The sequence below is a fragment of the Henckelia pumila genome, chromosome 3 (assembly GCF_033568475.1).
Source record: "Henckelia pumila isolate YLH828 chromosome 3, ASM3356847v2, whole genome shotgun sequence".
Taxonomy (NCBI): Eukaryota; Viridiplantae; Streptophyta; class Magnoliopsida; order Lamiales; family Gesneriaceae; genus Henckelia; species Henckelia pumila.
Window position 1 is genome coordinate 20,927,719 of NC_133122.1, and position 57,598 is coordinate 20,985,316.

Here is a 57,598-nt window from a genome sequence, read left to right on the forward strand (position 1 = left end):
TTTAAAGCTGAGCAAATTTCTGCTGGATTTGCTAGCATATAATGCATTTTCAATGTATATGCTTGTATCATTTGGTAAAATGATTTTTGCCTTTCCATAGCCTTCAATAATTTTTGATGCACCTGATATTGTTATAACATTATTTTCAGCTAATGTTAATTCCAAAAAGTATCTTTTATTTTGAAGGATGGTATGTGTTGTACCGCTGTCTGCGAGGCATTCATCGTGATATTTCATCATTAATCTAAAACAAAATATAACTCAATAAGCAATAATTTCAATAAAATAATAAATAAAATTTATTGAATAATAATCAAATAACATCACCGAAAATCCTAAACATGAATTGAAATTCAAAACAATAACTAGACAACGATAACCTAATAACGAAAAAATTGAACTCCAAGTAAAAACAAAGTCATAGAAAACATTATTCTTTGTCTTCAAACACACCACCACCAATCAAATGATCTATATTTCCATCAGGATGAGCGAAGAAATCAGAGACATCCAAGTGAGTTATATCAACTGGATCATCAGAATCCACAAGATTTGCCTCTATTTTTCCTTTTTCCTTTTTCCATGTAGATTGCATAAACACCGTTTTAGGTACTATATTGTCATGCATAAAATAAGATTTTATTTATTTTCTATTTTTATATATAGAAAATAAATTTTTGATTAATAATTGAACTATTTTATGAGTTAAAATAGTTAGGATATTATTAATCGGACAAAACTCAAAATTTTATTTATTTTCTATTTTTTATATATAGAAAATAAATTTTTGATTAATAATTGAACTATTTTATGAGTTAAAATAGTTAGGATATTATTAATCGGATAAAACCAAAATTATTTTTCAAAAATATTAAGTGTGAGGGGTGTATTTTATATGAGCCCATGGTCTCCCTTATTAGTCCATTAGTAAGAATTTGTGTATGCCTCGTGCCAATTTTCATTGGTCTCCCTATAGGAGGGCTGCACTGTTTCGGTTACTTGATTGGACCCGACATGGTGATAATTTTTTAAAGTAAAATTAATTTTGATCACCCTATAGGTGACATAATTAATTAAGTACTTGAAAAATAATCAATATAAGGGTATACACTTAAGTCAATAACATTGTGAGATATTCCTATAGAATAGTCAAACAATGTATTTTTGATGGCCAAAGATCAAGCAATACAAAATTAATATTGCATGAGATGCTAGATATATTGAATTTAGTGGGAGGGTCCCAGCCTAGCTATAAATCGTGTTTACTTTTCCTAAAGAAGAGTATAATTTGATTTTGGAGTTTTAGGTCATTGCTGTGTTGTAGTAGTTTTTGGGTCTACTAATGCATTTTTTTTCATGCATAACACATGTCATTTTATTTATTGTATGTGTTGCTCATTTTATTTATTTTAATTTCAGAAAAATGTCTTCAAACTCACTGTCACTGTCCATGCTTTTAACAAACAACCAACTAGTTGGGAAAAATTACATTGATTGGAAACGCAATTTGATGATTGTCTTAACTGCGGAGAAACATAAATATGTGCTTACTGAACAATGTCCCTCGGTGCCTACGGCGGAGTCCACTGCTGCACAAATGCAGGCTTATGATAAGTGGGTCCGTTCTGATGAGATGGCTCGTTGCTACATTTTGGGATCCATTTCAAATGTGTTGCAACAAAAACATCAGAATATGGAAACCGCGGTAAAAATCATGGAAAGCCTTCAGGAAATGTTTGAGCATCAAGGACGCCAGGCACGTCAAGCAGCCATTAGGAGCATTATGAACATGCGCATGAAACCTGGGATGCCCGTGAGAGATCATATGCTTGCATTGATCGGTCAATTCAATGTGGCTGAGGTTTTAGGGGCTGAAATCAAATCAGAGACTCAGGTTGACATGGCACTTGAGACTCTCCCTGAAATGTTCTCACAATTCAAGGTTAGCTATAATATGAACAAGCTAAACATGTCCCTGACTGAGTTGATGAAGGAACTCTAAAATGCTGAAAGTGTTCTTAAAACTCAAAGTGGTGATGCACTTGCTGTTGCTTCTGTTGGACCATCCTATTCCAAACCGAAAGGTAAATTTGGAAATAATAAGAGGAAGAAGCCCAACAAGAAGGGTCCACAGCAAAAAGCAAAGAAAGTCAAAATAGATGGCAAACCCAAAGGAAAATGTTTCCATTGTGGAGAGAATGGTCATTGGAAGAGGAACTGCCAAGGATACCTAGCTTCCAAAAAGCAAGGAGGTGGTGAGTTATCATTTATTGAGTCTTGTTTAGTGGTTGATTCTACTGATACTTGGATTGTAGATTCTGGAGCCACTAATCATATATGCAATTCATTGCAGGGGTTCCAAGTAACCAAGGAGCTCAATGAAGGGGAACATACTCTTAGAGTTGGCACAGGAGCTGTGGTATCTGCAAGAGCTGTTGGAGTCGTTTATCTTTATTTTCAGAATAATAAACATTTGGTTTTGAGAAATTGTTATTATGTTCCTGACATTACTAGAAATTTGATTTCTGTTGCTTTATTATTTAGACAAGGATATTTTGTCCATTTTTCACAAATGGTGGTTGATATTTCCTTCAATAAAGCTCCTATATGCAAAGGACATTTGAATAATGATTTGTATGTCTTAAAACCCGTTGACAGCTCTTTGTATCACACGCAATCCAACAAACGAATAAAATTATCTCCCACTAATGAAACTTATTTGTGGCATTTGAGGCTTGGTCATATCAACCTTAATAGGATTCAAAAGTTGGTAAAGGATGGTCCTTTAAGTGATTTAAAGGTGGAATCCTTGCCTGTATGCGAATCTTGTTTGGAGGGTAAAATGACTAAGAGGTCCTTTAAATCTAAAGGACATAGAGCCAATGAAGTTTTGGAATTAGTGCACACTGATGTATGTGGACCAATTAGTGTTCAAGCTAGAGGCGGATTTCAGTACTTCATCACCTTCACTGATGACTACTCTAGATACGGTTATGTTTACCTAATGTCCCACAAATCTGAAGCTTTTGAAAAGTTCAAAGAATTCAGAAATGAAGTGGAAAAACAATTAGGTAAGAGCATAAAAACACTTCGATCAGATCGAGGTGGTGAGTATCTATCCAGTGGCTTTAGAGCATACTTATCAGATAATGGGATTTTATCCCAATTGAGCGCACCATATACTCCTCAACAAAATGGTGTCTCGGAAAGGAGAAATAGGACTTTGTTGGACATGGTTAGATCCATGTTAGGTTTCTCTACGCTCAGTACATCTTTTTGGGGATATGCTATTCAAACTGCAATATACTTATTGAACATGGTTCCTTCTAAGTCTGTCTCTAAGACACCCCTAGAAATGTGGAATGGGCGTATACCCAATCTAAAACATATTCGGATATGGGGATGTCCTGCGTATGTGCTCAAGAGAAAGATGGATAAAATGGAATCTAGATCAGAAGCATGTGTGTTTGTTGGATATCCCAAGGGAACGAGAGGATACTACTTCTATAGTACTCAGGATAAGAAGGTATTTGTGAGCACAAATGCAACCTTCTTAGAGGACAAATACATAGAAGATCGTGAATCAAAGAGTAAGGTTCTTTTGGAAGAGATTATTGAAACATCATCTACTCCACAGATCCGCACTGAACCTACTCAGTTTGATTTCACATCTATACCACCATTAATCACTGTTTTTAGAACAACTGATATGGTGGAAGATAGTGTTCCTATTGTTCATTCACCTCACCGTACCGAAATGGAGAATGAGGCACATGGTGAAGAAGACAATTCAAGGAACCAACAATCGAATCCAATCAACCAAGAACCTCCACAACTTAGACGTAGTGGGAGGGTCATCCGACAACCTTCTAGATACTTGCTCTATGGAGAGTCCTTAGAGGCAGTTTCTATTGAACAAGAGGAGGATCCCATTACGTACAAAGAAGCTATGGAGGATATAGACGTTGACCAATGGAGGAGTGCTATGGACTCAGAAATGCGATCTATGTACACTAACTCTGTCTGGGATCTTGTAGATATGCCTGAAGGGGTAAAACCTATTGGGTGTAAGTGGGTCTACAAGAGAAAGAGAGGAATAGATGGAAAAGTAGAAACCTTTAAGGCTAGATTAGTAGCTAAAGGTTTTAGCCAACGAGAAGGAATCGATTATGAAGAAACCTTCTCACCTGTGGCTATGGTAAAGTCTATTCGGATTCTCTTATCCATTGCAGCTCATTTTGATTATGAGGTGTGGCAAATGGACGTCAAGACAGCATTTCTAAATGGAAATCTTGACGAAAGCATTTATATGATGCAACCAGATGGTTTTATCCAAAACGGTCAAGAGCATAAAGTATGCAAACTTAAAAGGTCTATTTATGGACTTAAGCAACTGTCTAGATCTTGGAATATCAGATTTGATCAAACTGTGAAGGATTATGGTTTCGATCAAAATCTTGATGAGCCTTGTGTCTATAAGAAAGTTTTAGATGACAAGGTGATTTTTCTCGTGTTATATGTGGATGACATCCTACTGATTGGAAATGATGTGGGGGTGATGACATCTGCTAAGAGATGGTTGACTCAACATTTTGATATGAAAGACTTGGGAGAAGCAAATTTTGTTCTAGGTATCCAGATCCTTCGGGATAGGAAGAACAGGAGGATTGCCTTATCTCAAGCTTCATACATTGATGAAATATTGGTGAGATATGCAATGAAAAATTCCAAGAAAGGTCAAACACCTTTTAGACATGGAATTCACTTGTCCAAGGACCACAATCCTAAGACTCAAAGTGAAATAGAATACATGAAAAGAGTTCCATATGCTTCGGCTGTAGGAAGTCTTATGTATGCTATGCTATGCACTCGACCAGATATTTGTTATGCTATTGGGATTGTTAGTAGATATCAGTCAAACCCAGGACCAGAGCATTGGACTGCTGTAAAGCATATTCTCAAGTATCTTCGTCGAACTAGAGGGAATATGCTTGTTTATACAGCTTCTGAGTTGGCACCTGTGGGATATACTGATTCTGACTTTCAAGCTGACAGAGACTCTCGTAAGTCTACATCAGGATCTGTGTTCACATTGGGTGGTGGTGCCGTTATTTGGAGGAGTATCAAGCAATCTTGCATTGCTGATTCCACTATGGAAGCGGAGTATGTGGCGGCTTGTGAAGCAGCAAAAGAAGCCGTTTGGCTGAAAAAGTTTTTGCTCAGCCTCGAGGTTGTTCCTTCTGCATCAAATGCCATTACTTTATACTGTGATAACAGTGGTGCAGTGGCAAATGCAAAAGAACCCAGAAACCATCAACGTGGAAAACACATTGAACGAAAGTATCACTTAGTGAGAGATATCGTTCAACGAGGGGATGTGACAGTGTGCAAGATAGCATCTGCTGAAAATCTTGCTGATCCGTTTACTAAAAGCTTACCTGCTAGAGCTTTTGAGGAACATATTCGAAATATGGGAGTGTTGGACATGTCTCATTTACTCTAGGGCAAGTGGGAGAAGAATGTTTAACAGTATTTGCCCATCGAGTAATTTCTCATGTATTATGACATTTTGAAATTATAAGAATGTTTTATTTATTTATTCTTAAATAAATTGTTTTGAGCAATGCATATGTCCATTGAATTGTTGTATTATTATAAATTGAGTGTTTATGTTGTTAAACACAGAAAGATTCAATTTATAATTCAATTCATATTTTTAATGTCCACGATCGGAAAATAAATAGTGACAAATTATTTTGACAAGATCGTTTCAATTTTATTGAAGTCTATCTTTGGCTTGGTAATAAAATTGGAAATACATTTTGATGTATTGGACTGGACCACGTGAGATTTGAATTTGAATTGACCATACTAATTCAAATCCACTAGGTTATCGTACATAGAACCTTAATCCTGAGCGGGTAATGAACTTTGATTACTAACTTGAAGTTCTTTGAGACATCAATGAGTGAGATCAGACCATTGATCAATATCTCGATGTTTTGGGAACCAAAGTGAAATAACAAAGAACATATATTCGCAAGATGGAATCCGTCACCTACATGATCATGAACTCACGAGTTCTTCTAAAAGACAGTAAAATCTGAGCTCAGTAATTCAATAATATTTGTTGAATTAATTATGTGATGCGATCACATGTGACTGTCAAATAGAAGATGAGGGTGAGTGGTTATGAATATCTAATATAGGCAACATGGTCATGGTATCCTATTTTAGATGTTTTAGTTGATCGACGGGGGTGATATGTTGGGTCGATCAATCTAAGGATGTAATTATTGATTTTATGCTTCAGTAATTTCAATTAAATTAAGAGTGCAATCTTGTTCTTTTAGTGGAGTAGAATAAGATTAATAAATTATATTGATTAATCATGAGTTGATTAGATCAAATTAATTTATTGGAGCTTATTTTAATTGGGTCCGATCAGGTCCCTTTGGTGGCTCAAATATAAATTCAAATAAATTATATGAGTTATAATTTATGGAACTCGTAGGAATAAATTAATATGATTATAGTATCTTTATCTATAGAAAGTTTGAATTAAAACTTTACCGATACGATAAGATTTGATACGATTGATAATCTTTTAATTTATGGAAAAGAGATAATTTCATTCTTGAATTTATCTTATCTTTCTAGACTACTTGACGTAGTCTGACAGAAAGTTGTAACAACATACAATTTTCCTACGATTGAGTTTGAGAGAACACCGGAGAAGGCCTGGAGGTTTGAAGCGTTGAGTTGCAGTTCTGTTGCAGACAAGACAACGTAAAGCACGCTTCAAAGGTAATCTCAATTCCTTTGTGTGTAAATTAATTAATTCGTGTTTAATACGTGAAACAATCATGATCCTGTTTTATGAGATTATTGGAATCACATAAAATTAATTTTTGTGATTCGATTTTCTCAGTCTTGGCTAACATATGGTATCGCGAAGGTGATCGAGCTACCAAAGGTAGATTTTATGTACCATAGTTGAAGTTTATAGGCCTACTCGGTTAGTTTGATGAAATATTTTTCAGGCAACTTTTTGGGAACCAGCAACCAGTAGTACGCATTGAGATAACCGAGGCTGCGCGTAAACGGCGACAAATTCAGGGCCGGAACATGACACCTATTTGCTCGACTTCTATGTTTTGTTTTTCAGAAAATCTCTTTTGGTGACAGAGGCCTACAAAGACGTACCAAAGGAGGGTTCATGTTTCACTTATCTTTTCACCTTTTTTCTACAAAATCTTGAATCCAGATACAATATCGTAGTTTGTTTAAAAATGTAAAATTACTGTTATATATCTTGCCTCCTGTAATCTCGAGCATTCGGGAAGGTAATTTTTATAATAGTATCAGAGTTGGAACTTATAAGGTCATAACATGAAATTTTACAAGTGAAATCCACAATGTATTTTATTTATTTGGCCTTAAGTAGTATTGGTGTTTGTTGTTGTTCAGTACCCGACCAATATGTAACCAATATATACATAATATGATAACACATGTCCGTCTTCTAATATCGACTTCTACATTACAGGGAGTCTTATAGTCCAAAGCTTTTTTTCATTCATCAACTTGAACACTAGGTAGTCTTATACTGCTTTGCTATTTTTCGTGATCCGGCCTTCGTTGGGTTTTGAGTTTTTTGAGAAAAAAGGGTGGTTTCTGATAATGTTCACTTCCCGGCTTTGGTTTGATAAACAATTCCGGTTCCGGCTATGGAAGAAAGAATGAGCAAATCTTGCACAAAGCTTAGGAATACCACCAGGTATGACAGAAGGATTGAACTTTGAAGTGAATATTAATGCCTGGTTTATTGATCAGTGTGGGAGGGATAATTTTATCAATTTAGTATACCAAATTTGGAGTTGTTTCCATTATGCTGAATTGAGAGTGTATTCTAGTCCTTGATTTTTCCTTATTTTTTAATTGTAAACTTTGTTCTCTTTGAATCTTCCATCTTCTTATACAATATCCGGGCTTCAAACACACACACACACACATATATATATCAAGTTTTGAGATGGCCTATCATTATAAGAAACAACCCAAATTACAATAATTCTACTTCGGTTTCTAATGAATAGGGCCGGGGCGGGCGTCTGGCAATATTCGTGACCACGGAAAGTTCGATGCTACCCACATGGAGTCCAACAACCATCCAATAGGTTATGATTTACACATGCGTTAGCTGTAGCATAGAATTTCACGATGCTCGAAGAAGTTTTCGAATGAAGCTTCTTAACTGACATGCTGAAGAACCACTTAGCTCATGACGCTTTAGATGCAGCATAGAATTTCATGAAGTTTGAAGAAGTTTTTCGAAGGATGCTTCTTAACTAACATGCTGAAGAACCACTTAGCTCACGGGTTTAATTTCGGCATTACAAGGAATCAGCTGAGACAGATAGACCATCTAAGAACCGGTTTAGTGCATGCCACTCGCAGGGCACTAATCATGAGTCGCCACGTCACCCGCAGAGCACTATCCTGCAGGTAGCATCTACTTAACCCTAAGAACCTTCGTACCCACCTAAAGTCACATGATAAATGACCTTAATGGGAAAATCATTATAACTAGTTAAATTTCGTGACAAAAAAGTTAAAAACTCAGTACTAATTAAGCATACTGCACACGCCTTGTACACTGCAACTATTGATATTTATTTATTCATTTTTTTAAATAAATGTATTCATCATTAAACATTTACTGCCTCAATCAATATACATATGAAATAAAAAAATAAAATATAAAAAAAGTTCATGCAACTTATGTAGATATCATTCATTGAACACAAAAGAGATTTAGATTTTTTTTTATTTTTAAGAAACAAAATGGATGAATTCCCATGTGCCATTTTTTTTTCCTGTATTGGGTTGCATACAATTACACCTTGTGCATTTATTAATTAACTTATAAATATAACTATATAATTCATTCAATAGCACACCTAGTATACCAGACGTGCATGGCAGGTGCAACCACCACGTTCTTTATTGCCTTAAATGATGCATTTAGGTTTCGTTTCAACTCACGGGGCATGCATTCAATCATCATGACTTTATATTTATACACCACCATCATTTTTGGAATTTAATGACGAGCAAAATGCAATCACAATCCCCACAATATTATGTATACTTATATTTGTAGCTAGGTTACTTTAATTTCGATCGTGTATGTGATGTTAAAATTTTATCATACTCACAAGATTATATTCGTCGTTTATAAAATGAATAGTGTTCGTACATGTCATTGATTATGGATTCAGATGATATAGATCAGTTGTGATTGAATTTTTAGGATAGTCATTACAATAATCGAGTTGGGATTTTTTTGAGAAAAAAAATCAAGATATCAAATTGATATTGATCTCATGATGTTCGTCAAAGCTAATTATGCATATGCAACAATTACGTGACTTATTTTAAATCTAAAGCATGTGGAAAACTTGTGACGCCCGGGGCTGAGGAGGCGAGGAGTGATCGTCGGTGCCAAGAGGTTGCACGGACAATGAGCGGCTCCTGGTAGGCTTCTAGGCGGATGGAGACATGAATGAACCGATCCTGCCGGAATGAGAGGGATTCTGAGACTGTGTAGGTATGGGACTGCATAGTTGAGGAGAGTTTAAAAGATTTCATATGTACTACTCATATCAAGAAGGTGCATCTTTTTTTCGAAAGCTCATCACATAAGAACTCCAAAGTTAAGCGTGCTTGACTTGGGGAAATTATAGGATGGGTAACCCCTTAGAAAGTTTCTCAGGGTGCGTGTGAGTGAGGACATAAGCACGCTGAAAAGACCCGTCTTGATACAGTGGGTCGTTACAAATGGTATCAGAAACGACCTCTCTTAGTACGGTATGGTTCGAGGACGAACCAAGCGGTAGCTGGTGGGCATGTGACGTCCGGGGCTAAGGAGGCGAGGAGTGATCGCCGGTGCCAAGAGGTTGTACGGACAATGAGCGGCTCCAGGTAGGCTTCTAGGCGGAGGGAGACATGAATGAACCGATCCTGTCGGAATGAGAGGGATTCTGAGACTGTGTATGTATGGGACTGCATAGTTGAGGAGAGTTTAAAAGATTTCATATGTACTACTCATATCAAGAATGTGATCTTCTTTTCGGAAGCTCATCATATAAGAACTCCAAAGTTAAGCGTGCTTGACTTGGAAAAATTATAGGATGGGTGATCCCCTGAGAAGTTTCTCAGGGTGCGTGTGAGTGAGGACATAAGCACGCTGAAAAGACCCGTCTTGATATAGTGGGTCGTTACAAATGGTATCAGAAACGACCTCTCTTAGTACGGTATGGTTCGAGAACGAACCAAGCGGAAGCTGGTGGGCATGTGACGCCCGGGGCTGAGGAGGCGAGGAGTGATCGCCGGTGCCAAGAGGTTGCACGGACAATGAGCGGCTCCTGGTAGGCTTCTAGGCGGAGGGAGACATGAATGAACCGATCCTGCCGGAATGAGAGGGATTCTGAGACTGTGTAGGTATGGGACTGCATAGTTGAGGAGAGTTTAAAAGATTTTATATGTACTACTCATATCAAGAAGGTGCATCTTCTTTTCGAAAGCTCATCACATAAGAACTCCAAAGTTAAGCGTGCTTGACTTGGGGAAATTATAGGATGGATGACCCCCTGGGAAGTTTCTCAGGGTGCGTGTAAGTGAGGACATAAGCACGCTGAAAAGACCCGTCTTGATACAGTGGATTGTTACAAAACTGGTCCTACGATGTTGTTGTTTTGGGCATGCGAGGGAAGTCGTAGAGGTTTTGTAATTGCAATTAAAGATAACATTTTTTATGATAATAGTAGACAGATCAAGTATTATTTATCGGATTTCTTATTTTGAGAATCAAATTTTGTACTCAAAATCGGAAGAAAATTATTTTCGGCTCGAGTAAGGATCAAATTGAGCTCTAATTTGATCGTGTGATTTGTTAATCGTAAAATGTAATAAAATATATTAGTAGTTCTATAGATTGGGATGAATTAAAAGGATTAAAAAAATTTACGAGCCCCTTTAATTGAGATGGCAAATACGTTATGTCCCCACAAATTTCCCATGAGCACTAAACAGAAAAGTGGATATGTCGTAAACTGAGGTAATAATAATTAGTCATCATTATGGAACTGGATGGCAATTATTGAGTACAATGTTTGTCTTTTCATCTTCTTATTTTACCAAATTTATTTACCCCATCCGCCTCCATTATTAAAGTCTCTGTGAGTGTGTGTTTTCAAAAACAAATTGTGTACAAAATTTAAATTCTATTCATATTTAATCATAATTAAACATTTTTCGAAACGCAATTAATTAGGATATATTACTAAAGTAATAAAAAATATTGATAAAGATATTACAAGACTATATATTTGAGAAAAAAATTAATTTTATATAGCTGAATCAGAGATTGGTGGAGATTTATGATTCCTTAAAATTTCAACCATAATTCTATTAATTGACCATGACTAGATGAGGGACATAAACGGAAATCGATACTTGATATCAGATACATATAAAATCCGACGCAATAAATTCATCAAGTCCAATTAAGAGACGGTTGGCGTCCGCGAGAAACGGCGGGAAAATGAGCACCGTCTAACGCCGGCATTGAAATCGACGGAGCCGTTAAAGTTAACGGAACAAAATCTAAGCCGTTTAAAGAGACGGAAAAGCGGTTTGACCAAATATAGAGAGACAACGTGAACTGCGGAATTTGCAATACCAAATTGGTGCCACGTAAGCTGGAATAAAATTCACTTGTCACTCTCAAAGCCATTAATTCTTTATTTTATGAATATTATTTATATTTTTTATTCAAAAAACATAATTATATTTTTATACATTAAATTTTTTTATGAAATTTTCAAAGTATATTCATATACGTACAAATATAAAATGAAGTGTAAAACTGTAAATAATTCCAGTCGTGAAGATTTGGTTTCAGCTAACTTATAACTCATTATTTCAATAAAATGATACTTATTTAGCATGAATATATCGGCATAAAAACACCATATTTACAGAATTATTGTTTTTTCCTCCAATTTAAAGAAACCCTTCTAATTAAAATGCATTATTATATTGAAATATATATACATGATAACGAATTAACTAAATTGAGTTAAATTTGCGTGTATAATATTGAATCGAACTGAAATCCTAGTAATTACTAGACGCATTTTGTTTTCTCCAACACTGTTTTTTTTTTTAATGAATAAAAAGCCAATAACATCAGTGAGAATTAATAAATCTGTCATTACAATGCTATCAAACCAAGGTGGGAAGTCCCCTTGTAAACCATTCGAAATTACATTCCAATAACAGTGCTCTTTTCGCAAGGCTGTGAGCTGCTTGGTTCGCCTTCCTCCCAATGTACCGGATTGAAGCAAATCTATTAGATTTCAAATAATATCGAATGTCCTTAGCGATTACATCATCTTGTTCGAGATCCTCACTTGTTTATTATGCTACAAGTTCAAAAATTGTATTCAAATTTCATAAATACTTGTTAAAGGGCGAAATATCAATTCATAATATTTGACTAACGAGTAGTCTCTTCCAAGAGGGTAGCAAATATATATTCATGAATCTGATTCATGAGATCAGTCGATTTGATTTTTAATTGACGTGAAAGTAAAATTTTTGAAATAAAAATTAACTTTTGACCTATGAGACATTCTTGTGGGAATTTGTGTATGCATGAAATTGTGATATCTCACGAAGACAATAAATTAGAAATAAATCGATTGATTTTTTTTTGTTGTGGACGTAATTAGGGGTGGTTCGGTACGATATATCGCATACTGTATCGAATACCGCATATCGTACCAGAAATTTCGATACCAAAATTTTCGATACCGATACCTTATCGAAAATTTCAGTATACCGACATGTCGGTATATCGAAATTTCGGTATGACATAAATCCATATCGATACCGTATCGAATATCGAAATTCAGTACGGTATCGGTATGATACCGTGTGTACCGATTTTTTTATACTATTTTTTAAAAAAAATATCAGTATACACGGTATCATACTGATACCGTGTATACCGATTTTTTTTGATATACCGAAATACCGAAAATTCGAAAATCTTATATCGATACCGATTCCGAAAATTTCGGTACGGTATCATACTGTACCGAAATTTAAGGTATACCGAAATTTTCAATATTTTTGGTTTTTTTTTTGTACGATAAAGGCGGTATGACAACATTTCGGTATTTTTTGCCAGCCCTAGACGTAATTGTCATAACGAAGTCTTGAACTCTCGTATCATACTTGAGACATTGATGTAGATTAATTAAACATTATCAAGGATTGATCATTTTTTTTAAACTCAATTAATTGCACATTTGACTGAAATAATAAAGTTGATCGAGTTGTAGACAAAAAGAGTGGATTATCCAAGAAAATATGGTGATTTTAAAAATCTAAGACGACAATGACTACAATCCGGCGTGGTTGGATTCCTTTTGATTGGAATATTTCCAACACTAATTACACTTTAGATTTGTCTAACTATATATCACACCTCAATTTGTCATGTGAAGGCCTACTAATGTGGTTTTTACATTTAATTTTAAAATATCTATATGATTTCACAAAATAATCACTTGCAACGTTTACTGACTCATCAGTGTATTTTTCCACGTCGATCTAGAAATAACCAGAGAACTTGGGCAACTTACTTAACATACTTTAGGAGGTAAAATCATAAGAAAATAATGCATAATATATCATCTTTTATGTATCAATATTATCATCCTTTTCAATTTATTAGAACTAGTATCCCTCCACACACAATAATACTTTATTTTTAAAAAAATTCCTTTGTATTTTAATCAATATTTTCGTAATTAGTGTGATTTAAAAATAAAAATAATATTATAATTATAAAATTTTAATTTTGATCAGCGAAATATAAAACTAATATTCCATCGCAAGCATTGCGTACTCGTACAATCCATATTTTTTTTAACAAAACTAAAAAAATAAAATAAAATTTAAACATACAAAAAAAATATTGTTTTTTTCTAAACAAATAGTCACAAAAATGAAAATATATATCAATTTTGCAAAGTCAGTGACATTTTCGTAAATAAAAAAATCAAAGGGCATAAAGTGAGTGTCATTTTATAAAAAATGAGTGTCATTTTGATAAATAATAAATCGTGTAATGATTAAAAAATAGGAAACCATATAAAATGACTGATTCACCTGATAATTTTGATTTTTTTTTTGAAAACTAATTAAGATATAATTATAATTTCAAATCAAACTTCACAAATTAATTAAAAGTTAATTGATTAAAGAATCTTTACTATAATAATATACTAATATAAATATGTATCAATTGAGTCATTTTCAATAGTTAATAAGTGATAACAAACCCAAGAAATACTAATTAAGCGTGTTTGGAATCATGGAATACACAGAATTTGATATAATTTAGAATTGAAAATATCGTTTGAGTATTTAGCAAAACGAGATTCAAAACAAGATCGATATTTGATGAGACTTCATGAGATTTCATTTAACTAACTGAAATCTTTATAAAATTAGTCGGATTTAATGAGATTTCATGGGATTTAATAAAATTATTTTTAATAAGAAATTTATGTTAGTTAGTTATAAATTTTAAGTTTTTTTCAATTTTTTTTACAAAATATTGTTTATCTAATATTTATAATATCAAATTTCAAATTATATTTTAATTTTTTACCAATCATCAAAATAAAATTCTAATTCTATATATTTAAAATTCAATTACAAATTCCTTTTTTCAGGCATCCAAACACACCTCACATGTGGATGTAATCGAGTCACATCTTCATTCCCACTCAATTTGGTTTTATCATATTTATAAATAAATCTAACTTTTAATTCGAATTTCTTATACCTGTTGAATTAGATAATAGAGTGTGAAACTATCGATTAAATTAGTTCGAATTCCAGCCCAAAATCAGTGGATTTAAATAATAATCATATGTCATAAATTTTTTTTTATTAAAATCTGGACCCGAAACTGTACTAGTTGCGAATTCCCACTAATTGCTATTGCTTAAAGGCGAAGCGTAAATTTGGGACGTGAGAGTATAGAATTGTACTTTGTGCTTCTTCCACTACTTCAGAAAAAAGCGCCAACACGTTCTACCCACGGCTTCATTTCCATTTCATCGGTTTAATCCATGCAAATTTTAAATAATTATTTTTACATAATTTACTACAAGTCTACAGATAATTTCCATTTCATCGGTTTAATCCATGCTAATTTTAAATAATTATTTTTACATAATTTACTACAAGATATATAAATTTGACATAAAATTAGAGTCGATTTGAGTTTAGTTCTTCGGATGAACTTATCTTACAATTGAAATAAAAGCGAGTTCGATACGTAGAGTTATGAGATGTTTTAAGGCATGCCAAGATGAGTTGAGTCATTAGAGTTGCGGGTCACGATGTCCCGGTTGATCCGCTATTTTTTATTATATTATTAATAATATTTTGAAATATTTATGTTATTTGGAATAGTTTATGTAAGGAAGATAAATTGATCAAATGTATATAATTCAAAATGGCTTATGTATAATCGATGAATTTCTTAGATATCTATATTATTTATTAATGGTTTTTTTTTAAAAAAAATTGAACTACAACTCTACATTAAAATATGTTAGTGTATCGATACATGCGCGCGTTGCATGCTTATATAATATTTTTTAAATAATTAGATTTAAATTCAAATATGAGTACTATCATAGTTGTAAATTTAACAAGACACTAAACTGTAATTTAAAATATCAAAATTAATAAATCAAAATAAAAGAAAAAACAAAAAGGTCAGATTTATAACATATAATGACAATTTTGTAAAAAAAAAACAAACAATAATATCATCTTTTGTTTAATAGACAGATTCTTTATATACAACTAGTGTATTAATGCACTTGTATAATTTTTTTGTAATTAATTTGATTTATATTAAATAAGAGTAATATCATATTTATAAAAATTATCGATCGACTAAACTGTAATTTGAAATGTCAAAATTAAAAAAAAAATAAAAAACAAAAGTGTAATATCTAAATCACGTAAAGATAATTTTGGTAAAACAAAAGAAGATGTCTAAAAAATAAATTATTTATATACAGAAAAATATACGGACATATATTTTTTTTAATCAAGTAATAATAATGTCCGCTCGAGTGAATATTGTAGTTCATTCATGCAGTTCAATACGCGAGTTAATTATCTTCATCAATTTGATTTCAACGAACGATATTCATAAAGTTTAATTGCATGCACCATGGACAATATGAAATGTGTAGAAATTTAACTTATATAAGAAAAAAATATCGTCTATACTATATATATATATATATAGATGAACATGCAATAGAGTGAGGACACCATCTTCTTTTCGGGGTTCAGTTCATCCAAAATTGTCCTTTATCTATTTTTTTTTAAAATTTCAATATTTTAAATCGCAGTTTAATTTCTTAATAATTTTAATAATTGCAATTTAGTTCTCGATAATTTTTATATAACATTAATAAAAAAACACTATATAAACACACATCGCATGCACTAATACACTAGTTATAATTAAAGTTGAGTCAAATATTGAAAAAAAATATTTAATATAAAAATATATATAAAAAAATATAATAAAATATATTCCCTCCGTCTCAATTATATAGTTTGCATTTTTTTTATTTATTTCAAATATATAGTTATATACCATATTTAATAATATTTTATTACATTTCTTTGTTAATATATCCTTATTAATTACATATTAAAAATTGTTCAATTATTTTTAATATATTAAATAAAAATAAAATAAAAATTTTGTACAAAATTTACTTTCCAAAATTTTTATTTAAATTTATACGAGGAAAAAATAGGACATTGTATTTTAGAGAGAGGAATTACGAGTTAATAAAATAAAAGAGATGAAATAAATTATGACTGGGCCCGTCTACTGGCTCACATGAGAAGCGAGTGAGCATTGTCAGATTTCGGACCCCACTCGCCTTCTTACCTGGCTACAGCTCTTTACAGCCTTTTTTTTTTCAACTATTCCAGGAGCGTGTAGCTCACCTCCAACCGACGCGCTTGTGATACGAAATCTCTAGGGTTTCTGCGGAAACCCAGGGTTCCAGTGTATTGTCGATCGATTGCACATTATAAAACCCACTCTTCAACTTCTCTTTCCCCCACATCCGCCACTCTCTAGCTCTCCGCTGGACCCCTGAGATTTGCGCCACCATTTTTGTGGTGCTATAAAGTAATCTGTAATCCTCCAGGGAGCAGCGACATCCCCATAATTCCCTCCCCCATTCCAGTTCCCGCCACGTATAGTTCCCGCGTCTCTCTTCAAGTAGAAAGAGTTTCTTTTGCTCTGGATTTATCGGTTTATTTGTTTTGAGGTCGCGAGAGTTGCTATGGCGAAAGAGTTGGATGACGGGGAGTTCTGGCTGCCTTCTGGGTTTCTGACCGACGACGAACAGTTGTCTGATTTCAGAGCTGATCGCTTCAGAACGAAGCCGGGTGATGATTTTTCACATGGGTTTTGGGGTTCTTCTGGGTTTAGCTCAGATCTGAGTTCGCCTGTTGACTCAATCATGGGTTCGACGGAAACCGAGAGTGAAGAAGATGATTTCATTGCTTTTATTACTCGGAAGATGGCTGATTCTACTCTAAAAAACTCCAATATCTCGTCGGAGTACCGTGAACAGGTGAAGATTTTACTCTTTCTATTTCACCTATGTTTCAGTTTTTGAAGAATTTTTGTAGTTATTCGGTTTCCTTTTTTCTCAGGGGTTGAAGTTATCTGGTTCACCGCAGTCAACTCTCTACGGGAATAAACCTGGTTCCAGTCGAGGAAGCCCCAAAAGCGTTTCTCAGGTTCCTTCGCCCACGGAAGTTAAAGGACTCGCCGGGTGGGATTTGCTGTACGCTGCTGCCGGAGAGATTGCTAGGATGCGGGCGAGTCAAGAGGCGCAAGCTTTTTACTCAACCAAACCCAGCCCTTTCTCTGTTCCCCAAACGAAGCATAACATCATGTCTGGAATTTACTCGAATCATAAAACACATGCCCAAATCTCCCAGCAGCATATGCAGGCAGCCAATGTTAGTTTAACTCTGTTTGTACTCTGTTTGTTTATCCCCACCTCCTTGTTTCCCATTTTTTTGATAGATCTATGTTTTTTAATAACTGAAATTGCGTTGTTCAGTTTCAGAAGATGACAAGGAGCGGGCTTCTGGGACAGGAGAAACTTGGGAACCAGTTTCACAGCGGAAGAAATGCAGGGGAAAGTAGAAACCGGTTATCCGCCGCAGCTTGGCCTACTTTACAGCAATCTCACCAGCAACCGCCGTTAGTACCACGTTCGGGGATGAGGGCTATTTATCACGGGGATAACGGAGCCAAGAAGGAAAGAACTGGAACTGGAGTATTTTTGCCTCGAAGATACGACACCATCCCCCCTGAAACCCGCAAGAAACCAGGTTACTTTTTGATTGAACAACTATATTGATTCGTTTCTCCGTTCATTTGTGCTGATAAAAGTTGCGATTTTTCCGTGGATTTACAGTAGAGAGAATGGTCCATGCCCTGAATTTGAATCTTGAGTCTATTGACATCCCGCCGCAAGCCCATTTCAAAGGCATTTCAAATATCAAACCTGAATATGGTAAATTTTGAGTAGTAATTATTTTCATTTTATTAAACCTTAGTAGATTGTGAATGTACATGAATAGATTCTTGTTTCTTGCAGATGCCACAACTTTGAAACCCACGCCCCGCATCAGAATGGTTCAGCAGAGAGATTGTGGACCTCAGCCAGTAATGAGTCAAGAACCATGGCTTCCTCAGGAGTGGAGTTATTAACAAACTCAAGATGTTCTTTTGCTGAATGGTGGGAAAATGTCGAGGAATGAATTCTTTTGGTTCGTTTAGGATTAAGATTTTTGGGGGAAGTGATTAGAGATAGTATCATAGAATTAACCGGAAATTAAGTAGGTTATAATAATAATGATAATAATAATTAATATTATATCCAGAAAGAATAAATCTTTCAAAGAAATCTTCACTTCGAAAGGGATGATATGATGCCTACTCGTTCTGTTTGGCTGGAGGTTCAAGAAAATGGTGGATCACAGTTCCTCTCTTGGTCCCAGTGGGAAATTTTTGAATCATAATGTATTATTTTATTATATTTATGTAGGAAAAATGGGGTCATATATTATATTTTAAGCTTTGTTTAGATGGAGGTTAGTATCATGTTAGCAATCCCGCCAAGTAGGCGGCTTTAACAAGCGAGTTGGGGTCTCTTTTTGGTTGATACTCCAACCTGTTCTTTATTATTTATATCTAGTTGTGTGAACTACAGTTGGTTTGTAATGAAATATCTCATCTTATTTCCAATAAAGAGAAGGTTTCGGTGTTGGTTGCCAATTTAATGCTTTTCTTTGCTTTTCTTCAAGTAAACAATTACTTTTGTTTTAATTAATTAATTGCTATTTAATGGATAATTGTTTCTTAATGGTGAGATACATTGGGAAGAGCGAAAGCACTCGCTCTGCACATTCTGCCACCAGCTCTGGTGCTTTCTTTTGACCATTGTGTCTCCTTCCTTTAGTTTCCTTTATTTGTTCGTCTCGGCAAATCCTTTTGGGGCATGCTTCGTTGGGTCACCTTCCAAATCTCACATGTACATGTCAAAATAATTAATGAATTTCTTTTTTGAAAATCGAGTCAATTTCGAATCTTTTCACGATCTATATTTTTATACAAATTCAAAATTTTTATAAATTTTTAGGCGGGCTTGTACCTTTGATGAACATAGATAGAGTAGAGTGGCTGTGTAACATGTGCAGTTTGCTTGGAGGGAAAGGATTTTGGGTCTTCATGAGCTGTCTATAGGTGTGGAACAAATAATAATGGGTGTTCTTGTTATTATTCCCCTATTAATTAATATGGAAGACTATTGGCCCACATTATTAAAGAAAAGGATCCTCTCTATAGTGATTTGCCTGCCACACCTCACGCCTTTTGTGCTCCAAGATATTATTAATCTTTACATGACTCTTTGAGTAGTGACTTGGTTGATTTTTGCGAGATGGGACCTATCTAGACTTGATATTTTACTCTATTTATTATAATGTGTAGTGAGGTTTTGATGTATAGTTTTATCGTGTCCGAAAACGGGATGTCATCTCATCGATGGTCATATAGAGGGTACATTGATTGTTCACGAGATTAAACTTCTAAATTTACATTAGAGTGCATGTGAATTTGTTTAAAGAGTATGCCTTAGTTTTCAAGGTAAAAATTAATTAGCTGGCGAGAAAAGAGTACAATAGGCCATGATGGATGCCCGTGCCATGTTGCTTTGCTTCACCCGAACGTAACATCTCGCATGCCCCCATCTCGCTATTGTTATTTACATGATTCAATCATGTCTAATTTGTTAGTAAAGACACATGAAAAAGTGTCCGTGTATCATTCATGTTAAGTGTGCTTTTATGCACTGGTTTTCTATCTATTTGGTTTTAATAGCTACCTCGAGTGCTCGACGATCAAGATTTTGTTTAATTGACATCTAAAACTGTGTAAAGGTCTTTTTTCCAATTCCCAATTGAGGGGAAGTGGGATGCTTATAAATGGTGTGTACTAATCTCACAAGTTCATTTTGTGAAATAAATCTCATATTCGATTTGACTAATGTAGAAATATTATTTTTTATAACAAAAATATTACTATTTATTTTAAATATGAATCTTGTCGAGAACGTACTAGAAACTTTAGGTAAAATATCCTTCCAAGATTTGAAGAGAGGGGGCTAAACTCAATGAAGGAGATTGATTCAAGGACGATTTATTTATTTATTTATTTGAAAATAAATAATTGCAGTTCATAAAAAGATATGATCAAATCTTGAATATTCCTCAATTGTAGAGGAGACTATTTTACGATTTTACCCCTAATGATGATGGAGGAAGAATGGGGATTGTGTGCTGTCCATGTTCCACGATTTATGCCAAAAATATTTGATTTAGACAAACCATAATCCGTAAACATAGATATCGTGCCGTCCATTAACTCCTTTTAAATTAAACATTTAAGCCACATTATTTTATCCACATTCTCCACTATATTAGAAGACTAAATATTGGACGTGACGTGCATGTTTGATTGTTTTCTGGAATGGAACTTTTTGATTAATTAATTAATTTAATTAACATACTTGAAAACCAAAACATATAAGTTTCAACTTGCAAATACAAATTAATCACATTAGGTCTTTATCAACAGGCCTCAAGACTTCAAGCCCAAAGTTTAGCTTCACGACCCGAATCAATCGGACCTAGGCCCAAATCGACCCCTAAAAATTGCATGCCCGACTGCATGGCCCAAAACTGCAGCTAGAAAAACACCACCATTATACGACACCACAGCCAAAATAACAAGATACCCGAAACCGGCCCGAATCGCGTGCATCCCGGACTGGAAGAAAACCGTAGCCGCTCGGTTTGAACCGGGTCTGACCAAATCGAGACTTGAGAGAAACTCGACGAGAATGGCCAAGGCTGAGACAAATACAAGTGCTAGTGCGTACATACCCGAATTGTTATCGGGCCAACCCTGGAACAGGAACTCGGATTCTTTTCCCCAGTAGAAATATGCCTTGTGGTGGATATGAGCGGCGGCCCGGGGCGGTGGAGGGGCGGAGACTAGGTTGTGGTGTGCCGGTAGGGAATTGATCAAGTTCATTCTCTACAAATTTTGTTGTGGAAAAAGTTTTTCTTGACGTTGTAGGATTTTAGCATTGTAGGTTTATAAAGTCTATGAGACATGAAACTTTTTGTCACAAAAATTGATTCCAAACTTGTGGAAAAAAGAAAAAGAAAAAAAGAAGCAAAGGTGCTAAGGGAATATTAATATTGAGCAAGCAATCTTGCTGACATCGAGTCGGCTAATTTCTCATCTCTCGTGATGGTAAAAGTATCCAAATCAAAAGATTAACTTATAACTGATTAGTGAATACAATAACATTTTTACGTTATATGCATTTTTCCCATGGCTTTTTTTCTTAACGCTTTTTAATTATGTGGAACCCGCAAATGCTAGCAGTCGATGCACATTAAATAAATCACTAACTAATAATATCTTATAAATTATGTTAGTTAGATAAATAAATAATTGAGGCAACATTCATACTTAACTTACCACGGACAAGTTTTCGGTTTGGGATCTCTACCCTGACATTGGGCCTGATAATACATATGTTTATGTGTACCAATTACGAGCCCAAATCCATTATAAAACATCCGGTGCAAATAATATAATAAAAATAAAATGTTTTTTTTTCAAACATAAATTTATCTCTGTGCTAATAAAAGATATTTAACTCATAAATATTTCTCCATCCGTCCGAATGATCTTTTCGTTTTTTTTATTGTCTCAAAACATATATATATATATATATATATATATATATATATATATATATATTTTTACATTCAGTAGCTGTTTTACTCTCTTGTCTCCCACCCTAATATGCTCTATTAATTAAGTCTTGAAAATATGCGATTATTTTTTTAAAGAACTAGATAAAGACAAAATAAGAAGATTGTTTCTAAATGTTGTTTTTGCAATAATTTATTTAATCTGTATGAAAAAGAAATAAGTATATATATTTGAAACGTTCTTGGATTTGGAAGAAATAAAAAATTTATAAACAAATAAAGAAATAACTAGTTTGAATGAGAAACAAAAGGTGAAAATACCATTAATTTGAATGGTTTGGGTAGTTGGTGGATGTGGCTTATTAGTTAGCTAGTGGACATGATGCAATACATTGATAAGGACCAAAATAGAACGTAACTTTCTTTTGACTTTATATATATATATATATATATATATATATATATATAAGTTTTGCTATGCTGTCCATCTCCATGTCCACCTATGAGGTGACACTCATCCATTGAATGAACCATTTGTATATGATTCATCTCATCTCATGTTGCATTTTTGTTTTAGTTATACACACACATAAATATATATAACATCGAGCGCTCGTCACACATACATATATATAGGATCGAATGTTTGTCGTTTTATTTAAAATTATATTTGATGATTTGTGCAACACAAATCTTTTAAATCACACAACAATTCAACGCTCGTCACACATACATATATATATGATCGAATGTTTGTCGTTTTATTTAAAATTATATCTGATGATAATTGTGCAACACGAATCTTTTAAATCACACAACAACTCAAATGTCATACTTTTATTACTTACCTTCAAGGATATTATTGTATCCCAACAATTTGTGTGTGATTGAATGGATTTATTTATTACATTTAACGACATCCATCAGCATAGATTTTCAATTTTTTTTAAAGAGAAAAATGCACTTGATTTAATAAATTATTTACTCGGATTTTATGTGGAACATCAACTTTTGGAGTGAGCTATATATCAGTTGGGATCGAAGTTAGAGTGCATTCTCTAAAAGTATAATACTTCGTGAATTAAAGATTATCAATGTGATGAAATATATATGAGCCCAGTGCTTTGTTTCAATTCAAAAGTATATACGTACTTCTCATCTCTAATATATATACGAGCATAATTTTCCCGACCTCGCTTAGTTTATGACATGATTAATAGAAGATAAATGATGGAATAGCAAAATAAGTTTATTATTTCAAACTCAAACTTATAGAACTAAACCCAAAAATTTATACAAAGTTATTTTCCACACCAAATCCTATAGAAAAAAAAAATCAATTCAAAAAAATGTTTAACCCTTAATACATGAATTCTACCGGTAGCTTTAATTTGGTGATAAACTCATCTTTTAGCTATCATATATATATATATATATATAGGAATAGACTAGATGATCACCTGCACAAGAAGCAATCGAAAGCTTCAAAATTATACCACGACAACTTTAATAATCGAAATTGTTGTCTATGAATTTCCTGGTAAGTGAGATTCTACATGTACATATTTAAGAGTTGAAATCTATCGATACATGTGAGTTTTATTTTTTTAGTGGACCCCAAAAATATTGATAAATCTCCACTCTTAAATACATTATTGAGGTAATGTTTATAAGGTAAGATGAAATACATTGATAAATCTACCGCAAGCAAGGGTTTTCAACTGGTTAATTGTGCTGAAAAACATTGAGTATGGTTAATTATCTTGGGAGATGGAATACAACATGCATCTTAATCCATAGACGATTGTGTTAGAAACATTTAATAGAGCATTAAATGAAGGTTTGATTATTTGGAACACAGTTACTATATATATATATATATTCGAAAAAGATGAGGTAAACTTTTTTCAGTAGTCAAAGAGTGATCAGACAATTACTTTGAAATAATTTTTCTGACCCATTTAAACAATTAAAGACCATAAAAATCGCAGCATTTATTACATCGAAGACTACCAAAGGTTAACGGAAGAGTTAATTGTCAATCACTCCCTAAAACACTTTATAACTTATTTATAAATCCCTACATAAATAAAACTTACTTTCAACTCCCTGGAGAGAGAAACTTTTGTTTCTAAATACCAATTTTACCCTTATCTCTTAAAAAAAAATGAGAGAATGGATAATAAAAACAAAACTAATCCAAATAAGTATATATATAAAATTAAAATTAAAATCAAAGAACATAAACCATATCATATACATGCTTATGTTGATACAGGAGCAAGTATGTATTTAGGAAGCAAGCATGTACTTCCAAATCATTATTGAAAGAAATATGATAAAGGATTAAAAGTTCGAATAGGAGATGGATCAATAATCATGCTTAATACAGTAGCAGAAAAATTAAAAATAGAAATAGAAGAAACAAAATTTGTAATACCCATTATATATCAAATAGAATCAGGAATGGACATTATAATAGGAAATAACTTTTTAAGAGAATATCTTCCCTTTACACAATTTGAAGATCACATAACCTTAAACAAAGGATCATCAATGATTTACATTCCCAAAATACGAACAGCATTTCGCGTAGGAAATGAAGGATTTACAAAGAATTTTCATAAACGAAATACAAATCCAATAGAACTAAAAATAGAAAATATTTTAACGATTAATCCTGAAAAAGAAATCATGAGAAAATTTCATGATATATGTTCTGAAAATCCTCAGGACAAAATTAAGAAAAGAAAACAATTCATTGCTTCAATAAAACTCAAAGACCCTAATATCACAATCCGTGAAGCACCAAGAAGATGTAACATGGATGATGCAAAAATATTTGAAAAAGAAGTTCAAGAATTATTAAAACTTAAGATAATCATCCCTAGTAAAAGTCCACACTCTTCACCAGCCTTTTATGTCAGTAAGAAAGATACTGATAAGAAAAGAATGGTAATTGATTATCGAAAGATGAATAAAGCAACAATTATGGATGAATATTATATTCCAAATAAGAATGATTTACTATCTTATATAGGAGAAATGAAATATTTTTCCAGTTTAGATTGTAAATCAGAATTCTGGCAAATTCAACTAGAACCACAAACACAATTACTTACAGCATTTAGTTGTCCAAAAGGACAGTATCAATGGACTGTATTACCTTTCGGACTTAAACAAGCACCAGGTATATTTCAAAGATATATGGATGAATCTTTTAAATCATATATAGATTTTTATTGCGTTTATATAGATGACATATTAATTTATTCAAAAACACTAGATCAACATTATAAAGATCTCATGACAGTTTTAGATATTTGTCATAAAGATGGAATTATACTTTCTGAAAAGAAAGCACAATTATTCAAAACAAAAATAAATTATTTAGGATTACAAATAGAAGATGGAAAACATTGTTTACAACCGCATATACTTAAGAAAATTCATGATTTTCCTAGTGAAATCAAGGATAAAGATCAATTAAGAAGATTTTTAGGATTATTAACTTATTTTGGAAATTACATTAAAAAACTTGCAAAAATCAGAAAACCTCTTAAGGTAAAACTTAAACAGGACTATAAGTGGAAATGGTCGAAAGAAGATACTAATTGCATAGACACTATTAAAAAGAAAATAATTAGTAATCTTCCTGAATTATATTTTTCTTCAAATAAAGATATAATAATAATTGAAACAGACGCTTCAGATGAATACTGGGGAGCATGTTTAAAAGCTTATACTGGAGAAAGAAATTTAGAAGAACTTACTAAAACAGCTACTAGAAATAATGAAGAATTATGCAACTATACATCAGGAACTTTTCAAGGTGCACAATTAAATTATCATTCGAATGAAAAAGAATTATTAGCTTTAATATTCACAATTAGAATTATGAAATTTATCTTATTTCTAAACCGTTTTTAGTAAGAACAGATAATATGAATTTAACATATTTCAAAACAAGGAAAATATCAAGAAATGCAGGGAGAAATGCGGCAAGGCTAATTAGATGGCAATTGAAATTGAACCATTATCAGTTCGAGATCCAACATGTCAAAGAAACGGATAATTCATTACCCGACGCATTAACGAGAGAACTTCATCCAACTATACTATCCGTAGTAACAGAATAATAAAGGAGATCCTAAGTGATCCAGAAAATGACTGTGAGTCATCCGAACATGCCTCAGAAAGCATGGGGTGAAACGACCCTAACTCTATAATTAATAAATAAATATGCGGAAAATTTTATTTTTTTTTACTTACTAAATAAAATATGTACATATATGTCCATACATATATGCACAGAACAAAAAGATTTAAAAATAAATAAATAAATAAATAACTTAAATAAAAATGCATTCTTTAATAAAATAAATATCTGAGTCTACATTTAATTAAAATACTGTCATGAGAAAATAATTAAAAACTGCATGCACTAAAAATATTTAAAAATAACATTCCAAAACCCAACCACTGAAAATTACTTAAAAATGTAACATACTAAAAATATTCAAAACATGCAAAATGACTCAGACATCTATCACGGTCACGGAGTCACTGCATGTCCGCTCATATGTCCTCGCCGCCGGTAGGAGCTACATCCTCCTCTACGTACTCACCTGCACCATACCAGTGTAGTGAGCCTAGAGGCCCAACATGCTAACATAACAAGGGTTTAAAATAATTTAAATCAATTTAATACTAATACATAACATATACATGAATGAGCATGCTTCAAAATATCATACCATAACTTAACTTAAATTACTCAAATATCATAATACATATCTATTGTTGAGCAAAGTAATTTTCTAACATCGCATGGTTGTATCCATAGTGTAACCTTAAATCGTACATTAAATACTGATCAGCGTGGAAACCAACGTACGTGGCGGTGACGAATCACCTCTTAAATTGGCAGTAAACTGTCCTTCAATAGTTCACATATGGAGACGAATACCCCTCAAATCTCAAATTGTCACACTACTTCAACTTCCAACATAAAATATTTTCTTATTGCTCAACCTTAAACATTTAATCGTACATAAAATTATTTCATGAATGCATGTACTTAATTAAAATGTGTGTCCTTCATATATATTTAATTTAATTTCATACTAACATATAAATATTAAAATAACTTCCATGCATAAAATAATTAAATATATATTCAGGACACATGCAAATTTCTCATGGATTGTACTGGACTGCTGGCCCTAACACCCAAGCCCATTTATTTAAATCTGGCCCATTAACACTGAGACTGACCCAATAACATACTTAAGCCCAATAAAAATTATTCTAAGCCCAATTAAATAATTAAAGCCCATTAAAACATTCTAGGCCCAAAAACAACTTAATCTGGCCCAATGGGCCCGAAAGCCCAAAGACTGGCCCAATGACTTCCATGGGCCCTAAAGCCCATAAAAATTAGTGGGCTAACTTAATTAAATTAATTAAGCCCAAATACTTAAATTTAACCCAAAGCAATTAAATGAAACCCAAAACATTTTATTTCAAATTAAATGGCCCAAAAACCAATTAAATCATAAAATACTTTAAAATTAAAAAGACTCGAGCCCGGCCCACCAACCCGGACCCGGACCAACTTAACCCGACCCACTACCCTACTGACCCGACCCGGACCACTCAGACCCGGCCCAGACCCGAAACTAGCCCAAAACCTCCTCTCCCTACCACTTTCTCGGCCAACAGTTTGAGCAGTTCCACGATATTCGTTCGTGCCATCTGCTCCAGACATATTTGGCCGTGAAACCACCTCACGAACGTAGTGCACTCAAAGACGTTTCCAAAAAGCTAAAAACCAGCCAAAATGATGGCATAACGAAGGAGAACAGACCTCTGCAAATCAGCCTATCCTAGACTTGCGCGCAGACCTGAGCAGCGCCGGGACTTTCGATCGTTCTTCCTACTCCGGCCATATTTTTCCGTGAAACCACTTCTCAATCCTAACCAACATCTATATGGTTCAAACCCTTCAGGCCTCACCCAAAATAGTGGCCTGGAGAAGGAGAACGAAGTCTTCTTCCTCAGAACCCTGAACCTGCGCACCTTGGACCCAGAACTGATACAGCTTGACTCCAGCCCTGTTCCAGCCTTAACCATCCAACCAAACCCAGCATAGGGACCCTAAGACCCCCTCTGAACCATGGACCAGCAGCCATGCATGCCCATAACCATAAAAACGTGAGTATGATAATGAAATCAAAGAACCATGTGCATACCTCCAGAAATCCGATTTGTTTTACTGAAAATTTCAATGAAAAGTTTGATGCCTACACACACACGCATAATAACTGATATGGCATGAAAAATAGAGAAAGAATCATGCCTTGCACCGAAGTTGAAGAGAAAGCAACGTGTAAAACGATTCCGGGACGATGGGACGACGAGCAACCTTGAAACTTCGAAGAAATTTGGCTATGGAACCTCCTTGGCTGTGGTTCGAGGAAGAAGATGATGGATATGGGGTGGGGTGGCGGCTGATGGAAAATAACGTGGGGTTTGGGTAGATTAGGTTTTGTTTTTGTTTTAATTAAAATAGGTTTTAGGATAATTAAAATAATTAAAAGTTTTAAATATAAAATATAAAATTTAAAACTCCAAATAAAAGTTAAAATCTGATAACTTAAATTAAAAATATAAAAATCCCGAAATTACAAATTAAGGGAATTTTAAAAATAATTAAAAGTCATTAAAATGGCTAAATTTGGATAAAAATGGACTCCTAAAATTATATAAAATTAAATACTAAATATATTGAGGAAATAAAACTCAAAATAATATTTTTGGGCTCTAAAAAGACTCATAAAATAAATTGGATAGAAAATTGTCATCTCGTCCGTCCACGGTCCCGTCTACGCGATAAAATAATTAAAATACTAAAAATCCTAAAAATCACTAATTATGGGTTAAATGCTTAAAAAATAAATTAAATCATGCACAAATAATTCACATAATTATTTAACCCATAAATCACAAATTTAAATAATTAAATACCCTAATTATGCATGCGGATTTACATATTTAAAATACTGGGTGTTACATGGGGAATATAAATTGATGAAATGAGATTTATATTCAGAAACATGAATTATTTTATGACTTTCAGTCATCCGAACATTCCTCAGAAAGCATGGGGAATATAAATTGATGAAATGAGATTTATATTCAGAAACATAAATTACTCTTTGAGTAAAATAATCAATTTAAGATTGATTCAATTCTTGCAAAAGAATTTATAAATGCAATGATACACATAATAAAACTATCTGAATTACTCACGAAAAGAGTTATTTTACTAACCATATATATATATATATATAAATATGTTTTCTTGTGCAGAGTATAATCAAGATGGAGCAACTAAGTCAATTAAAAGAACAATTGATTGAATTGCAGGAAGAAATTCAAATTCTTCAACTAAAAGAAAGGAATTTGAGTAAAAAAATTCAAAGGACAGAAGAAAAGATGATAACTTCATCATCATCATCCTCACCAAGAACACCAATCAAAATGGCAACTCCATTTGACAAAATAATGGATATAAAAGAGAAACAGTCAGTGGTCAAAGCCAACACCGACAAAGAAAAAGAAAAGAAAAAAGAACCGGTGGACACAGCCAGCACCGAGAAAAATAAAAAAGAAGAAAGGACGTTTAAAAGTGCCCTTGAAAAGAAAGAAAGAAAGATGGTCAATCTGCGACCACAAAAACCAATTTTTGAGAAAACAAATTTTTCAGAAAAACTCAAGACTGAATTCTTTGAAACACTAAACTATTTGAGAATAGCCAAACCATCTGTAGAATCTTGGCTACAAACTTGTGACACACAGAGCATATCAAGAGCAAGAACACTGCAAGGTGCTCCAGCGCATGAAGTCGCAAGATTCTTTTCAAATGAATTATTAAGTGGATTGGAAGTCAGTCCCAACAATCAAGAAATAGAACTATTTCCATATCAGTTGAGAAATAGTATCATCCACTTCAAGAAAGCAGTCTTTAAGGACGATCCAGTATTAACATTGAGTATTCACTCAACCCTTCCAGATTGGGATGATAACAAATTCTATCAACCAATGGTATATATTCAATGTCGAAAACAAAAAGAAAAGTTCTTATTCGAAGGATCAAATAAAGAGAAACCAGTAATGGATATCTCAACACTTCCTGAGATAAGAATAAAGACATTGATTGATATGATCTCAAAGACAGGAAAGATTGATGGAAACTCAAAGGTTAAAATAAATTTTGCAACCAGTAAAATTTTATTAACCACTGGACACAAGGAGACAATCCAAAAGAAAGAACAAGCCATGTTAGCTCAATTCGAAGCTCCAATCTATGAAGCAAGAGTTGACATGACCCGAGAAACCCAACAAATGTTATGTCAAAAACTAAGAACAATGATATCCACTCACAAATGTGGACATTGCCAACCCATTCAGACAGAAGAAGTAGATGTCAAAGAGGACAAACCAGCTGTCAAAGAAGACAAACCAATAAAGAAATGGTCCGAATGCACCAGTGATTCAGAGAGTGACACAATGTAAAACAAATGAAATCGTGGACCACACCACATGTTAAAGACATCCACTCAGATTTAAAATGAGCTGTTTTCATTATGTAGTGTCGGATGGTCCCCCTCTTTTCTTTTCTTTTTAATTATGTATGTGTTTCTCCACGCCTATAAAAGAAGATGTTTTGTGCTGTAAAATAGGAAGTGAAGTTTGAGTATCTCTCTCTTCTAAAAGTTTCTTACAATCTGGTTCATACAAGACGTATGAAAACTATCAGAAACTAAGAAACATAAAATCAGAAACAAAATAAGTCTTATGGATAATAACTAAACAAGCAGGGCGTAAGGAGGATAAGGTTGGAAACCAATCATTGAATATTCATAGTTAAGAGTAAACCTGGAGATCCATAGAGCAAGTACCAGTTGATCAAGTGTTCGTTAAGGGAAAGCAAGGATTTGGCCTCTGCTCAAAACCAAGATTCATTCAAACAAGGTAACCTTCCTAAACCTCCTGCAGCCCTTAATTCAAAGAAATAGTCAAAATACATTAATCATGTCATCATCCTTTATAAGAAATGAAAGATTAATAATAAAAAACTGGTTCGAAATAGAAGATGATCATGAATATGATACATTTCGTGAATATCGTTTAAATACTTCTGATTTAACCATATTTGAATCAATTTATCAACTAAAATTTGTATTAATAATCCATGAATGGAACCAAACTAATATGAAAACATTTATCTGTTATAAATGAATCAGATCTGTAAATCCATGAATAAGAAAATTCATAAGAATTTGAAGAATTCCGCAACCTGGTATCAGAGCTTAAATAAAGCAAATTATTAATGCCTGGATTAACTTTAGATATTGAAATTAAAAATTTATTTGATAAAATAATCTTACTAAAAGATTTACGTCAAATAGATCAATTATGGAATAAAATAAAAGATCTCCAAACCTTTTATTTCAAAAATCATAAAAAAGAACATTTTTCAAGCAACTGGAAAATGATAATTCAAATTTCTGAAAACGATGAAATTAAAGACATAACAATATGTTATGAATAAGAACAAACTTTGTTATCGAAATCCGATCAACAAAAACAAAATAATAAAAGTAACAATTTTTACTAAATGGAAAATGTATGAAAATACAAAAATGAATATCTTTAATTTATATTCTCAAAATATAAATTTTGATATAGAAAATTGTGAAAACAATTTGAAACATCTTAAAAATTGTCAATCTTCAATTGATAGTTTCGAAGATTTTCAGAATTTATTAGAACAGATAGATTCGACAAAAAGGCTTTTAATAGCCTTAAGAAAATTAAGAAGTTCTATCATCTGTTAAAATGACAGAAGTAACAATTTCAAATCAAAACAACCTGGTCGATGAATCTGAAGAATCTGAAGAAAACCAAGAGTATAATTTGAATATTATATTCAATCAAAGCAAGTTTGCTGAAATACAGAAAACAGGGTTTTCTAATTCAAAAACAAATCTAATAGACCAACCAGGAATACTAAGTAAGATTTCAAATTTTATTAATCCCAGGAAAAATTTAATTTATTATTCGATTCGTACAAAAGAACGATCTTGTAAAATAAATAACGAATCAAGGTCTAATACTCTGAAGTTATTAACAACTCAAGATATTAATACCATCATGGCAAAAGCCAGTGAAAAAGAACGATCTGAACTGAAATATGTTCATATCAAAGGAATTGAAATAATAATATCAGCTCACTACCGAGAAGGAATAGATACACCAATTGAAATAACAGTTCGTGACAAAAGAATACTTAATTTCGAGGATTCTATCCTTGGAAAAATTGAAGAAAATTTATGTTACAAAAAGATGAAATTTTGTATTTATCCACAATACAATATATCTCTTTTTGATAAAAACATAAATGAAGTTTTAACATTAGATTATTACTTTTATAGAAATAATATTATGTTAACAGAAAACCATCCGATCAATATAAACTATGTTGTAGGTTTAGCAATAAGTAATAATTCTCAAACAGGAATAATTTCAACAAAATCAACTATTTCTGTTGAAAGAATGTTTGAAAATATTACAAGAATTGAACACCCTCGAAAAGCATTTATTGAAGAAATAAATCCCTATAAAATATGGAGTTCAGATGACCTCCAAATCACAAAACAGTCTGTACCAAGAAGATCATTATCATTTGCTAGAAATGATGAAGATATTATTGATAAGATTGGAACCATGAATCAAAATATTCTTAAAATTAAACAAGCTATTGTTAATGAATCAACCTCATCGCAATGACGTCCTTAATAAAATTAGAAAAAGATCTAGGAGATTTAGAAAATAATATTATTAAGATCAATCTATCAATACAAGAATTAGAGAAGAATTTCAAAGAATATATTGATTGAACAAGAAAGACATAGTAATGAAATATTAAACTATCTTAAGGAAGTTCTTCCAATAGATAAAGGAAAAAGAAAAATGAAAGAAGAACCACCATTCAAAATTGAATCATGGTATAGAAATCCCCTTAGTTATGGCAAACATAAGTATGGAGATGTTTAGTGAAACCGACTCATCTGATTTTGAACAAATAGGAGTAAATATAGAAGAATTATATCATTCAGAATTATATCATTCACATCAGGACTCAGAACAATACAGAGATATGGATATTTCAGAATCAGAATCTGAAGATGATTCTAGACCACGATTAAATCTACGAACGAATGTAGAAGGTAGTGGTGGAAGAGATGATGAAAAATTTAAATATAACAGAGACCAATACTCTGGATCTTATAAAGATGTTAGAGATATTCTTAGAGAATAAAAAACATCAGGATTTGTGAAACAAAATATCTTAGATTTAGGATGTTCAACAGCCAAAGAAAGAAAATCAAAGATAGATCATTGGGCAAATGAACTAGCAGTACAAATTCAATTAACACCATTATTAGACAAAAGTGAGAATATTCAAGTTTTAACTCATGGGATGATAAAAATGACACTGGTAGGAGCAGTAAGAACTTGAGTTGAAAACCTAGTAATTACTAATCTACCACAAGGAATGACAGGACATCGATATTTCGAACTATTTGTTGATGCCTTGTACCAAGAATTTTTAGGAGTTTCTAATAATGATGCTAATTTGGTAGCTAAGAATATAGAACAAAATAGAGCAATCTTTATATTAGATAATATTAAATTATGCAATTTATGTTACTTAGAAGAATTTATTTGTGATTATGAAACAAACTATTATCAATTAATAGATGCTGATAAAAAGGAACATTATAAACTAAGTATCTTTAATAAGATACCTAATATACCTATACACAGTAAAGATGAATTCTTAACTAGTCCTTATGCTAAAACTTTAGGAGGAGCTATTAAATTCATCAAAGACATAATAACAAAGAAATGTCATGAAGTAACACTAAATAAAAGAATCTCTAAATCCTACAAACAAAACAATAAACTTTGTTGTGACAAAATGGAATTCACAGTAAAAGAATACGGTTGCAAAACAAACATGTCACACAAATATTTAAAACGACAGAAACAGAATAAATTTAATAAACCTTATAAATCTTTTAATAAGAAATTTATTCCCTATAAGAAAAAAAAATTTAAAAAGAATTTATTCAGAAAACCTTATAAAAGAAAATTTTATAAAAAGTTTGATAACAAAAAACCACCTTGCCCAAAGGGTAAAGGAAAGAATTGCACATGTTGGTTGTGCAACGAAGAAGGACATTATGCAAATAAATGTCCAAAACGAAACGAAAAAAAATAAAATTAAACTTCTTGAAGAAATATATACTATTGGATTCTATCTCGTAGAAACAATTGAATTTTTATCCGATGATAAAAATATTTATTATCTTGATGAATCAAGTGAATCAGATTTTGAATCCGATTCCACATTTGATAATTCAAGAAATAATAATGATTAAAATAACGACAAGGGCATTTTCGGAAAGACAAATATAGGGAGTAAATTGAAAGTTATGTTTGATTTAGGGAGTTATCTACAAGTTGCCCTTAATGGAATACTATCTTCACATGCATTGCATATCAAATATTCATCCTGAACACTTTTAAACATGTGCGATCTATGCTTCATCTATATTAGCAGACATGCGTTGTATGTATATAAAATTTATATTTTGTAGTTATAAATATATATATAATTTAAAATTTTTAACATGTTTAAAAGTATGTGAGCTTGTAGATTCGTGATATTGAACGTATATTAGAATGTTAAAAAATGATAATGTTGATAAGTGTAAAATAAAATATTAATATTTAAATATCAAGAGTATTTATGTCTACACACACATTTACGATAAAAAATGGTTATTATGAAACCATTATAAGATAGTAAGATAACGAAAATATTTGTGCAATGCAATCGATGGCCGACACTTAGATGATTACAAAACCAAATTGTTTTAAACAGCGATCGAGTTTTTAGTCAAACTGTAATTGTATTACATGATATTGATCTAGCAGACAACAGTCGAGTACAATTGTTCAAAATCTTGAATCGTGTATTTGCATCTCTTACTAGAATACTTTTCTACTGGATTTGTTCCAATTTATTATTTTAATTAAAATCAAAATATTGATTTCTAAAAAAATCAAATATTGAAGTGGAGTCATAGTAGCTAATTGCTTAATAGACGAATAGGACATAACATAAAGAAAAGAAGGACAATTATGAGATAGCATGGACCACTACCATACCACGAATCCCTTCTCGATTTGAATCCAAATTATTATTATTACGCTTTAAATGTACAAATGACACTTATTTATAAATCAGTAAAAGTGATCGAAATTAAGTAGTATTCGATGACACATGTCTCTTGCTCTTTTTTTTGTGTTTTTTTTAAAATTATACGATGATGCTTTATATAAATATAAATAATAAATAAATAAATAAAACCATGACGATGAAATACACGGATTGAATTAAGTGGCCGTCCATCAAGTCCAATAAAATTAGTTATCGTGTGAGACATTTTTTTGAATTTTAATTCCAGAAGTCAATGTTGTCATTTTTATAATAAAAAATAATATTTTTGTCATATAATATTTTTTCATGATGTTTAAATTAGATATTTATCTCATAAAATTAATCTAAAAATCGTTTAACATGAGTTTTTATGATCCGATAATTAAGTGGCTCTCCCCACCCATGCAGTTGTAAAAAAATACCATATATATAAGTGGCCCAAGGACAAACTGATTGGATGGTGCTTATAATACTCGTATCAAACGACGCTTCTATGAACAAATTTATATTTGTATTAATGTCTCCAGATATTTAAGTAATTTGTCCAACCTCATTATTTTTTGCCACTTTGTCCCAAAAGATTGGATCCAGCGCAGAGAAGAGAAATTATTGGAACAAAATTCAGGTTGGACAAGGTGGCAACAAAAATTAACTTAAGATGCATTTGTTCATGTATGTTGGCGTTTCTCTAAAAAAAAAAAAAAAAAGTATGTTAGCATTCATCGTTAATATCGGTTGTATGATGTTTATATATATATATATATATATATATGAGTTTTGATTACATGAGCAATTAACATGAGTAACTATCTGAACAACAGTTGACGTAATTTAGTTATCCATAATGATTGTAACATGAGTAACTATCTGAACAACAGTTGACGTAATTTAGTTATCCATAATGATTGTCCGAAATCAAAACTCATATATATATATATATATATATATATATATATAAACACACATGTAATTAAATGAAAATGTAATGAATAAAGGATCGAGTCGTGGAAAGTGTGCCCACCTAGAAGCTAAGGAAGGTACGTCATTAAATGGCGAATTGCCTCATGGCTTCACCAAGGCAACCCATCTGGCAATTCGGAGATGTTTCATTTTAACAGAGTATATTCTCTTTAAATAATTAATACCATATGATAGCTAAAATAAATAAATGAAGTAATTGTCATATAAACTAATTAAATTCACAGACGCTACTGAATTGAGAGTGGATGGGATAATTTAGAGATCATAGAGAAAACTAATAATGAATTAATTTATCTTTATCAATTTTTTTTATTAAAGAAGAAAGGGTTTTTCTTGTTCACAATTGAAATAACTCTAGGGGCATTCCTTATATTTTATATTATATATAATATTTTTGTAACTCTACGCACTACTGTACAAGGTCATATGAACATCAGTTGAGCTGATGCACAATTTCTAGTCTTATGTTTTTTTTTTGTTTTTTTTTTTGGTTTTTTGTTTTTTTTCAAATTTCCGTGTTAACATCTAAAAAAAATTTAAAAATAGTTGCCGTCAGCGCTGTTCATACACATGTTTTCCTGCACACCGATCAATAACAAAGCCAAAAATATCATTCTACTTAGACTAGAATTTTAATTTCTCGAATCCTTTAATTTTTTAAATTGAGCATAAAAGCTTATATCAAATTAATTCAAAATTTTTCATGTTAGGAATCAATCCGAAATTTGGTATTCGAGAATTCACCAAGAAAACGAACACACAAGAACAACAACACAATCCCAGAACAGATAAAACCAACGCACACAGATCAATCAACCAACTCACGCGAAAACGATTAAACGACGCAAGTATTTACGTGGTTCGGCAATGAATTTGCCTACGTCCACGGGAGAGCAACACAATACTTTTATTAATCACCAACAGAACAACCCAAGCTCAAGAACATAGCTTATTACAGAGATGGACTCAGACAAACTATCAAGCTAGATACAGACACGATTCAAGCTATTGATACTTGAATCTTCCCGTCACAATCTACGCTTAGTTTTCTCCTTCGAAATCTATTCTTCTTCTCTCTCAATATATTCTGAAGAATTTTGATTTTCTGTTATTCTCGTTGCGGCCAGCTTCCATCTGCTTATATAGAGAATTAGACCGACTTTCATCTTGGGCTTTAGGTCAACAGTAACTTACGACCCAATTATAAAGTCAACATGGTCCAGCCCGATAAGCCTCCATTCATCAGTCTGATCTGCCCTCGTATTTCGATCTGCATCGATCTGCCTGCAAGCGTATAGCTTTCTTGGACACTTCATCTGACTTCTTAACCAAGTCACAATACTCGAGCAATCTATCTGCATGAACTCATCCGAAGACTCATCTGGCCATCACTTCGATCTGATCTCAGTATTTGATCTGGCCATGAACTCATCTGATCACCGAGCTCATCTGATCTGTACTATTCGATCCGATCTCTTCTCTATTCTCATTCAAACTGATAGAAGCATACTTCAACAATCTCCACCTTGATTCTTTCAGGTTGAATGCTGCTCTCCATCCTAGCCGCCTTGGCTAATTTCCAATTACCGCATTAACTAAGTCCAAACATTTATTGAACTTAGCATACGGCAGTGACTTAGTCATAACATCTGCAGGATTTTCTTCTGATGCTATTTTCACAAGGACCACATCTCCTTTTTTAATTACATCTCTCACGAAATGCATCTTCACATCTATGTGTTTCGATTGTTCATGATAGACTTGGTGTTTCGTCAAGTGTATTGCACTTTGGTTGTCACAGTGTACTACAACTTGATCTTGTTTTACACCCAACTACGCTATCATCCCTTTTAACCACAACCCTTCCTTTATGGCCTCAGTAACATCTATGAATTCTGCCTCAGTTGTAGAAAGAGCAACCACTGACTGTAAATTTGACTTTCAGGTGATTGTTGTGCCATAAAAGGTGAACACATAACCAGTCAATGACTTTCTCGTGTCTAAGTTCCCAGCAAAATCCGAATCCACATATCCAACTACCGGATCAATTTCATCTTGTTGTTTCTCAGACTTCAATCCCAACCCAGTTGTGTTTATGAGATATCGGAGAATCCACTTAAGTGCTTCCCAATGATATGTTCCCGGATTAGCCATAAATCTTGACACTACACTGATTGCATATGCCAGATCAGGCCTACTACACACCATTTCATATATGAGACTGTGACGCCCGGGGCTGAAGAGGCAGGGAGTGATCGCCGGTGCCAAAAGGTTGCACGGACAATGAGAGGCTCCTGGTAGGCTTCTAGGCGGAGGGAGACATGAATGAATCGATCTCGTGCCGGAATGAGAGGGATTCTGAGACTGTGTAGGTATGGGACTATATGGTTGAGGAGGGCTTAAAAGATTTCATATGTACTATTCATATCAAGAAGGTGCATTTTTTTTTCGAAAGCTCATCACATAAGAACTCCAAAGTTAAGCGTACTTGACTTGGGGCAATTATAGAATGGGTGACCCCCTGGAAAGTTTCTCAGGGTGCGTGTGAGTGAGGACTAAAACACGCTGAAAAGACCCGTCTTGATACAGTGGGTCGTTACAAATGGTATCAGAGCCGACCTCTCTTAGTACGGTATGGTTCGGGGACGAACCAAGCGGAAGCTGGTGGGCATGTGACGCTCGGGGCTGAAGAGGCAGGAAGTGATCGCCGGTGCCAAGAGGTTGCACGGACAATGAGCGGCTCCTGGTAGGCTTCTAGTCGGAGGAAGACATGAATGAACCGATCCCGTGCCGGAATGAGAGGGATTCTGAGACTGTGTAGGTATGGGACTACATGGTTGAGGAGGGCTTAAAAGATTTCATATGTACTATTCATATCAAGAAGGTGCATCTTTTTTTCGGAAGCTCATCACATAAAAACTCCAAAGTTAAGCGTGCTTGACTTGGGGCAATTATAGGATGGGTGACCCACTGGAAAGTTTCTCAGGGTGCGTGTGAGTGAGGACTAAAACACGCTGAAAAGACCCGTCTTGATACAGTGGGTCGTTACAAATGGTATCAGAGCCGACCTCTCTTAGTACGGTATGGTTCGGGGACGAACCAAGCGGAAGCTGGTGGGCATGTGACGCTCGGGGCTGAAGAGGCAGGAAGTGATCGCCGGTGCCAAGAGGTTGCACGGACAATGAGCGGCTCCTGGTAGGCTTCTAGTCGGAGGAAGACATGAATGAACCGATCCCGTGCCGGAATGAGAGGGATTCTGAGACTGTGTAGGTATGGGACTACATGGTTGAGGAGGGCTTAAAAGATTTCATATGTACTATTCATATCAAGAAGGTGCATCTTTTTTTCGGAAGCTCATCACATAAAAACTCCAAAGTTAAGCGTGCTTGACTTGGGGCAATTATAGGATGGGTGACCCACTGGAAAGTTTCTCAGGGTGCGTGTGAGTGAGGACAAAAGCACGCTGAAAAGACCCGTCTTGATACAGTGGGTCGTTATAGAGACTCCCTACTCCACTAGCATATGGAATACCAGCCATCTTCATCTTGTCTTCCTCACTTTCAGGTGACTGATTCGCAGATAGCTTCAAATGCTGTCCCAGAGGGGTCAAGACAGATTTTGCTTGATTCATGTTATACCTCAAAACAACCTTCTTCAAGTAGTTCTTCTGACTCAGATGAATCTCCTGTCTTTTCCTGTTTCTCACTATATCCATGCCCAGAATTCCTTCGCTTCACCCAGATCTTTCATCTCAAACTCTGTGTTGAGCTGTTGTTTCAAGGATGATATCTCTGTTCTACTTTTACTTGCAATCAATATATCATCAACATAAATCAATAGGTACAAGATAACCTGTCTTTCATCCTTTTTCAGATAGACACATCTGTCATATTGGCTTCTCACAAAACCAATATCAATCATGAACTCATCAAACCTTTTGTTCCACTGCCTCGGACTCTGCTTCAGCCCATACAATGATTTTCTCAGTAAGCAGACTTTGTTCTGGGTTTTCTGATGTATGAAGCCCTTTGGTTGTTCCATGTAAATGGTTTCTTCCAGGTCACCGTGTAGAAACGCAGTTTTCACATCCATCTGCTCAAGCTCCAAGTTGAGCTGGTTTACCAATGCTAACATAATCCGGATGGAACAATGTTTAACCACTGGAGAATAGACCTCATTAAAATCTATCCTTTCTACTTGACCAAAACCCTTTGCAACCAATCTTGCTTTATACTTGATCTGATCTGTACCAGGATTTCCTTCCTTCTATTTATAGATCCACTTGCATCCCAATGTCTTCTGATGCTTCGGTCTGTCTACTAACTCCAGGTTTGATTCTTCTCAAGTGAGTTCATCTCTTCATTCATAACTTCAATCCACTTGTTTTTCTGTTTACTCGTCATAGCTTCATCATAAGTATTTGGCTCTGAATGCTCCACCTCCTCAGCTACTGTAAGTGCATACCAAGCCAGATCAGCTTCACCAAACCTCTTAGAAGCTCTGATCTCCCTTCTGGTTCTGTCCCTTGCAAGATTGTAAGTGCTCAAATCCTCTGTTTGATCTCTTGCTGTCACAATCTCATCTTGTATCTCTTCTGACCCTTCATCTGGCACAGAAGACTCCACCTCAATTGGTAGTTTATTATTCACATTGATCTGACTGTCCTTTTCATCTGTATTCATTTTATATCCCAGTTTGGATTCATCAAACTTCACATCCCTGGTGTTGAAGCACTTTGGACCTCTTAATTCCAGGTTCCAAACTTTATAACCCTTCACACCATCCGTATACCCAATGAATATACATCTGACTGCCCTTGCTTCCAACTTGTCCTGTTTCAGATGAGCATATGCAAGACATCCGAATACCCTCAAGTTTGAGTAGTCTGCAGGTGTTCCACTCCACTTTTCCATTGGTGTCTTGAAACCAATCGCACGATGGATACCTATTGACCAAATAGCACGCAGTAGATAATGCTTCTCCCCAGAAGGACTTAGGAAGAGAAGCATTGATCAACATACATCTGACCCTTTTCAGAAGAGTTCTGTTCATTCTCTCTGCCAGGCCATTTTGCTGTGGCGTTCCTGCCACTGTTCTGTGTCTGGTAATGCCTTTCTCCTTGCATAGCTTAACAAACTTATCTGATAAGTATTCCAGCCCATTATCTGTTCTCAGGTGTTTAACTCTTCGATCACTCTTGTTCTCAACTGCCAGCAGCCATTCTCTAAACTTGTCATATGCTTCATCCTTAGTCTTTAAGATGAATATCCATACTCTCCTTGAGTAATCATCTATCAAAGACATGAAGTATCTGCCTCCACCATGAGTTTCTGTCCGAGAAGGACCCCATAGATCTGAATGAATGTAGGCCAATGGTTGCTCAGTTGTGTGACTTCCTTGACCAAACGATACTCTTTTTGATTTCCCAAGAGCACAACTATCACACAGCTCAAGTGATTCGATCTTGTCTCCACCTAACAGACCCTGTTTAGACAGCTCATGTAATCCCTTCTCACTTACATGTCCAAGTCTCAGATGCCATAGCTTGGTTCTGTCTTGCTGTTCCTGAATACTTGCTGTACTTCCAATAATCGTTTCACCTTGTAGTATATACAAGAGGTTCCTCTTGACAGCCTTCATAACAACCAGAGATCCTTTAGACACTGAGATACTGTAAGGCCCGGGATTAATTACTATTAATCCAAATTTATTTAATTTTAATCCGAGTATATTTAATTTGGGAATATTTAGAGTTTTGATTTTAATTCTAATATTTTTAAATTATTTAGGATTGAAATTGAATTAAAATAAGGGACGATGACCAAATTGAAAATATTGAAGACTTAAGGGACTAAACTGCAATTATGCTTGAAAGTTATCAGATTTTTAATTGATTACTCAGCATGGGTACGTGTTTGTTCATTCTTATTCAGAATTTTCAGAACAGAGGTCGAGACCCCTTTCTTTTCTTCGAGTTCTTGATTTTCAAATCGCCGTATCTTTTGATCCGATCGTCCGATTTTGATTCCGTAAATTGTTCTGGAATCCTTGCAATGAAGGATTTAATCTCGTGTAAGTTTTATGTTGTGTTATATGGATTTCGAAATCAGTTTGTGGTAGAGATCAGGTTTTGAGTTCTTGATCATGTTTATCGTTGTTTATGCGATTCTATCTCGAAACCGGATTGAGGAGTTTGTATTAAATGTATCCAATCTTGATTCCAGCATGTTAATCGGTTATTATAGCTATTGAGATGAGTATTTGAATGATATATCAGCTGGTTATTGACTTGAATACACGTATGAGTTGGTTTGAAGTTAGAAATGATGTCGATATTTCGTCGGTTATCGATTTTCAATCGCTATGCCGTCGATTCGAGTTTTTAGACTGTTTTGATAGCTTATATTTAAGCTGAAGTCTTTATCTAGATGTTATGAATGTTATAGTATTTTTATTCTTCAGTTTCAGTTGAGTTTTGAAGGCCAACAATTCAAGACGTCGAGTTAAACCGAAGAAGAAAGAGTTGAGGTTTGAAATGAGTTTGATTGACGATCGATTGATGGTTTTGATTCGTTTCTGATATAAGAATCTTGAATGAAGTTTGATATGAGTATTTTGATTGTTATATTTCAGATTTGAAGAGTTCAGAATCGTGATAAACGAATGTATAATGACGACATCGCGAGTTAGGGACTTTGAAACTCAAGAACGACTATTCTTGAGTTTGCCCGCAAAAATCACATACTTGATATGTTTTGATTATGATTTTGATGTTGTCGATCCATCTCAGGTAGTGGATCTTTGAATTTGAGTTGATACGATGCTATAATGAATTGATTCAATGCCAAGGTTGCTGTTAACCTTATTTTCTAGCCCAGAATGGCTACGATAGATGGATATCCATATCAAAATCGGTTACGAATCTTGATGGCAATGAAGATAAATGAATCAATTTCCGGTCGACCGATAGAAGCGTTAATTACTCTATTTGTTGAGTCAAGTTTAAATAGAGTCGATATGTTTTATTTAACGCTTTCTTTATGTTGGTTATACTGAGATTGTATTCTCACCGGAGTTTATCCGGCTATTGTCTTGTTTTTTATGTGTGCATGACAACAAAGGGGGCAGAAGCTGGTCATCGACGTCATTGACAGCTGGGAGAGAGTCTAGCACGTGAGGACTCGGGTTGTAGATGAAGTCTTAAGAACTAAAAGCGTCAAGAACCTTAGAACTTGTTGGTTTTGGAATGCATGTATGAACTTGAGATAGTTTATGTCGCTTATTGTTATTTAGAGACTTGTTCGATGTAACAAATGCATGTATAGATGCTTGAGACCTTGTTTATGTTTATATGCATGATTTGGACCTTATATATCATGTTTTGGGTCGAATTTGATGGATTGGAATCGATTGAAAGGATCAATGTTGCTGATAAAAGAACAGAGCAGGTTTTCTGCCCAGGATGCGCCCAAGCGGCATAAAACTACCGCCCGAGCGCAGCCTGGAGCTCAGCCTACTGTTTTGGAAAAAAACAGGGGCGCCCGGGCGGTAGTTTTTGACCGCCCGTGCCCACCCCCTTTTGAAAAGAAAAAAAAATTCTTGATCCTTATTCTTTCCTTATTAGATTAATGATGCTTATTCATTAATTGCCCCTTAAGATTTGAGATTAGCAACCCGAGGCCCCACTATAGGTGGTATCAAAGCATAATTTTCTCGGACTGAGAATAGATGAGCGGGGTAGATCGAGTCTTTTATTTTGATTTAGTTATTCTTGAAGCATGTTTATTATCTGACTTGTTTTACAACTTTAAGAATTTTATGCTATCTGTTATCTGATATGATTGGAAGCATGAATGACTAAGACTGAATCAGATTTGATCTTTTGAGAAGGCATTGTAGACTGAAACAGACTTGTTCTATCTGAGATTGAACTGTACACTAATCTGTTTGATTATCAGATATGCCTCCCCGACCAGCACCGAGAGTTAGACAGACATTGGCAGTGAATGAACTAGAACAGACAAATGCTGCACAGGTCCCAGTGACAGCAACTGAACATGGACAGGGTAGTACTTCTACCGATGAGTTTAGTATGCTAATCCGATGGAGAAACTTTTGAAACGATTCCAGTCATTCAAACCACCGAAATTGCAAGGAACGGAGAATGCCGTGGATTGCGAGAATTGGCTGGAAGATATTGAGCAGTTATTCGAGTCCCTTGATTATACCGATGATCGTCGTGTGAGATTGGTGATTCATCAATTGCATGGCCTTGCCAAGAGTTGGTGGATAGCGACGAAGAGAGCGTTGGAAAATCAAGGTACTGTTATTACCTGGTCTGTATTTTGAACTGCTTTCTATCAACGATTCTTTCCTGTTTCTTATCGAAAGGACAAAGGAACAGAGTTTGCAAGTTTGCAACAGGGACAGTTAAATATCGAGGAATATGTTGCAAAGTTTACTAGCTTGTTGAAGTTTGCTCCATATATTGCTGTTAGTGATGAAGCTCAAGCCGATCAATTCATCAATGGCTTGAATCCTGATGTGTTCACTCTTGTCAATTCGGGAAGACCGAATACCTTTGCTGATGCTCTGATTCGTGCAAAGGGTGCAAAAGTAGAAATACTGAAACAAAGAGGAGCTCAGTTTGTTCCCCAACCTATGAAGCAACAACAAGAACAGCCACAGATTCCACCGCCTCCTCGAATTGAAGCTGGAGGTAGCAGTAGTGGAAAGAAAATTTTCTTCAAGGGTAGGAGCAAACAGTTTAAGAGATCAGGTGGTAATAGCTCTTCTAGTTCAGGTAGTTCCCGACAGTCTAGAGCTGGACAGAGGTCTGATGTTTATTGTACCAAATGTGGAGGTCGACATACCAGTGAACAATGCCGAGGAGTTTTTGGTACTTGTCACATTTGCAATCAGACAGGTCATTTTGCAAGAGTCTGCCCACAACGTGGTTCTGGAGGTGCACAGGGTACTGGATCATCGAGACCAGTGGTTCAATCAGGATCTTCTGTGCATTCATTTCAGCCACAACCAGCAGCATAGGGTAGAGCAGGAGGAGGAGGAGGTCAGTGAAAGAGTGGTGCCCGGTTAGCCAACTTGTGGCTAAGGGCTTTTGTGACTCTATGTATAAACAATCTTTGTTTAATATAATTTACATTCATTAATGGCATTTTCTTTGTCTTTCTTCATATTGTTATGTTGTGATATACTATTATTGTTTTGATAAAGACCTTGAATATACTATAGTGCAAGTAAGATGAGATAGTGAATAAAGAGAGATCACTATTATGAAACACATCTTATAGTCACTGTATATTCTAAACAGTTCCTAGTCAATTGAGCCGTCCGCTAATAAGGATAAGGATCGCTCGAGATTGAGACTAGCATTTGTGATGCCAAGTACCATGTTTCATTGGTAATGGACATGGAGATGTTCAAAGCATGCAAATGGATATTCATATGATGAATGATCGAACTACCCTATTCGGACTTTCCAAGTAGTTATCACTTATCGAGTGGATAAAGTCCGCGGTTTTGGTTGTACACCATTAGTCCTTACTACTTGAAACATCATTGAGACTCTATATGCTAGTACTGTACTTTGACTCATTTACTGACTCTATTGGGGTCATCAGGTGTCGGGATTGGGTACAGTTATGACATATATAGGATTCGATGCTTTGTTGTCAAGGATTCACCACATACTTGCGAGTGTGGATATCCTATGCGATCTGAGGAGATATTAGTGTGATGAATCTCCGGCCAGAGTACATGATGTGTTTTAGGTTACTCGGTTTTCCTAGTAACACATGCGATGTCACTATTTGATCTCCAAGATGTAATGCATAGTTATCGAATCTCGATGCACCAATGGTTGTTGATTCGATCGGGATATATGGATGAAGGGACCGTACTGTACGCTAAACAAAATCTACTGGTTCTTGCAGGCACTATCAGTGATACCTAGGAAATCATGGGGCGATGTTGCTAGACGCTCTTACCATGATTCGTTGGGCAAGTCGGAAATTGTTGTTCCGAGTCACAAGGAGTTGTGAGCCCACGGCTAGCTGTATCCCTGAACCATTGAGGGTCACACAAGTAATGGATTACTAAATCCCGTTGAAATAGTTAAATTTAAAGAGTTAAATTTAATGAAAGAGAAGTTGGACTTCTTAACTAAAAGGGAGTGAAATTTTCTAAAATGACATAGGGATGGGCATTTTTGGAAATCACTGAATTCGGATTCAGAAAAATTATCTTGACTTTAAAAGGTGCAGAAATGGTTTCTGTGCACATTGGTAAAATCGGTTTATCAATCGGAGTCATGATGAATTTTATATTAATTTCTATAACAACGGACTTGGCTTGTTGGGCTTAAGTTATGGATTGTGGTCCCTAAGGAGTTAGAGTCCTAATACAATTATAACTTAATCTAGTCTAAAAATTATCTATAAATACATGTGTAGTGTTCGAAAATTGATACAATTCATTCTTGCAATTTTCGAAATCACACATATATTTTAAAAGGGAATTTTCGAAAATTCCTCTGTCCCTTTAGAGAAAATTCGGTTTGTGATTTTTGTGAAAAATTACATTTCGAATTAACAGATCAAATCTGTTTATTCTCTTCGATAAACATCTGATTGATTTCTAGTGCAATCAATCAGAGGGTTTTTGTTTTCTGTTCGTAGACCTTATTCCGGAGATTGATCGTGAAGCCATCGGTTCCCGGGATATACAAGAAGAGCAGATTAAATTCTGTTGGTGTCCATAATCAAGCCGTTGCTTGAATAGGTAAAATATTATTAATTGTGATTATTATTATTTTACTTGAATAATTTAATCGTAAAGTTTTGATACCCATGATATGGAATCGTTCCATATAGAAAAATAAAAAATTTTAAACTTCCGCTGCACCGGGTATCAATTTTTAATTGATCTGAACACGTTTTCCAACAGTCAGTCAATGAATCAACCTCCAAGGCAGCAGGCTAGGGTGTTTGCATTGACAGAGGAGCAAGCACAAGCGACACCAGATGATGTAATTGAATGTAACTGTTCTCTTTATGGTTATCCTGCCTATGTCTTATTAGATACTGGTGCGTCGCATACCTTCATTTCTGAACAATTTGTTACATTGTATTCATTGCCCGTTGAGTCATTAACTACTATCGTGTCTATATCTTCACCGTTGGGAAAATGTATAGTATCAGTGAAGTCTGTCAAAAACTGTATACTACAGTACGAAGATAATGAAGTTGAACTTGACTGCATCGTTCTTGGTTTATCTGATTTTGAATGTATAATCGGTATTGATATGCTAACCAAGTACAGAGCAACAGTTGACTGTTTTCAGAAGATAGTGAGGTTCAGACCAGTGATGGCTGACGAATGGAAATTTTATGGTAAGGGTGCTAGATCTAAAATTCCCTTGATATCTGTTATTGCTATGACTGATTTGTTACAGAAGGGAGCAGAGGGATTTTTGATCTATGCAGTTGATGTGTTGAAGACTAGTCCAAAATTGACTGATCTACCAGTGGTGAATGAGTTTACAGATGTATTCTCTGACGAGATTCCGGGATTGCCACCATTCAGAGAGGTAGACTTCAGTATTGAATTGATGACAGGTACACAGCCGATATCAAGCACCTTACCGAATGGCACCGATAGAACTGAAAGACCAACTTGAAGATTTGTTGGCCAAAGGATATATCAGACCGAATGTATCCCCATGGGGTGCTCCAGTATTATTTGTTAGAAAGAAGGACGGATCGATGAGATTATGTATTGACTACCGGCAATTGAACAAAGCAACGGTAAAGAATCGCTGTCCTTTACCTCGTATCGATGATTTATTTGATCAATTGCAGGGTTCGTCGGTATATTCGAAGATTGATCTACGATCCGGTTATCATCAATTGAGGTTAGAGACGAGGACATTCCTAAGACTGCATTTAGAACCAGGTATGGCCATTATGAATTCATAGTCATGTCTTTTGGTCTAACGAATGCACCAGCAGTTTTTATGGGATTGATGAATAGAGTATTTCAAAGATATTTAGATGACTTTGTGATTATCTTTATCGATGATATTTTGATATACTCTAAGAATCTGTGTGAACATGCTGATCATCTCCGAATTGTACTGAGAACATTAAGAGAAGAGAAATTGTATGCCAAGTTATCCAAATGTGAATTTTGGTTGCAGAGAGTTGTTTTTCTTGGTCATATAATTTCAGGAGATGACATTTCTGTTGATCCGAGTAAAGTTGAAGCTGTGATTAGTTGGCAAAGACCGACATCTGTGCCAGAAATTCGAAGTGTTATGGGCTTAGCTGGTTATTACCGTCGATTCATTCGAGATTTTTCATCGATAGCGAAGCCTATTACACAGCTTACACAGAAGAATGTATCATTTATTTGGTCTGAAGCGTGTGAAAGGAGTTTTATCGAACTAAATAAGAGATTGACTACATCGCCGGTTTTGAAAATCCCTACAGGTACTGGTGATTTTGTTGCTTATTGTGATGCTTCTCACTAGGGTTTGGAATGTATTTTAATGCAGAAAGGACATGTTATTGCTTATGCTTCTCGACAAATGAAACCACATGAAGTCAGGTATCCGATTCATGATCTTGAATTGGCTGCAATCGTCTTTGCATTAAAGATCTGAAGACATTACTTATACGGCGAGAAGTTTGAAATCTTTTCTGATCACAAAAGTCTGAAGTATCTGTTCTCACAATCCGAATTGAATATGAGACAACGACGATGGCTTGATTTATTGAAGGATTTTGATTGTGAAATCAAATACTATCCAGGAAAATCTAATGCAGCAGCGGATGCCCTGAGTAGAAAGGTGTGTACTTTATCCTTGTCTACGGTAGGTGTATCTAATTTGATTGAGGATTGTTGTATTTCTGGGTATGTATTTGAGACAGATAGAAGGCCGATGAGAATATATGCAATCAGTGCTGAGCCAAAATTGCTGATTCGTATCAAAGAAGCGCAGAAAGCTGATCAGAATGTACAGAAATCAATTGAAATGATCCGATCAGGACATCTGTATGAGTACAAGGTTAGTGACGATAATATCTTGTATGTGAATAACCGAATAGTTGTTCCCAATATTACAGACTTGAGAAAGACTATTTTGAAAGAAGCCCATTGCAGTCGCTTCAGTGTTCACCCTGGAGGCAGAAAGATGTACAATGACTTGAAGAGTCATTACTGGTGGAAACAAATGAAGTCTGACGTGACTGAATTTGTATCCAAATGTTTAAATTGCCAACAGGTGAAAGCTGAAAGGAAGAAACCAGGTGGCTTATTACAGAGTTTATTGATTCCTGAATGAAAATGAAATCACATTTTCATGGACTTTGTAACGAAGTTTCCACGATCATCTCAAGGATGCAATGCTGTTTGGGTGATCATCGACAGATTGACAAAATCTACATGCTTTATTCCTTATCGAATGACTTATCGTCATGATCAAATGACAGATCTCTATATTTGAGAAGTGGTAAGATTACACGGTGTGCCAAAATCGATTGTATCTGACCGAGATCCGAGGTTTACTTCGCACTTTTGGCATAGCCTACAGGAAGCTCTAGGTACGCGTTTACATTTGAGTACTGCTTACCATCCTCAAACTGACGGTCAATCTGAACGAACTATTCAGATGCTTGAGGATATGCTGAGAGCTGTAGTACTTGATTTTGGTACTACATGGCAAGATTCTATACCACTTGTGAAATTTTCTTATAACAATAGTTATCAGACGAGTATAGAGATGACACCATTCGAAGCATTATATGGAAAGAAGTGTCGATCGCCTTTATATTGGGATGATGTTTCTGAGGTACCTGAGTTAGGGCCAGATATGATCAGACAAATGACTGAGAAGGTAAAACTGATACAGTAAAGAATGAGAACAGCGCAACATAGATAGACTAGATATGCGAATGTACGAAGACGACCATTGTCTTTTGATCAGGGAGATAGAGCGTTTCTGAAGATTTCACCGTTCAGGGGCACAGTACGATTTGGCAAACTAGGAAAATTATCTCCGAGGTATATTGGGCCGTACGAGATTCTCGAGAAGATAGGCAATCTTGCTTATCGACTCGCTCTTCCTATGTCTTTATCTGGAATACATGATGTCTTTCATGTATCGATGCTGAGGAAATATATATCTGATGTGTCTCATGTGATTCAATCTGATGAAGCTGAGTTAGATGACACTCTTAGCTATTTCGAGCAACTTATTCAGATTCTCGACAGAAAGACAAAACAACTCCGAATGAATACCATTCCATTGGTGAAGATTCAATGGAGTCGGCACGGAGTTGAAGAAGCAACGTGGGAAGTCGAAGAAGATATGAAGCAAAGATTTCCTTATTTATTTTACTGATGTGAGTTCTTATTCAGTTTTCAGTTATTCTTTATTCTTATGAGTATACAGATTGCATATCTATACTACTTATGAATTCGAGGACGAACTCATGTCTTAGTGGGGGAGAAATGTAAGGCCCGAGATTAATTACTATTAATCCAAATTTATTTAATTTTAATTCGAGTATATTTAATTTGGGAATATTTAGAGTTTTGATTTTAATTCTAATATTCTTAAATTATTTAGGATTAAAATTGAATTAAAATAAGGGCCGAGGACCAAATTGCAAATATTGAAGACTTAAGTGACTAAACTGCAATTATGCTTGAAAGTTATCAGATTTTTAATTGATTACTCAGCATGGGTACGTGTATGTTCATTATTATTCAGAATTTTCAGAACAGAGGTCGAGACCCCTTTCTTTTCTTTGAGTTCTTGATTTTCAAATCGCCGTATCTTTTGATCCGATCGTCCGATTTCGATTCCGTAAATTGTTCTGAAATCCTTGCAACAAAGGCTTTAATCTCGTGTAAGTTTTATGTTGTGTTATATGGATTTCGAAATCAATTTGTGGCAGAGATCAGGTTTTGAGTTCTTGATCATGTTTATCATTGTTTATGCGATTCTATCTCGAAACCGGATTGAGGAGTTTGTATTAAATGTATCCAATCTTGATTTCAGCATGTTAATCGGTTATTATAGCTATTGAGATGAGTATTTGAATGATATATCAGCTGGTTATTGACTTGAATACACTTATGAGTTGGTTTGAAGTTAGAAATGATTTTGATATTTCGTCGGTTATCGATTTTCAATCGCTACGCCGTCGATTCGAGTTTTTAGACTGTTTTGATAGCTTATATCTGAGCTGAAGTCTTTATCTAGATATTATGAATGTTATAGTATTTTTATTCTTCAGTTTCAGTTGATTTTTGAAGGCCAACAATTCAAGACGTCGAGTTAAACCGAAGAAGAAAGAGTTGAGGTTTGAAATGAGTTTGATTGACGATCGATTGATGGTTTTGATTCGTTTGTGATATAAGAATCTTGAATGAAGTTTGATATGAGTATTTTGATTGTTATATTTCAGATTTGAAGAGTTCAGAATCGTGATAAACGAAGGTATAATGACGACATCGCGAGTTAGGGACTTTGAAACTCAAGAACGACTATTCTTGAGTTTGCCCGCAAAAATCACATACTTGATATGTTTTGATTATGATTTTGATGTTGTCGATCCATCTCAGGTAGTGGATCTTTGAATTTGAGTTGATACGATGCTATAATGAATTGATTCAATGCCAAGGTTGTTGTTAACCTTATTTTCTAGCCCAGAATGGCTACGATAGATGGATATCCATATCAAGATCGGTTACGAATCTTGATGGCAATGAAGATAAATGAATCAATTTCCGGTCGACCGATAGAAGCGTTAATTACTCTATTTGTTGAGTCAAGTTTAAATAGAGTCGATATGTTTTATTTAACGCTTTCTTTATGTTGGTTATACTGAGATTGTATTCTCACCGGAGTTTATCCGGCTATTGTCTTGTTTTTTATGTGTGCATGACAACAAAGGGGGCAGAAGCTGGTCATCGACGTCATTGACAGCTGGGAGAGAGTCTAGCACGTGAGGACTCGGGTTGTAGATGAAGTCTTAAGAACTAAAAGCGTCAAGAACCTTAGAACTTGTTGGTTTTGGAATGCATGTATGAACTTGAGATAGTTTATGTCGCTTATTGTTATTTAGAGACTTGTTCGATGTAACAAATGCATGTATAGATGCTTGAGACCTTGTTTATGTTTATATGCATGATTTGGACCTTATATATCATGTTTTGGGTCGAATTTGATGGATTGGAATCGATTGAAAAGATCAATGTTGCTGATAAAAGAACAGAGCAGGTTTTCTGCCCAGGATGCGCCCATGCGGCATAAAACTACCGCCCGAGCGCAGCCTGGAGCTCAGCCTACTGTTTTGGAAAAAAACAGGGGCGCCCGGGCGGTAGTTTTTGACCGCCCGTGCCCACCCCCTTTTGAAAAAAAAAAAAAAATTCTTGATCCTTATTCTTTCCTTATTAGATTAATGATGCTTATTCATTAATTGCCCCTTAAGATTTGAGATTAGCAACCCGAGGCCCCACAGATACTGACTGCTCCTAATTTGAATGAATATCCCTGAGCATCAAGTGTTCCCAATAATATCAAGTTTCTCTTCAACTCGGGCACATACCTCACCTTGGTGAGTACTCTGTCGATTCCATCATGCATCCTTATTCTAATATTTCCAGAGCCCTTTATCCTGCATGATTGATTATTTCCCAATAGTACCATGCCCTGATCCGATTCCTCCAATTTTTCAAACCAAGATCTTATAGGACACATGTGAAAGGAGCATCCTAAATCCAGTATCCACTCGTGGTTCTGATCACCTTTAGAAACCACCAATACTTCTGCTGAGTCATATCCATCTGTAACTACGGCCAGAGTACCATCTTCTTTGGGTTTTTCCTGCTGCTTCCCTTTCCTTTCCGGACAATCTCTTCGCAGATGTCCAACCTTCTGACAAGCATAGCACTTCATATTATCCAAGTTTCTGTTCTGGTATCTTCCTTGACTCTTCGATCTGGACTTTGGCATGTATTTCCCACTGGATGTCCTCTTATTACTTCTGCCCCTCGCCGTAAGACCTTCTTCATGTGATTCAGTGTTTGTGTTCGATTTTCTCTGAAGTTTCTTGGATTGAATAGCAGACATAACTTCTTCCAATGTTATCGTCTGTTCTCTTCCATATAGCAAAGCATCCCTGAAATTTTCATATGCTTTAGGAAGAGCATTCAGAAGTATTAAAGCCCGATCTTCATCCTCAAGCTTTACTTCAATATTCTCCAAGTCATCCAATATCTTGGTGAATTCTTCGATCTGGTCTTCAAGGTTCTTCTCATCCTTAATCACAAAGGAATATAATCTCTGTTTCATGTACAGACGATTATCCAGGGATTTCGTCATGTATAAATTTTCGAGTTTAAGCCACACCGCCGCTGCAGATTCTTCTCTGGCCACTTCCCGAAGAGGTCTAACTCCCAGACAGAGAATAATTGCACTGTGTGCTTTCTCGAGCAATTCATCCTTGTTCTTTATCTCATCGGACATCTTCTCCTTCTTCTTAAGAGCTTCCACCAATCCTTGTTGTATCAGGATTGCACGCATCTTAATTCTCCATAGCGAGAAATCGTTCTTGCCCGTAAACTTCTCAATATCAAACTTCATTGATCCCACCATCTTTGCTTAGTTTCCCACAGATGGCGCCACTTGTTAGGAATCAATCCGAAATTTGGTATTCGAGAATTCACCAAGCAAACGAACACACAAGAACAACAACACAATCCCAGAACAGATAAAACCAACGCACAAAGATCAATCAACCAACTCACGCGAAAGTGATTAAACGACGCAAGTATTTACGTGTTTCGGCAATGAATTTGCCTACGTCCACGGGAGAGCAACACAACACTTTTATTAATCACCAACATAACAACCCAAGCTCAAGAACATAGCTTATTACAGAGATGGACTCAGACAAATTATCAAACTAGATACAGACACGATTCAAGCTATTGATACTTGAATCTTCCCGTCACAATCTACGCTTAGTTTTCTCCTCCGAAATCTCTTTTTCTTCTCTCTCAATATATTCTGAAGAATTTTGATTTTCTGTTATTCTCGTTGCGGCCAACTTCCATCTGCTTGTATAGAGAATTAGATCGACTTTCATCTTGGGTTTTAGGTCAACAGTAACTTACGACCCAATTATAAAGTCAACATGGTCCAGCCCGATAAGCCTCCATTCATCAGTCTGATCTGCCCTCATATTTCGATCTGCATCGATCTGCCTGCAAGCGTATAGCTTTCTCGGACACTTTATCTGACTTCTTAACCAAGTCACAATACTCGAGCAATCTATCTGCATGAACTCATCCGAAGACTCATCTGACCATCACTTCGATCTGATCCCAGTATTTGATCTGGTTATGAACATATTTGATCACCGAGCTCATCTGATCTGTACTATTTGATCCGATCTCTTCTCTATTCCCATTCAAACTGATAGAAGCATACTTCACACTTCAAATCAATATATATGAATAATGAAATTTTAAAAGCCCGGGTCACCATTTATGTAGCTCCGCCTTTAACACCAATGTGCATGATAACAAAATTATATATATATATATATATATATATATACACGTATATGCACGCAAGTGTGCATAAATGAGCTAGTATAGTGCACATTCATACGGACGTACGTGTTATATGCATGTTAAGTCGATTTTTTTTCTAAATATTATTATTGGTAGAAAATTTAAAACTAAAGTTAAAAAATCACAAATCATTTGATGAGTTTTTTTTTTAAAAGTAAAATGTTACTGTCATTTTAGCATTGGAATGGAGTACTTACCGTTTGGTTTGAGTGATAGGATAAGTAATCCATAGATAAGTAATATAATATAAATTAAAAATAAATAAGAAAAAATAGTTAATACATTATTTGATTTAATTGATAGTTTATAATTTATTTGATTTAATTGATGTAAAATTATTAATTAATAAATAGATAAATAATATGACAAAAATAAGGCGAAATTGATTGAAATAAATTATACATATATTAATAATACATCAAACCAAACAAAACATGCATTATCTGGATTAGAAAAGTATAAAATTTGGTTTCGAATTCACATGCTGGTCAATAATGAAAAGTCTCAAGTCGAAACAGTCTGAAACAGATAATACGAAGTATCAAATTTAAACCTTTTCACTTCTCATTTCATGTGAATTTGATTGAGATAATATCAAACCTCTGTTTCATGTCAAAGATTCTAAAATACAATGTATAATTTCTTGAGTTATTCATTAAAGAAAGCAACACATTGCAAAAATTTCTTTTATCACGACCGAATATTCGTTTTACTTCAAATTATAAATTATAAAACGACAAAAATTTGAAAAAAAAAAATCAGGTTGGAAAAATTAATCTTCTATTACTAATTTTTCTCTTCCATACTTAGCCTAAAACTATTGCTCGCAATAAAAAGTCCACGTGATAATGAGCAATTATGGGAATTAAGATAAAAAGCCATGTTCAAATTGAATGTAGATGTAGGGCCACGAATTAATTCCTAATGAAATAGAAATCACAAAATTATATATCTTCAAAATATATAATCGAGTAGAGTAGTTTTTGTACAAATTCAAATCGAATCATCGTGTACGATTTCGTTTCAAATATTTTTTTTAGGTTATGGTTTTTTAGGTAAAAGTTAATGTGCAGTTTCGTGCAATTTTTATTACAATAAGAGGACGAGCAAGTAGAAGTCATGAAGATGGATCCCATTTTCTAAACACATAATTTAAAAGCATACTTAAATTATAAATACGATACATTTCGAATAAAATATGACAACAAAAATAAATTTGTTAAAAAAAACTAGCATTTGATTATCATTTAAAAATATCACTGAATTACAAAACGCAAATATTAGAGCACAATTTATTGTAAATTTTGTGAAAAGAAATTATTTATTAGGGAAACATAAATAATAGAGCACTATAATTCCTATGATGGAGTAAATATATGAATCGTCTTATTATTATTAATACTAAATATTCATAAGCGAAAGTTATTATATCCGCTTTTATAATCACATATATAAGAGTATAAATGAAAATAAGTTATAAAATTCATTAAAAAAAATAAATTTTCCAAATAAACTCACTAAATTAAGATATAACTATGAACAAAAAAAAATCCCATAAGATTGTTTCGATGGTCAACTTTATGAGATATTTCTGAAATATATATAGCAAAGATTAATTATCTTATAGATATAAAATCTAAAAGACTGTATGACATAAAAACTATCTCAAACTTAAAATAATTCATCAATCCAAATGTTTGTATGAGTAATATTATGAATGTAAAAATTTGGGGAAATGTTATTTAAAAAAAATTATGGAAATGATGGATTAAATAAAATAAAATAAAATAAAGAAAGATTAGTGAAAATTGTGGGCACGTGGACGAAGATGGTGGAGCATTAAATAAAGCTTTTTGTGTTGTGTGGTGTGATTCGGTCATGTTGACTGACTCCTTTAATCTTAGCTAACGACAACGTGACAGAGCATATTCACAAATTTGCATGAGGCATTGAACCTCCCACCATTTCCATTTCACTAATATATGTTCTTAATATAGTAATATATATCATTGTGATATAAAAAAAGATATTTGGCATGGAAAATAATGTAACATATTTTTGGAGAAATTGACAAAAGTT

The 57,598-nt window shown here is 34.3% G+C and overlaps 2 protein-coding genes across 2 annotated transcripts; one reads left to right on the forward strand and one right to left on the reverse strand.

Annotated features, from left to right (window-relative positions):
• Positions 1-17,241: 17,241 nt before the first annotated feature.
• Positions 17,242-19,500, forward strand: LOC140889021 (uncharacterized). The gene is made up of 5 exons (XM_073296716.1): positions 17,242-17,774; positions 17,857-18,168; positions 18,273-18,546; positions 18,633-18,731; positions 18,816-19,500. The coding sequence occupies exons 1-5, from the start codon at positions 17,481-17,483 to the stop codon at positions 18,926-18,928; spliced, it is 1,092 nt and encodes a 363-aa protein (XP_073152817.1). The 5' UTR covers positions 17,242-17,480; the 3' UTR covers positions 18,929-19,500.
• Positions 19,501-21,348: 1,848 nt separating this feature from the next.
• On the reverse strand, positions 21,349-21,814 carry LOC140888224 (copper transporter 4-like). The gene has a single exon (XM_073295915.1). It carries the CDS (start codon positions 21,812-21,814, stop codon positions 21,398-21,400), a length of 417 nt encoding a protein of 138 aa, XP_073152016.1. The 3' UTR covers positions 21,349-21,397.
• Between the last annotated feature and the right edge of the window lie 35,784 nt (positions 21,815-57,598).

Bases quoted from the DNA above. Each gene is read 5' to 3' on its own strand.
- LOC140889021 (XM_073296716.1), top strand. From the start codon at position 17,481: ATGGCGAAAGAGTTGGATGACGGGGAGTTCTGGCTGCCTTCTGGGTTT. The intron at 18,547-18,632 runs GTTACTTTTTGA...GTGGATTTACAG, and splicing joins TGAAACCCGCAAGAAACCAG to TAGAGAGAATGGTCCATGCC. The intron at 18,732-18,815 runs GTAAATTTTGAG...TGTTTCTTGCAG, and splicing joins AAATATCAAACCTGAATATG to ATGCCACAACTTTGAAACCC.
- LOC140888224 (XM_073295915.1), bottom strand. From the start codon at position 21,814: ATGAACTTGATCAATTCCCTACCGGCACACCACAACCTAGTCTCCGCC.